Genomic DNA, 67,143 nt, shown 5'->3' on the forward strand with positions numbered 1-67,143 from the left:
CAGCTGGCATTCATTAATATGCACTGAGGGACAAGGAATCATCATTTTCCACATATATTTCAATTCTGCCAAAATACAGAATGCAAGAAGTGAAGGTTTGTTTTTTATGACATTTTTTCCCAGAAAGAGCAATATTTGGGGCACTGTTGCCCACATTCCATTCCTATCCTATACTGTGCTGTACTGTCCTGTACCGTTTTATCCAATTAACTATTTTCCTTCACCAAATAATCAATGGAATAAATGAATAAAGGTGTCACAAAGATGCATTTGAGAGATTTGATATTACCATTGAATATTCCCTTTGACTGACACTGGATGGAATTAAATAGGGAATTGTACCACAAGTAGCTCCTTTGATAAAAACCAATTAAACTATTAGTATGTCAGAACCAAATATGTTCTGAGACCTCAAATAGATTGAAACTGAGGTAAATATATTGTTAAATTGCCTTGATATAATTTTCCCCCCTTGCTTTGATTGTTCACATGTGTAACCTTGTAAAACGCTGGCCTGTTGAAAAGCAATTGGGGTGTCAACAGGTGGTAGGGCTTCAGAATCTGATGTGGTATGTCTGACTGTGAAATAGAACTGTTTTTGTTTCCCTGGCAATGGAAACCTTCTGACCCAAACAGTTCAGGTCTCCTAATGGCTTCCTAAATCTGAGTGAAGTGAGCAGTATTTTGGTGCAGCAAGGGATAAAGATGAGATTTCTCTGTAAGATTTCTCTGAAAATCACTTCAGCCATCTAACCTCCTTTGTTCACAGCTTACTCAAGGGCTACTATTCAACCCTGAATCATAGAGCCTAGCACCTCGTGATCACACACACATGTTTATTTTTCTATTATGGTGGGGACTTTCTCTTGACTTCTATTGTTTGTTTGTTTTTACTAAACTAAAGATATTTCTTATCCCTCACCCCGAAACCTAACCCTCAAACAAACCTTTCTGCATTTTTACATTTCACCAAGATATTATTTAGTATATTTAATAAGCTGTTTTCCTCATGGGTGCTGTTAGCTGGTCCCCACAATGTATGTGATTTTAGTTTTTACTATCTATGTGGGGACATTTGTTCCCTACCAGTGTTGGGTAGATTAATTCTGAAATATAATCTGGTACTGATTACAAATTAGACAACTAAACCACTGTAATCAGTAATGCAATATTTTAGATTACAATTTCAGGGTAATGCAATCTGATTATTTTGATTACTTTTTGCAAATATATAATTGAGTGTATTAAGTACCAATTTACACTTCTTTTATGACACATCAGTAAACATGAAATCACACAACAATTTGCCATTTGTCAAACTACAAAGTCCCTGGTAATAATGTAATCCATGAAGTAACTAATCTCATTATGCAATTTTTTTTTTGTATACATAATTACAAGTACTTAATTTGTATTAAATTATTACATAATACTGATAACATGTAGTTCAGAACAACACTGGTCCCCACAAGATGACGACATACCATAGATTAGCCCAAATCCTAACCTTACCACTTAAAATAACTTAGCATTTCAATAATAAATATAACATGGCAGCAACTCAAACTTTGACACTAATCAAACAATGTGTAATAGATATATGCCACCATTCCATTCCAAATATTCCAAAAATTGTCTAAATAATTTTGAAGTGATTTTGTAAATGTAAGATGTCTATTTCAAAGTCTGTTTTAAGTGCCACACTTCCTGCTGCCAGTTAGTGGCACTATGACAGTGACCCACAATAGCCACATCCATATGATTAGCCCTAAAGAAAAAACATACAACTCAATTTTGATCTAAATCACAAAATGCATGCAGACAATACAAGACACTTCTTGTTTCCCTATTTTTGCCATTCATTTAGTGCATTGCCATGGCAACATCATTCAAAATGTAAAAATCTGTTCGCAATTTAGCATCTTTCATGACGGCATACGGTTGTCTAAATGTGGTGACAGTCTCATGAATCACCGAGGAGGAGTATTTAAAAGATCAGAAAATTCAGATTATCTATCTATCTATCTATCTATCTATCTATCTATCTATCTATCTATCTATCTATCTATCTGTTCGTCCGTCCATCCGTCCGTCTGTCAATTTTGAATTGTTAATTTTACATTTTATTGCTAACTGATTCATTTTACATTTTGCTATAATTTAATATAATTATTTATTGAAAATATGTAGATCTAAAGATTTTATTATAATTTTGTAATTTACCATTTATCCTTAAAATGCCTTTAAATTAAATTAGCAAATGTAATTCAAGGCATTAGGCATTAATAATAATAGCACAGAAGTCATTTAGGCTTGTAATTTCCTTGCAATTCTGTGGCAATAATTTGCAGATTCTTTTATTGTTGCATTTTTTTCTCTGTTCACTGTCAAAATAAATGAAGTACATTAACTTTGAGTCTGCATTTGAGTCTGCATTTGTTATTCATACCACAGCTGTTTAAATAGCCTCTAATGTTGGGCAAATGAGGACATAAATTAGGTTAGAATACTCCATGTCCATCCATAGAATAATTATTAAAAGCAAAAATTACCAACTGGTTACCAACAAACATCTTTTGATCCATGACGTTGCCACAACATCATCATGACGGGCTGGCACCATTCCAAAGTTACGTTGTAGCAATGAATCCAGGAATTTTACTTTTCGGGTTGTCACAATGTAATCAGTTACATTGCCATGAAAGTTTGGTCATCAAATTACAGTGCAGTTAGGAAATGGCCACGTAATTACGCTAGCTGGGTTTACAAAATGACTGAATTTGCTGTGGCTTTTCTCAAATTTTGTAATGCAATTTGCTGCAGTTTTTGGAGTTGTTTTGCAGTGAAAACTCACAAATCATCATTATATACCTCTGAAATATCTGCCTTTGATCTTGCAGTGGCTGATTCACTATGAGAAGTGAGAATGAATCCTCTATTTTTATGTTATCATGTAATCACAAATGTCTAATATCAATCTTATTTATTGTTTTGCTATCAAAATCAATTGCTGTGTCTGAAATCGTTCACTCATAGTGAATGGCATTGAGTGCACTATATCTCAGCAGTGAGTGAACGAAATGAGTGAGTGAATTCAGAAGCTGACATATACACTAAATGTCAGCGCTCTGGGGCTGTTGCAGAAACAACGTCACATATTAACTTTTAAAATACTTAGGCCCGATTGCATGAAGCACCTCAAGGGCAATTTTCCCCTAAGAACACCCTAAAGTTTCCCTTAAATTTAAAGAAGTTTCAGAAAATAAACAAAGTATTATCCCTTCTGATTTCCCTTTGCACAAAGCCCCTTAAGTGCCATTTTTCCCCTTAAGTAAACCTTAAGGTTAGAGGGTTTCAAAAAACAAGATGACTTAGTTTAGATAACAAATTGAAGAGTACAGTAGGTCAAGGCGATTTATTTTGCGACAGAATAAGTATTGCAGGAGTACATATTTGACCATCACATAATATGAGATATCGCCAACAAGCTGGAGGGTGATGTAATAGGAACACACACACAGAAATGTGCCTAGTATTTTCTGAGAAAAGGAATAGTTGTCACGTGACAACGCTCCCCACGTGTGTTTATTCGCCATCTCAGAAGAGATCTGACAATAATTTACATTTTAAAAACGATACTGAGAAAGTTTAATAGTGATTTAAATGAAAATAAAAACATAGTATAAAGTTAAAGTATTTTCTATGTGGTAAAATTGCCCAAATGTTGGTCGGGACAATTATGATCTTCTGAAAGTAGGTAGGGGCATGTTGTATCCAATGAAACAGTAGAATTTTATTATGGTAAAATCTGTCTCACTGTAGTAAATCTCTTAATGGTTTCCCTTGGCTAAGAGAAGTGTATAAGGGATTATATGCTACACCCTCATGTTATTAGGGAAAAATCACACATTAAGTATTATACTTAAGGGAAAAACTTAAGGTGTTTTATGCAACCAGGCATTGGGTCTTTCTTGTTATTCGTATTAAATAATATATTAATACAATAAAGCTTCTTTCTGTTTCGGCAATAGTGTGAGGTTTCCATGGGCTGGCCTTTCTCACTTTAGAAAGCAGCACCAACCACGTGATTATTTTGAGCGATCTTGTATAATTTATGGAAGAAAAAATATATGTTTGTTGAAAATGAAAATAGTTGCTGGCTCTAACTGCTAATATAATTTGCATTGTAACAAGTTATTTAAAAGTTATAATAATATTTCTAATCTTGAAAACATCTTATTTAATGTTGTGCAATAAAATGTTGTCACTTTTGATGCAATTCACGTTACACAAGAGAGCTATCTCAAAGTCTGTTAAACGTGCCACACTTTCTTTTCTGCCAGTTTGTGGTGATACGACCATGACCCACAATAGCCACATCAATGTGATCATCCCACAAGGCCAAACATTTGGCTACATTTTTATGTAAATCACACGATGCACACAGAAGATATGAGACACTTCCTTTTTTACCATTTTTTGATGTTAATTTATCATGTCACCATTGCAACACCATTCTACATATCAAAAATACATTCATAATTTAGCATTGTCAGTCTCTTGGCATGTCACTCACATTTGGCAACTGAAACATTAAATCCCTAGGAGGAGTATTTCAAATTCCAGAGCATGCATTTTTCAAACAATCCAAAATGGCCGACTTCCTGTTGGGCAGAGGTTATGACTGTCAGCATGAAAATTGTCCAGCTTGATGAGATCTATATGTGTACAAAGCTTGGTGATGGTAGCTCAAAAGGGATGTGCTACAGAGCCCCCCTGGACATGGCCATCTTCTAGGTGGCACTACAGAAATTTTCATTTTACTCAAAACACATACCTATAAATAGTAAATCCAGAGAAACTGATAATTTTGCAGGGGTCTCTTAATTTAATCCAGCTGTATACTATACAAACACACAGAGTTTCTGAGAGCACAAAACACTAAGGCCTGCTCCTTAGCCACCCTTAAGGAGAGTGGAGTAAAAGGCATCAGGAAACTAGTTATTTTGCTGATGTGGTGCCTCTTTCTGCAGAATCTCAGGGGAATCCTTGATGCTCTGGGTCCTATTGTGCTTGCGTCCCTGTTGCAGACACAGCTGCTCTGGGCATGCTGAGCTCTTGAGTCTCCTGCCTCACAGGGTTTGCTTAAAACTAACCTAAAATAAGCTAAAAATAGCCAAAATTTCATGTGTCCAATCACTGTGGAATACTACCACATATAACCTTAAATACATGTTTAATATCCTTCTTAATAAATTTTTGGATTGTTTGCAATGGCATACTACCGTGCACAGTATGACGTTTTTTGCATGCACGACCTGGATGATCTACACAAACGTAACGTGCATATGTTCGGAATCACTAAGACATTTTTTGTTTGTTTGTTTAGTTATTGGTAATTCAATTCAATCAGTTTATAAAGCACTTTAAAATCTACAGCATAGACAAAGTGCTGTACATTAAAAACCAACAACCAATAATAAGCTAAATTACATAAAAATGAATAAAAAAAACAACGATATTAACATAATGGTAATTGAAATAGTTGTTTAACATTTTTATTTATTTTAAAAATCTATTATTACCTGTGATAGCAACGCCCCATTTGCAGAAGTCATTAAACCATTAAAAGTAATTTCTAGTAGAGAATTCCTTGGTGAACAGAATGCTTGAGGAATACAGCATTATATAAACAGAAAGAGTCATTTGCAACATTATAAATGTCTTAATAAAAATCTGTGTGTCTTTATATAAAGCATTCTTGGTGAAGAAAAAATATATATTTTATTTTTTAAAAACATAGATTTAATAGTGATTCCAAACTTGATCGGTACTACAGTAGCTACATTTGCCAAAATGTGCAGACGGAGTACAACTAGAACACATTGCATGGAATAGTATATCCCATTTGAACAACTTACATTTTTTGTGTTGACTGACTGAATCAAAAGCAATATCAAGCATGATTTTTAACCTTTCAATATTCTTCTTAACTCATTATTTAATTGGACTGCTAAATTATCTCAGAAAAGGCATTTTGGCATAAAAGTGTAATAGTTATCATATTTATAATTATTAATAATTTAATACTGGATGCCACTAGCAGAATTTAATATGCAAGAAAGTATGTGACTACAATGTAATAAGCCTATAAAATATGAATGATTTTAACTCGGCTTGCTTGCATATCTATTTATTCTTTGTATTTGTATCTCTTTTTTTTTTTTTTTTTTACTGAAACACTTCATTTTATAATTGTAGAGCGGAGGAGGGCAGGACCAGGCTGGAACAACGCATGCCCGGTCCCCAATCAGCCTAATGGGGGAGGCGCAAGGGATAAAGGCAGCCGGTGATGGCAGTTCGAGAGAGAGAGAGAGAGAGAGAGAGAATGACAGGCAGCTGCTCTGTGTGTTTATGTTTGTGTGTTTTTGGTTCAGTTTATTATTAAACTATTATTTATGTTGCCAAGCCAGTTCTCGCCTCCTCCTTTCCCTTAACCCCCCTTACATTAATGTTTATAATTTAATCTTCCTTTGTTTTGTCATTATTGTGAACCACTCGTTTAACATGCTTTTGAAAATGTGAGATAGTCTAAATATTACTTGACCTTTTGTATGTTACAAGTACAACGTGTCACACTGATCTTGCTGTACATAAGTAAAAAAACTAAATTGTTCAGTATTTTCGTGTTGTAGTTGTTTGGTACACTTGTAATCAACTCCAGCAAGTGATTTTCCCTCTCCCAGTCTTTGCTGTACTTTCTCCCATATTTTACCTTTTATTGTTGTTTATAAATGCTGTTCCTTACAACCTACATGCTCTGCATGTTTCTGATGTTGATGCGAATAACCCAATGCTTATTTCGAGCTGTCTTCACACATGTTCGGCACAGACGCCGCACTTGCTGCTGCAAATACCAAAGAATTACAGTCTTTTTAACAGTATGAACCAGAGGTGGCATAATTGTATTCACACAAGAATTACAATAGCAGGAAACAATGTATCATGCACTGAATGTTACATTATTAACAAACTTATGCTGACGTGGTTGATTCTGGTTATTAGCTGACTCTGCGCTGCAATGAAAGATGATGCTTTGACAATCCCGTAATCATTAAGTAAATAAACAAGACATTGCTTTTCATTTTATAGAGTTTTGGGGGCCGTGGTACATTTTAAAAGTAGCCCAAAAACCGCAACCCACGACTACTTTTTAGCTGTAACTGTATTTTCAAAATAGCCCAATTGGCTGGGAAAATGGTGAACACGGAAACACTGCTGCCTCAGTCTCTGCACACTGGACCTGCACATGCCCCTGATCTGTGACACACCTGCGTCTACTGTAGCAGTGCAAATACATGCTTAATTTAAGATGTTTAGGGACTTGAATAAGACTGAAAGGAATTAACTCATTCTCATGGTTCCAGAATCAATACCCAGCGCTCCAGTCAACAGGCTGGCTTTTGTGCCAAACTAGCCAGACGAATGCTAATTTGATTCACCTGGTACATTTAGTTTGCCATGCTGGAGTCCGACGATTGTTTTGCACTGTGAAATATTTCAAATCAAGCATGTGTAAATATTAGAGAAGACAAAAATCTCCAAGTATTTAAGATGAGCTGAAGTTCAAGGTGAAATCGGATAGCCAGTTAGCCCTGAAAAATGTTTACTTGTGGCAAGCCTCCATGAAGGGCTGCTGCGTCCTACAAGGCCACGGTCTGTGCTCCTTGTTTGCGCAAGCTGCACTGAGTCAGTGTGGGTTAAACAAACAGACCTCTGTTTATGGTCTACCAAGCACTCCTTTTGACATTTAGCTCTAATACATAAAATGCTGTGTTCTTTTGGGCTTAGATACACACAAAGCACACTTTTGAGGGAACTATTTGGGTTAGTGAAACAGTGACAGACAGAAAGACTGGTTCATTTTAAAAGTATAAAGAGAATAACTCATCAGTAGTCTGATTGCGCATTCATCAAACTGATCTCATTGGAAAATTTGTGACAGGAGGTCAGTAATTTTGTCTGCAAATATCTGTCTGTGCTTTCCAAACTAATCCAAAAGATTTTTAGAAGACTATCTAAGCTCTTTCGGTCCATACAATGAAAGTGAATCTGTACTAAAATATTGAAGCTCCACAAATCACATAAATCAGCATAAAAGTAGTCTAATTCATGTGCCTCCAGTGGTTTAATCCATGTCTTCAGAAGCGATATTACAGATGTGGTGAGAAACAGATCAATATTTTATTCCTTTTTTACTATTAATTTTCCTCCCTGCTCAGTGAATCTCCACTTTAAATTTCACATTGTTCTTTTTGTGTTTTTGGTGATTCACTTCTTTCATGCATATCGCCACCTACTGGGCAGAGAGAATAATTTATAGCAAAAAATGTCTTAAATTTTGATCTGTTTCTCACCCACACCTGTCATACCAATTCTGAAGTCATGGATGAATTTTCTGAAGTTTGTGACTGGTGGAATATTCTGCCTGAAGTATTGCTGTACAAATGTTGATCTTTATAAAGGCTAAGCATAATTATAGGCCCTACATTATTTTATCATCTCTACTTTCCTGGCAATTTATTATACCAATTAACACTCTCTCTACATCTGTAGATAAAAATATTATTATTAAAAAATCTAAATGTTTAATTCTATTACATTATTACTTTTAAAGCTTCTCAAGTTATACAGCCAAAAGTAGTGAGTGGTTTTCACGTTTCCTTGTAATTGTTGTTTGATTAATAGCCTTTATATGATATAGCCGACAGTGCTCAATTCACGTACATGTAGCCTACACTTCAAGTCTGACATTTTGATACAAATACGCTTTTTGTCCCACTGTTTAAAGTTCACTTTAGACATAAACGAATTCGTTTACATTAAATCCTCACCAAGACGGGCATTGGCGGAATTATAAAGTGTATTTGATCATTTAGGCGCGAAACCGCATTAGCGCTCTCGGAGCATGCGCATGTAACGCGTACAACCATGAACCGCCTGTCAATCAAACAGTCCGCAGTAACAGACGTCAGGAAATAAAAAGTCATTGTCAACCTACATCATGTATTCCAACCAGTGGTTGTTTTGCTCTCGCGATCGCTGAATATAGTAGGCCTACTCAAAAGTTTGATCGGACATCTCTTTTTTCCGATAAATATCTAGATCATTTTAATATCTCACAGCTAATCTCAGTGATAGATAGTTCAATTACAGGCTATGTTATAGACACAGAATTTAGTAAGCAGAAATATGAAATTTACCTCAGTATGTTTCTTCAAATAAACTCACATGACAAGATCATGCAATTGGCCTTTTTCCTAGTGAAAATCCCATTTAGGTGCGGCCGTGATGCTCAGGTGTTGAACTTTGAGGCATTCTCCACAGATGGCGGCATGGCGCCAAATCCGCAGTTGCTGACTCAGTGTTGCCAACTATTTTCAATGGAAAGTAGCTAAAGCCTGCTCGAAAAGTAGCTAAATGTCGCCAGATGACGTCATGCGTCATTAGCATATTAATGACGTCATCGCGTCATATTTGCATTCTGCCTAATTTATCGGTACTGTAGCCTACTTCAGTTTATAATAACGGTTATCTCCCCTAAACCGTGCTCATACTGTTTTTATATAAGTATATAGCCGAATGTCCAGTAAAACGGTTCTCAATTACATATTTTCTGTTAGACAACGGAATGGAACGGAACTTAGCTAAGGTTACATGTTTATGAGTTTGAAGAAGGTTTATTGTTGTGTTTGGATAAGTAAAATGTATAGAGTCTGTAAATATACGATCTGAAGTCGGAGAGTTCAGAAACCGAACCGGGATGAACTAAAACTCTGATTAGTAGTGAATATAAGCGCATGCCAAGAAAAAACGGTCAAATTAAATGTTTTGAATTAAAACAAAGGAGAAGGCAGCTGCTATGTGATCACTGATTGGTTCCTGCTAACACAGCGTGCACATGCGCAGCTCATTCATGTCTATGTCCGCTGGCGTGCAGTCAACGGAATGTGCTGCTCCTCTCAGCCGCTCACTGAACAGAGCAGACGCAGCGGGGAAGTAAGACCTCACGCTTGCAGTACTGGCGATATTTGGAAATTGGAAAGTTGCTAAAGTTTGTCCAAAAAGTCGCTAGATTTGTCGCTAGTCGCTTTTTTGAAAAGATGTCGCTAAAGGGGTCTGAAAAGTCGCTAAAAATAGCGACAAAGTCGCTAAGTTGGCAACAATGGTTGCTGTTCAAATTTGTTACATGTGATTTCATTTGACGGGAGTCATGAGACTCTCATTGCCAATCATGTTGATAGATCAAAATAAATTCAGGACAGGGAAAATAGCAGTAAAAGTACAGTTACAGTACTTAAACTGTACTCAATTGAAAGTAAAAGTATACCCATTTTAAACCATTTATAAAAGTACAACTACTGCGAAAAGTAGTTAATTACAGGAATGTGAGTATTTGTAATTCGTTACTTTACACCCCTGGTAGTCAGCATATTTACTCGCTGAGCTAACCAGGACCCCGCCGCTCCATTATTTAAATTTCATTTTTTCAATGCCATGCTGTTATTGTATAATCTATTTCAGAAGAACCCACACCTAAATGGCATATAAAAACTAGGGCTGTCGATTTAACGTGTTAATTCAGTGTGATTAATTTTATTAAAAATAACACGTTAAAAAAATTTACGCAATTAATCGCAATGCCCCCGTATAAGGAAGAATCCTGAGAAATGCAAGCTTGTAGTACCACCTGTTTACTCCAGAGGGCAGTAAGTAAAACATCAGCTGTATGAAAACGTGCAGTTTAGTGAACAAAACAACCTTCAACAGCAACAACACAGACATGCGTTACGTTCTTGCATTCAAAACACTCGATGGAGCGCAAATCCGAACTAAGGGATCTCAAGATGTGTTTAAAGATTGAGTATTAAACTATATTTAACTTGACACAGTGACCTAAACATTTTACTTTTATGACACAACGCACCCGAGACACTACACAAGAATGTCTGACGCAGATGTAAATTGACTGGGTCCTTAAACAAGCCCTCATAATAAATCTCGAACTGATCGACAAATTCACTTGTGAAATGGATTGCTGTGAACTGTGTGCCAATGATTGACTTATGATCAATAATATGGTAGTAAACAATACATTGTATTCTAAAACCACTTTTTGTATTGTCTTATCAATGATGAACTCTTCTGCCACAAGAATATAATGCATTTTAAAATCTGAATATTTTATATATATATATATATATATATATATATATATATATATATATATATATATATAATTGTTAAATATTTAAAGATAACTATGTGTAATTATTTAATCATTATATATTGAGTTATTGTTATATGAGGGGCTTTCTTCCCAAATATATGTATATACGATTAATCGCGATTAATTAATTGGGACATCATGTAATTAATTTGATAAAAGATGTTAATCGATTGACAGCCCTAATAAAAACTAAAAGAACAGTGGTTGGACACTTTTCATGTCAGTCAGACTGTCTCGTCTTGTGTAAGTGTCTCTTTTTGACCAGAATAAGCTGCAATTTTACATGAGGCAATGCTTTTGGTGAGACTTTTGAGAAAGGCAGGTTATTTGGCCAGCCAAGTAAAGTCCTTTTAATTGTATTGTGCTTTTCACACCGCACAATGTTTCAAAGCAGCTTTACAGAATAACCTCTGTAATGTCTTCATTGAGCAGTTTAGATGAAAACGTGATTAAAATCTGATTTTAAAGAGGGCACTGAGTTACCCATACACCCAGGTGCCCATCTTACTCTTTAGCATTTGCTGATGCAGATACCTCCGATGCTTATGGCTCTTGACCAGTGGTTGCGTAACAGTATGGCCATTAAACAGAGGGGTGCATATTTTACGGCTTATTTTGTCACAGGCTTCCACATAGGCATGCAGAGAGGAAGTTTGGGCTGCAGACATGCAGACAACCTTGCACACTTTTTTACATCAGAGCACGCCCACCCACCAAGATCAAAGTCACCACCCTGCTGTTCTGTCTGTTTTTACACCACTGTCTCCTATAACCCAGCATTGAGCAATACCTAAGATATACACCAGACTTCATATTTAATGGGTTGAACTGAGGTCTTTGCCGATATAAAAACTTGCCGGATAAGTACTAATAAAAATGTTATTACTTATAATATTCAGTCAAATAAATCAAAATGTCTTTTATATATATATATATATATATATATATATATATATATATATATATATATATATAAAAACAGTGTAATGTTGAAAGTGCCTATAAAAGTGTAGTACCATAATGGAAGATTTTTGTATGAAACAAAAACAAATAATTATATGAAAACGTATATTTAAAACCAAAAAATGACAATTCTGTCATCATTTGCTCACCCTCATGCCTTTCGAAGCCCCTATGACTTTCTTTCTTCTGTGGAACTCAGAATGACTTATTTATAGCAGGATGTCCAAACTGCTCTTTTCAATTCTATGAAAGTTAATGGTGACTGACAGCAGTCAAGCAAGATTTTCAGTGAATTATGGCTTAAAGTTTGGTTTGGCTTAAATCACATGGCTTCAGAAGACTTATTATATAGCGCATGAGTTGAATTATCTACTTTTATGATCCTTTTATGGTGCTTTTACTGTAGCTTGACAGCCACTGGTCACTATTCACTTTCATTGTATGGAAGACAGCAGCTTGGTCATTCTACTGAACTTCTTCATTTGTGTTTCACGGAATGAAGTCACATAGGGTTGTAATGACATGAGGGTGAGTAAATTACAGAATTTCTATTTTTATGTGAGCTATCCCTTTAAATTAATTAATCGTCATAAAAATGTTGAACTGGTATTTGTATGCGAAACATCCCAAGGTGCATTAATGATCACGGCATCACAGATCTCCATCGTGTTCCTAACTCTCCACTCATTGTTGCATTTTCTCTAATATTCACTGTATGTATGGCAGGTTTATTATTAAAGCCACTTACCGTAATCTCATCCATCTTTTAATTTTTCCCCCCTTTCTTAATTTTTTCCCTTCTCTTTCTCCGAGACTGGTTTTTGATTAAATAAAAAGCCAAAGGGATGGATATGGCTGTTAATTGCATGGGGCTGATGCGAGAGCTGAATCAACACAGAGGAGAGGTCATTAAACCCAGCCGGTCCCCTCGCTCCGTTTGTCTGACTGCGCTCCAAGCTGCTCCCCCCTGTCTGTTGTGCAAATTCTGCTTTTAATTTAACTTTGCAGTGTTGGGTTGCTCCAGTCCACTGGAAATAATCTTCTTCTTTCATCTTCAAACCAATGTTATCCCCCCTGCTCTTATTGTGCAGTAGCCCTTTTGTTCAACTATCAAACTTCAATTAAAAAAGGAGGAATATATCTGGGCATTCATCAACTGATTCATTATTCTGCAATCCGTCTCCCATCATGGTTATTTGGATAGGTTGATTAATCTCGCTGTCATGCATCTATAAAGTTATATGATGATTGCATATCAAGACAAGAAAAGAAAAGAAGAAAAAAAAACATTCATCAAGACACAAATGAGTGTGCTAAAACACTAAAACTATCTGAAGAGCTTAATTTCAGTAAGAATCTATCAAGAGCAAGGCAAAATATCTTATATATATATCATCTATTACAATAATTTAATTTTGTTTCCAGAAGTGTTGGTTATTCATGTTTTTGAGACGTTATAGATATCAGAAATGAGCAGAATTAGCATAATTCTGATACAAAGTAATGGTCAGCATCATCCAATCAGTGCCAACTATGTTAAATAAATTATACATAATACATATGCATTATCGACAACATAACACCCTTAACCTCCCCAAAGTCCAGCGCAACCAGCCCGTCTGGCACCAACAATCGTACATGCGATTATCTAACCAGTCAATTGTGTGGCAGCAGTGCAGTACATAAAATCATGCAGATACTTGTCAGGTGCTTCAGTTAATGTTTACATCAACCAGCAGAATGGGGAAAATGTGATCTCAGTGATTTCGACCGTGGCATGTTTGTTGGTGCCAGATGGGCTGGTTTGTGTATTTCTGTAACTTCTGATCTCCTGGGATTTTCACACACAACAGTCTAGAATTTACTCAGAATGGTGCCAAAAACAAAAAACATCCAGTGAGCGGCAGTTCTGTGGACGGGAATCCTTGTTGATGAGAGAGGTCAACAGAGAATGGCCAGACTGGTTCAAAATCTACAGTAACTTAGATAACCGCTATGTACAATTGTGATGAGAAGAATATCTCGCGATTAGTGGCTCTCGCTCTCAGTGGGGCGCGGGTTAAGTTGTGCGGAGAGTAGCATGAGCCTCCACGTGCGGAATCTCCGTGGTGTCACGCACAACGAGCCACGTTTTAAGATGTGCGGATTGACTGAGACTTGTCCTCCATCAGCCGGATTGAAGTGAGTAACCGCACCACCAGGAGGACCTACTAAGTAGTGGGAATTGGGCTTTCAAAATTGGGAGAAAAGGGGATAAAAAAATAAGTAAAGAATGCTATTCTGAGATGCAGGTTGGCGTACATCATAACTTACTATTGACTTGTACTAGTTATGCTGCACACAAAAATGAAAAATGTCATCAAGTACTTACCTCCATGCAGTTGCAAACCTGTATAACTGCTTTATGTGGAACTTAAAAGGAGATGTTAGGGAGAATGTTAAAGAAGTAGTTAAAGGTATCTGCCAAGAAAAACTATATGTAATTCAGCACATGATTGCATCACATCTTGTTGGGAAACAAGTGACTAAAGAGAAGGGTCATAATATAGGCTACATGCATTCATAATTAATGATTTACTTATTTATGTAATTATTCATTTTAAGGCACAATTTACAATTACATTTTTATCAAACCGCACAATTATGACTCTAAGACATTATATATATTAATGCTTTATTTTCTGTGAAAGCAACATTTTCTGGAAAGCTATTTGAAACAATCTGCGTTATGAAAAGAGCTATACAAATTAAAATTACTTCACGTGAATAGTACACATTGAAATATTATTATTATATTATTTTAAAAAGAAAACTCATAAATGCACAATATAATATAATAAATATGTCCAAAGACATCCAAGTAGACTCAGTGGTTTTGTATTGACCTGCTTATTAATTACTGTATGTGTTTTTAAGCCATTTTCTTTCATAGCGAAATTGACCTTAAGTTTTTCTTTCATTTGGCCTTAAAAAGTTTTAAATTTCATTCCTACGAACCTGTAGATACCCTGTTACATTAACAAAGATTAATGCTGTAAACAATATATTGTCAATAATTTTTCATGATACCTACTGCACTAAATAATTGTAACAGATGGAACTACAGTACTGTGCGAAAGCTTCAGGCACTTGTGAAAAATTTTGCTTAGTGAGGATGTCTTCAGAAATAATGCCATAAATAGTTTTCATTTATCAGTTAACATCATACAAAATCCAGTAAACAGAAAAATAACTAAATCAATATTTGGTGTAACAACCTTTGCCTTCAGAACAGAACCAAATCCCATAAGTACACCTGGACACAGTTTTTCTTGGTTGTTGGCAGATAGGATGTTCCAAGCTTCTTGGAGAACTTGCCACAGTTCTTCTATCTGTCTCAATTGCTTCTGTCTATTCATGTAATCCCAGACTGACTCGATGCCGAGATGCGGGTTCTGTGGGGGCGATACCATGTTCTTCTATTGTTGAAATCTAAAATGTATATTTTCTACTAATACACTGAAAGCAGATTATATAAACTTACTGTTTGAAGACAAATGTTGGGGAAGGTCACGTTGGGGCATGTCATCACAAAAGGTCAACGTGTGTTTAATGAACTGTATCTTTTTTCCAATGCAATGACAGTGAAAATGTTCAAAAGGTTTTTTTTTTTAGGGTATGTGCCTATGCAGAAATTGACTTTCAAAAATAAACCTACCCTGACAAATATTTCTTAGGAAAAAGTGTGACAACTAGACCGTCTCCCCAATCATTTTTACAGCTATATCACCCAGCCAAATTGTGCACTACCTGTTAGCATTATTGCAAAAAATATGTGTTAAGTTGACCAAATGAAGACTCTGAGCTGTTTTGCAGCAAATGGGAATTCTTGAAGATCTTCTGTGTTCTGGGATTGAGAAGCAAAGCGCACACATTATTTATGCTGACTGTGAACACAGCTGCAGAAGCCGCCTCATTGTTTACAGGCTCTAAAGGGAAGCATTGTGCTCAACATCTGTTTCTCATGAAGACATCAATGCAGTGTAGGACTAGAGTGCTGTACCACAAAACTTGAAAAACATAGTGAGATTGACAGAATGAGGAAGGGAGGGAGAGAAAGAGAGAAAGGAATGTTGCAAAAGCTTATGATTTCCTTGTGAAAATTAATATTCCTCACTTTACCCTGACATTGCAAAATAGCTAATATCTTTGAAAACAAGAGCATCTCTCTTGTTCTCCCTGCTGAGGTCATTAGAGAGGAAGCTTAGCTCTGAATATGAACTTATATTTTTCTTTATCTTAAAGGAATATTCTGGGTTCAATACAAGTTTAGCTCAGTCGACAGAATTTGTGAAAATATTGATTAACACAAAAATGTAATTTGCCTTGCTCCTTAAAAAAAAAAAGGCAAAAATCTGGGTTACAGTGACGCACTTACAATGGAAGCGAATGGGGCCAATCTGTAAATGTTAAAATACTAACTGTTTCAAAAGTATAGCCACAAGACATAAACAATATGTGTTAACATGATTTTAGTGTAACAAAATTGCTTACTAATCTTTTCCATGAATATGTCATGTCAACAAACCCTAAAATTACTGTAAAAACAATTATTTAAACAACTTTACAGCTCAAATAATGCACACTTTTTGACAGAAGAATTCATGTAAGTGCTTTTGTAAAATGTTACGCTTCACATTTCTGCCTTCAAACCCTCCAAAAATGGGCCCCATTCACTTCCATTGTAAGTGCCTTTATGTAACATTGATTTTTCCCTTTTTTTAAAGAAAAGGAGGGACTAGTTGAAATATTTTTTTATAGTAAACAACATTATGCCACAAATGTTGTCGATTGAACTTGTCGTCTTCTTTTGTGAAACCAAAGAAGAATGTTGATGCTCCTCTTTTTTCCATACAACGAAAGTGAATGGAGACTGAGACTATCATTACCTAAAATTCTGCATAACATTTTTGTTTTGTATGTTCCATGGAAGAAAGAAAAAACATGAGTGCAAATGACAGAAGTTTATAGTTTAATTGTAAGTCAATTTACCTTTTATTGAAAACAACCAAAGAAGTAAATCCATAAGGAACCATTTCTATCGGGAAGACACGCAGGCTTGAGTGAGGTTTTAAGATGCCATTTATTTGATGAATGTAAAACAGAAAAGTAATGTCTCACTTTGGCGTAGGCCCCGTCTGGCGGTACGAGGGAGTTGTACTCGGAACCGTCATATCCTGCCGGAGATAGGAGGCAGGGGCGAGGAGCCTACCTCGTGCGGGACAGGGCTCAACTGGTGGTGGTGGGGTGGTGGTGGTTGCCTTGTTAGCACACTGAAACAGCAATGTGATAGATTGTGAGCAGACTTATAAAGCAATGGTTTACATGCGATTGTCTAGGAATTACCCAGCTAATGGTGTGATGATGAACAGCTGCTAGTCTTCCCGCTAGAACTATGCTGTGCTTATATTTCAGTCATATGTATAATGTTGAAGCTTCATTCTACAAGTTAAGAAAATGCTAACCGAATCAAATCATCAGTGTCTGCCAGGCTACTTGGTTCTAAAGGAGCCACGATAAAATACATATTTCACTCTTATTTTAAATTATTTTCATGCATCCATCTTATAATTTGCTCCATTGTCAGTACAGTTAATCCTAAGTAAATTAATTTGATGTGGCGTGTTATGTACATACTGTATGCAGCTGTGCTGCTTCTTTGGTGCTTTTTTCCATCTGCATTTCTTATTTATTAATTGTATCCCCCTTTCTAGGATGTTTAAACCCTTACTCTTTTTAGTTTTGGCCATTTTAATTCTTAGAACTTATTGGCCCAGTGCTTGGTACCCGACCACCATGTTATACCCATGTCCATCTGAGGGGGTTATAACAATGCAGTTGTGTTTTTTTTGCTGTTGAGGGCAACAAGCTTTGTAAGTGCACTTCAGCTACTGTGTGTTAGTGAGATCCAATGATGGCTCAAAGACAGGCTTCAGAATGAGTGCAGGGTGAAAGCCAGCTATTCTTTTTAATGTGGTTGGACAAGATACTTCTCTGTAGAGAGCAACTGGCTCCAGTCCCACATATCTGGTGACTCACCAATCCTCTTCAACACTGATCCCTCTGGTGTGTGGGTGGGTTGGTGGTTTGTGTGATTGTGGTTGTGCATGTATATTACATGTGCACAGATCCCACAAAATGATCAAAAAACCACAGAGTTTGGTATTAGTGAAATCCAAACAGAGGGATCACTGTCCTCATTAACAAAAACCAAAAGAGCATTCAAATCTGACCAGTGTATTATATTACTCTCTGAAGGCTTCTACTCTCTCCACAAAACAATTATTCTAGTCTCTCAGATATAGATTTTCAGTGGGTTTGATTGGTTAGCCCAAATGCACTAAATGTAAATAATCATTTCTTCATTTGATCCAGTTTGGGTTGGATGCAACATTGTTTCAAAGGCCTTACTGTTAAAGGAATATTCCAGATTCAATTCAAGTCAAGCTCAATCTTTGCTTTTTTTAAAGAAAAGGAGGGGAAAGTCAGAATTAATTTTGTGGTAATCAATATTATGCCACAAATGCTGTCGATTGAGTTTAACTTGTACTGAAGCCAGTAGAGGTCGACCGATAGTGGATTTTACCACTACGATAACCAAGTTGGGCAGTACCTGCCAATAATCAATTAATCAACCGATAATGAAATTGATACGGAATGAAAAAAATAACACTCAAAGTAAAATAGTGCTGAACTTTATTAAAAAAATAAAAAGTACTGACTGAACCATGTACTGTACTTTTTTAAAATTAAATATATATATAAATATTAATAAACATGAACTACTATTAAAATTTTGAAGTAAGCTGATTTTTAAATTGACGTTGTTTCCTTAGTCCACAAGAGTGCATGGAACATTACTATACTTGCTGTTAAAAAAAGAGCTTTTCATTTTCAAGTAATGTGCATAATATAAATTAATAAAAAGTTTTAGTCGGTCCATGTTCTCTAATGTTAAGTCAAATGTAAAATGAGGGGGGAAAACGCTTCAATAGACAGTTCACATGGCGTTACACTTGCAATGATTCCTACTACTCCAGACTCAAGCTTCATAATAACAGCGAAATCCCAAGTACAGTTGTATGTAGAGTAGCAATAGTCACAGATAGCAGTGGTATTCGGTTGAACTCTGTGGTGAAGCGGCTCAGACTATGAGCCCAGGCCAGTGACTGTTCAAACAGATGGAACACAACAGACTGGAACCTAACGTGAGGATCTTGAGACACATGTTTCCAAGTTGAACATCTTTCCTAACAAAGCATTTTAACAACTCATTTTTATAAGAGATCAAGACGCAATGGCCAAAAACCTCCACCAACTGTAAGGGGCTGTTCACACTGAACACTTTTTTTCAAACATCCGTTTGTTTTTCTATGTAAACGCACGCTAGATGAACGTCTTTGTTTCCCTTTGTTTTTGTTTATTCAACGTCTTATGCAGGAGTGCTGTTTTTTTAGATGATCTGTCTAATTAAAAAGAACTTTAAAAGCATATTGAGACACCTGCTTTCTGTTAAACTGTATTTGTTGCCTTTTTTAGCACAAGAATGTGATTGATCTGAAGTCATCTTATTTCTGATTTTATATGTTTGTCTCAGCTGCATGAAGATATTAATTTGCTTTCTCACCACACCAGCTTGAAATATGCAACTTAGCTGGCTAACGAATGCATAAACCAGTTTGATATTAACTAATGCAAATAGGTGGTAATAGATGGTATCATGACATTTAAACATTTGGGTAGGACTTGCATGTATTTTTGTCATATTGTTCTAAACGCTTGAGGTTAGCTTTTAATGTTTGTATCCTCCTAGCCTTGTCTGCAAATATACTGCTGTTCTCTACTAATGCAGCATCTAGACAACAAATTAATTACTTTATAATGATATGACAATGTGTACTGTATACATACCTTTTCATTGATGTTTTAATTCCACATCTGAAGTGTTCCGCTCCATGCAGGGTGTAGTCTCATGTGTCAAAACAAACACCACAAGGCAACAGTGAAGTGATCGTTTTTATTTCGCTTCTAGAGGCTACTCTCATACTGTATAACCATTGCGGACCCTACCCAGCCACTCCAGCATGGGACGCAACAGGGAAAAACAGATTTTTGCAAATAACCGATAGTTTCCGAAATCTGTTATCGGTGCCGATTAATCAGTCAGAATATTCCTTTAAAATTCTCATCAAAACACTTCACAACAGCTCTGAACTTTGAGAAAATTGGAGAAGCATGCCAGCTATCATTTTAAGTATTTTCTTTTGCATTTGTAGATTTCCTAAAGGTCATGAGGACCATTCTCGTTTTAAATTAGCTACTAGCAGCGCAAATTGGATTACCTTGCAAAACAATAGATAAATGGCTGCCATTGTACTACGCCGACCCCTGCATTAATAAATACAGACACTATGTCTACTCTTTGGCATCTTTTTGACTTCTGTTAGAAAAGAGAAGCTGAATTTATCAAAGAGTAAGGCCAATGGCATTTTTATGTCAGGGTTATCAATCAATGATTTTGATTACAGCTGGAGAACTCTTCACCTATATTATAATGCAGTCTTTATAATTACATGGTTAATATTTAATAACCACTTGTCCTTTGTTCGTGAAATGTCAGAATATGGGAATATATTGAGGGGATTGTGTGCGTAAAATGCTAGTTAAATGTTTTTGGACTGTAGCAATGCAGTGTGTGTCATGGCACTGGACTCCTACACACACACACACACACACACACACACTTTAAGAAAAAGTGGGGAAAAGTTGAGAGAGAGAGAGAGAGAGAGAGAGAGAGAGAAAGAGAGGGGGTGGGCAAAGATAGATCATGTAACAGAGAGAATGCCTTATCACATATTGCACTGTTGCCTAGAAAAGACATTCCTCTTCAATGACTTTGGCAGCCCTTTAAAAACCAATAAAACCACACTGTTTTCTGTTGCACAAGAAAGCCGTACAGAGTTTTTCAGCAACAGAATGAGGTTAGAGGCAAAGCCTTGCACAGTAGCAATCTTTTTCACAAAACTTCACACATTTAATCACAAAACTAAATACATGAGTATATTTATCTATAATAACTTGTAAGATTTGCAATTATTTACTTTTGGAAAGTTTACATGTCTGGTTGTGTGGCATGGTACAGTATACTCCATGTGAAACTACATTTAAGAGCAGGTTACGGATTCTTTCTAAATTATTAGGCATTCAGATGAGCCTTTATGAGTTCATATTAATTGAGACACTACTGTACATGGAATATATATTCTTAAAACACACTCCAGAACCATTTAAAATGAAAGTTTGGTGATAAATAAATGGCCAGTTACAGGACCAGAGACGTACATTCTACTTTATGCATTCAAATTTTAAATGTGACTGCTATGTGCATTTTCCATTACCCTTTCTTATTGTAACTAGTAGCCCCTAAGAAATATGCAAAAAAAGAAATTTTAAAAGAAAAAAATGGGAATTAGACTAAATAGTTTTACTAAAAATATATGTCCACATATGTGGACATCTGGACTAAATTGTACAATTTAAAATAATACCAAGCTATAGAAAGTCTGATTTTTTTTTTTAAATCTTTGAGACATTTCAGAGAGTTCATTAGAAATGAGCAGAATTCATTTTGATTCAAAGCAATAGCCAGCATTATCCAATCATTGCAAACCACGTTAAAATATCATTATGCATTCTAAATCTATGTACTGATTACAATTGTCCCATGTCTGCCAAACATGATTAGTAAATTGCTCAAATTTAAAAAATGGCAAATCAGATGAAACTAGAGACTCTAATCTTTTGCATCAAACAGGTTTCAATGTATTTATTAGGGTTTTTAGAAGATGTAGTTTTGTTGGCATTTCTCCCAAAGACAAACTCTTCTGTAACAGACATGTTATTTGGTCACACGACTCTGTACATTGATAGTTTAAAACTTTAATGACAGCAGAGTCCCCTTAACTAAGATCAGTTGGTTTAAACTAAATAATTTTACGTGTTGCATAAAACAAAGCCCAAATATATAATGTCCACGCATGTGGAAGTGGGGATGCAGAAGGTTAATTTTGATTTTAAAAAAAGTCCATGGATATGTCATGCATCAACTACCACAATATTGATGATTTGAAGTAGTTATTGGCAATGTATTAAAGCAGACACACTGTTTTGAGAACAGATTAATTTCCTCACAAAAGAGGACCTAAAATACATTTTGGGGGACTCTGGCAATCTTTGAACTCTGATGATTTACAGTTTGATACCTCTCATATCAATGAACAAAATGTTTATTATATCTACAGATAGAATGCAAAATATGTTACAGTGACAGATTTGTTTTGTCCTGTTTCTTTAACACTACATTGGCCCAGTTAAAATATATGCTTTCTTTCTCCAGTTTAAAGGTAAGAACGAAAAAAATAATCATTCTTAAAGGAATATTCCAGGATCAATACAAATTAAGCTCAATCCACAGCATTTGTGGCATATAGTCGATTAACAACAAAAATGTTTTTTGACTCGTTCCTCCTTTTCTTAAAAATAAACTTCACTACTAACCTTTTCTGTGTAAATTAATATACAATTTTACAACTCGATGAAATGCTTTAAATCCTAAAACAAGTGTAAAAACAAATGTTTAAACAAATTTAGAGGAGAATTACACACAAGTTTTAATATAAGAATTAATGTGTTTTATAAAATTATCAACTTCACATTTCTGCCTTTACACCCCCCAAAAATGGGCCCCATTCACTTCCATTGTAAGTGGCTTGCTGTAACCTTGATTTTTACTCTTTTTTTTAAAGAAAAGGAGAGACATCTAAATTATATTTTGTGGTAATCAACATTAGGCCACAAATGCTGTCAATTGAGCTTAACTTCTTTTGAGCCGGGAATATTCCATTAATGTTAACAGTGCAAATCAATGCATTGGTTTTCACCATTTCACCAAAGAGTATAATGTGTTGATTCTCAAGACTTGTTTGCTGCACAAGACCTTGATTAGACTGTAAGGAAACCTCTTTTGTTTGAAAATAATACTTCTAACAGTAATGAAATTTACTACATCTAAAGACAATAGGTAGATATGTAAACTAAACTTTAAATTCACACAAAAATGTGTTGGAATTACAAGACAACTTATTTCACATTGGATAAAAACAAAACACAAATATGGGAGTAATTCACAACAACTTACAGTATAATGTTCCAGTATTTTAAGAAATATAAAAAAAAATAAGGTAACGACTGCTTGATGAAATGACAGTATGGAAATACAGAAAGAGTGAGAGAGAACACCACAGGACTAAAAGTAGAGACTGACAAGACTCTAACTTCACACTTTTAAGTACAATCTATACACCTGTGGCATGGCACCATTTATTAAATACTCATATTTTACCCCCCTCGCATACATCTATGAATCCCATACTCAGTTGTTATGGCTTTTGTAGTCCTGATCACTGTGACTAGAGGATTACACCAGTGTACTAAAGTAAATGTGCATATTGAGAGGTGAAATTTGGGATTAACGTTAAAGGTTACGTGAGCAACTTTAGTGAGCTAAGATTTGAATGAGATCTATGGATAAATGTGCATGGAGAACTCCAAATTTAAATGTTTTCAAGAGACAACATTGTCTTCAACAGCGCATCTGGATTTAATTCAGACACTGTTATGATGTGCATTATTGTGGAATTACTAAACCACTGGATGATTTTGTGGCTATTTTGCATTTTATCAAAAAAGCTTGGCTTTCTGATGATTTCAAACAATTAACAAACACTGACATTTTAAAAATGAAACTAGCTTGAACCACTCGTTCCTAGTTTTTGGACCCACAAATAGAGCCGTTTTCTCAGTGGCCACAAGTCTGAATGTATAGGCATTAAAGCAGACTCAATACATAGGGTTACATTTATATTATAAGTAGAATCCAGAAATTATTCAAGTCCAGAACGAGTAGAAATGCACATCCTATAAAGTTGCTGGATAACCCTGCTAGTGTGCAACAACTACTGTAAGCCTGCCTTCAACAATACAGTTCAAAAGAAATCTACCGAATGTAATCAGAACACTCTTCAACTCTGGGCTGATGACTTGCAAGTGGATAGACAAGTCTTATGATTGCCTTTGGCTCTGGTCTGCTCATCTTTTGCTTGCTTCTTCTAGTGATCCAAATCAGTGAGAGGGGCAGCGCCCCTACAGGAGTCTCAGGAGGAAAAGCACAGCCCGCAGCATTCCATGCAGACCTCAAGACAGTCTGCAGACTCGCAGCATGCATCGATAATGCCGCAGTCCATGTCACAGGGCAGGTCGCAGTCGCCACATTCCTCTGAAGCGCAGCAGCAGCAGAAACACGAGTCATCTGATGCGCAGGAGCCACATGTGGCACAGTCCAGCATGATGTTACACAGTGTGAGAAACTCACAGAACAGACAGGCCAGGATGCAGTGGACACAGCAATCTGGGCAGAGCAAAGAAAGCTGGTCAGCTTAAAAGGAATAGTTCACCAAAAAAAGATAATCATTATTTACTTGCCCTATGCCATCTCAAACATCTATCAGAATATATTAATTTATGTTAGCAGACCAGAAGAACGAAGTCATATGAGTTTGAGATGGCATAATGGTGAGTAAATTATTAGGGAATTAGAATTTCAGGGTGAACTATACCTTTAATTCAAGGCAAGAAGTAATTCAAAGTTCCTCTCACCTACACCTCTGCTCCAAAAAAATACCTGCAGCATCTAAAATTAACTATTTGCAACACCTGCCAATGGTGGATGAATAAAATCTCCCTTGCCAGCCAGTAAATTTGTCCCTATGAAAAGCTGTTTTTATTTCATTGTGTCACTGAGATGAGCTCTCAGTCTCTCAGTGACAGAGCATCTATCAACAAATGTGAAGACGCACCATGTTTCTGGTCCTCATATTTTCATTTCGGTGGCTTAATACAAGGAATATTCCACATACTTTGTGTCGCCAAATAGAGTTCTGGAGAAAAAAATAATCTTTGGCATCCTAGATAAACTTCTGATGGTAAATATCCGCAGAGGTTAGACTATCATTCTTACAATCTGATTTAAACCACGTACTACAGCACGGTTCATTCTAAAGTTACTGGCCATTGGCAAGGCCATTGGTTTTATCTAATGCAATTTTTACTCACAATTGGTGCTTGGTGAGCATTACATTTGGATGCTGCCAGTACTATTTTGAGTTTAAATATAACAGTCTAAAACAAACAACTAAACATGCACGTGTCAGTCTTTCTAAAAATATATCCCCCTTACCACATGTCTATCTTCCTCCCTGTCTCTACTCCATGTGTAATGTCTGACTCACCATCCTGGGCCTCTGTGGGTATCTGGGAGCTGTTGGATTTGTAGCTACCTTTGCTCCTCTTGCTGCTTTGACTATTGATGGATGGGTTTGACTGCAGCTTTTTGGGGGTTTTATGGGCTGAAGATGAAGATGATGAAGAGGTGGCTCGTGAAAAGGTTCCTTTCCTAACCCCGTTACTGTGAGGCTTGCTGTCACTCTTTACTAGTGTGGGGTGTATGGGTGTAGACTGCGCCTGAGGTTGATCTAAGAGAACAAGAGAAAGGGGGGAAAACAAAAAGGTGAACAGGGTTATATAGCTGGGTTTTATACTATTGTGTTATTATTCTTCTCATACAGCCAGAGGACATGTAAAAGAAAAACAGCAGCTGCATATTTGTGGCCAGTAAACATAGTTGGCATCTTGTTTCTTTTAATAGAATTAGGCTTTTTCCTCACATGGACTAATCATCTTCCAAAAAAGCACTTTGGGTAGATTTGTGTAAATTACCGCACAGGGCTTTGCTCAAAGATCCCACTGTACATGCATTGAGAGGTACAGAGCTACAATATGAAGTGTTGTTATTTGTAATTATCTCTTAATGGAATAGGTCACCCAAAAATTACAATTCTGTCCTAATTTACTTATTACTTTCATGTCATTCCAACCCCTTATGACTTTCTTTTATTTTTAATGTTATTTTGATATTTATATTCTGAAATGAAAATATATTTGAATATAAAACATGATTGTGTATTTGTCAAATATTCTAAATATTATTAAATGTACTGTATCTAGTTGAAATCAGAAGTTTACATACACTTAGTTTGAAGTCATTTTTTTAACCACTCCACAGATTTCATACAAGCAAACTCTAGTTTTGGCAAGTCATTTAGGATATCAACTTTGTGCATGACATGAGTTTCACTTTTAATTGATTATCTCACAGTTCCAGTTGGTCAGAAATTTACATACACCAAGTAAACTGTGTCAAGCCTTTAGACAAATAGCATCTGATAGGAGGTGTACTGAATTGGAAGTGTACCTGTGGATGTATTTTAAGGCCTACCTTCAAACTCTGTACAAACAATAGTATGCAAGTATAAACACCATGGGACCACGCAGCTATCATACCGCTCAAGAAAAAGACTCATTCTGTCTCCAAGAGATGAATATAGTTTGCTGCGAAAAGTGCGAATCAATCCCAAAACAACAGCAAAGGACCTGGTGAAGATGCTGGAGGAAACCGGTAGACAAGTACATTATCTATATCCACAGTAAGACGAGCCAATATCGACATAGGAAGAAGGAAGAAGCCATTTCTCCAAAACCACCATAAAAAAGCCAGACTACAGTTTGCAAGTGAACATGGGGATAGAGTTCTTACTTTTTGGAGAAATGTGCTCTGGGCTAATGAAACAACAATTTAACTGTTTGGCCATAATGACCATCGTTATGTTTGGAGGAAAAAGGGTAAGGCTTGAAAGCCAAAGAACACCATCCCAACCGTGAAGCATGGGGGTGGCTGCATCATGTTGTGGGGGTGCTTTGTTGCAGCAGGGACTGTTGCACTTCACAAAATAGATGGTATTACGAGGAAGGAAAATTATGTGGATACATCTAAGCAAAAGCTCAAGACATCAGCCAGGAAGTTAAAGGTCTTCCAAATGGACAATGACAGCATAGCTCCAAAGTGGTGTCAACCAAAAAGTGACCATCAAAAGCTCTGACCGTAATCCTATAGTAAATTTGTGGGCAGAACGGAAAAAGCATGTGCGAGCAAGGAGGCATACAAACCTGACAAAATTCCAGCAATGCATTGTGAGAAGCTTGTGGATGGCAACCCAAAATGTTTGACCCAAGTTAAACAATTTAAAGGCAATGATACCAAATACTAACAAAGTGTATGTAAACTTCTAACCCACTGGGAATGTGATGAAGCCTTTTGCGGACAGTCTGAGCACTGATGGAGGGATTGTGCGTTCCTGGTGTAACTCGGGCAGTTGTTGTTGTTGTCGTCATCCTGTACCTGTCCCGCGGGTGTGATATTCGGATGTACTGATCATGTGCAGGTGTTTTTACATGTGGTCTGCCACTGCAAGGATGATCAGCTGTCCTTCCTGTCTCCCTGTAGCACTGTTTTAGGCATCTCACAGTACGGACATTGCAATTTATTGCCCTGGCCACATCTGCAGTCCTTATGCCTCCATGCAGCATGCCTAAGGCACGTTCACGCAGATGACCTGGGACCCTGGGCATCTTTCTTTTGGTGTTTTTCAGAGTCAGTATAAAGGTCTCTTTAGTGTTCTAAGTTTTTATAATCTTAATTGCCTACCATCTGTAAGCTGTTAGTGTCGTAATGACCGTTCCACAAGTGCATGTTCGTTATTATTAATTTTTTTGGTTCATTGAACAAGCATGGTAAACATTGTTTAAACACTTTACAATAAACAGCTGTAAAGTTATTTGCATTTTTACTAAATTATCTTTAACATACAGTATCCTGAAAAGGGGATGTTTCTTGATGTATGTTCTGTTTAAATTATGTTTGAAATTAGGAAACAAATGGGATAATAATGGGCTCATAGCCTATAAATAAATATAAAAGGGCAGAGAAAACTTCCTGTAACTTTTGTTGTTGATATCAACAACAAAAATAATGTGACTTATACTTGAAAACCATGAAAAAAACTATGCAAGATAAAATAAAATGCAACCCAGGATACATTAAAAACAAGTTACGTTTTTACCCTAGTGGGTCGCCACTTGACTTCCAATGTAAAATCTTGGCCCCCAAGCAAAACCACTGACATACAGTATATAGGTGACACTCTTTACTGATGCAATGACATTTTAAAAACTGGTGTTTAGTGTGAAAAACAAGTATATGTTAATGTTCATGTTTATAATCTAAAGGTAGGTGTTATACTCTACTGTACTCTACAGGGTCTTTTTGACCTGAACAAAACATTTGTTTGGAATTTTCTCCCAAAACCGAAGGGTTAAGTTATTATTCAGTGAAAATCATGATATCTGTTGTGAGTGCACGAGATAACACTACTTAGCACCTTAAACCTTGCATGTTCACTGCCATTGTATTAACGGGGGGACTGGGACATTCTTCAAAATGTCTTCTGTCTTCCTCTGAAGTCATATGGATTTTGAACAACTTGTGAGGGTGAGTGAATGACCGAATGAAATTTTAAAGCCAAGAAAAAGAAAATCCACCCATTGGCATCGTACGATTCACATAAAAACTAGAGGTCGACCGATATTGGTTTTTTCAGGCCGATGCCGATCTTTTGAAATCCGGGTCGGCCGATGGCCGATTGATGCTGCCGATTTATTTTGGCCGATATTTGGCCGATATGTGCTTGTTTTTAACCTCTTATTTGAACCTTTTATTTGAAAGATAAAATGTAACACAAATAATTACTTAAGGTAGACAACATTTCTCAACAAATACATTTATTGAACACTTGACCAATCTGCACTTGTACACTTAAAATTAAAAATTGATAATGTAAAAACATATTGTATAAATAATGTATAACAAAGATATTAAATAAACAAAGCAGGTGTTACGAACTGCTCCGAGACACGAAGGTTGAGATCCAAATGCAGCTTTAATTAAGGGGCAATCCAGACACATAATCCAATATTCAGAGCATCCAAGAGAAGCACAGGCATAACTTGGATGGGTATCGTTAAGGTTTTTAATGGTATTACTATCTTACCGATACTGCTTATCGATCCGGTACTTTAACGGTATTCTTAACGGTTCTTTTTGTTATATATATATATATATATATATATATATATATATATATATATATATATATTACACAAATATTAACGTTATATAGGCACAGTGATTTAATTTCAGGAAGGTCTACTAACATTACTGTTCAGGTGTGGTCTAAAAGAAATCTAATAAAGTAATCAATTGTAAAATAACACTGCATAGTTTCTCATAGATAGATTAATGCTTATTAATGCAGAAGTTATTCATTCAAGAGCTGTAAGTGATTTTCTCTTTGCCTTTTGTTGTTTGATTCGCAGTAATGGCTCAATCGTCACATGTTTAATAGACAGCTTCCCCTTTAAGACCGAGTTCAGATCTAATAGGCTCCTGATGCAGCATATTTTCTCCCCAACTATTTCCATAACTACGTCCATTTAAGACATAAACTGTGTTTAAGTGAATTCTCACATATTTTTGTGTATAGTTGATCGTTTAGACGCATGAAACCCAAAGTAGCCTATAGTTTGCTTGTCTCTTTGCGGTGTGTTTCGGAGCGCGCGTCGCCTTGGGAACGGTATCTCTTGCGCTCTTTTTATTATTAAACGCCTCCCGCAATTTAGCAACAGTAGCATTTTACAACAATCACCGAACGTGCTGATTCTGACGTTAAGTTTGAGTTTTAGGGAGAAATGTCAGTGCACCGCTGTGAAGGGAAGGAAGTTGTGCTAGACAGAATGCGGCTTATGTATAAATATTCTTTTTATAATCTTTGGAAGGCGAAATCTAAAATAAAATCAGACTAATATCACAGATCTAAACCAGGCTACGTTTAAATGTTTAGTTCTGTCACTCATTTAGCTGGGCTCGTGTTGTGCTCGCTGTGGCACCGCGTGAGCGAGTTCTCTCTCTCGCTCTCGCTCTCTCTGACTGCGAATAGCTAAATTGCATCACAGACAAATGGTTTCATATTATTATACATAGAAATGGCTGGCGAGATAAAATAACTTTCTCTTTATAGCAATAAAGAATGTATTTTCTTAATTTCTCCAGTACCGACAGCAGAACCGATAACGTCCGAGCTTACCAAAGCCAGTCCTTCAATAGCCTATACTGCGTTGTTATATTTTTATTACTTATTTATCTGCATTGAGTGACAACCCTCTCAAATATAAGACACACAAACAGAACAAATAAAAGTCTCAGATTCACTGTCTGTAATTGCAAAATTCTTGCTTGCTTATTGTGACATGATAGCAACCCTTCTGCTGTGATAATGCAAATTCAACTACGCTATCAATATCCAAAGTAGCCGAACGTCATGTCAACTATCGCGTTTGTCACGTTTTCTCTTGAAGTTGGCAGTAACATATCAAAAGTTTTTAATTAAATCTAAAGAAGTTATACAAATTTAACCCTTACTGTTTTCTCCAAGGAACTTAGCTCCTTCCTTAGGCACTGGATGAGGTCTGCTCACTCTGCTGGAAAATGACTCTAGGGGCAGCGTGCGTCAAACACGTGTTCCACAACAACACTAGGCTGCCCACAGATGCGCCTGCCTAATAATCGGCTTGATATGCATGGATATTGGCCGATGCCGATTATGTAAAAAAATGCAAAAAATCGGCCGATTAATCGGTCGACCTCTAATAAAAACCTTATCTTATGTCTGTATAAAGTCTTGCTGACAGTTCAGCCACAGCAGGAAACAAAGGGCAGACTGAGATTTACACCAAAGTGGGGTTCATTTCTGGGAAAGAGCCTTTAGCATTCACTAGAGACAGGGTTCCTGTCGGGAAAAGTGCAGAGGCATATCACCTAAGTTATGACTAACATTATGATTAAGAAGTGTTTTTTTGTTTTTTTTGCACTGGGTGTTAGGATGGGCCCAAACGCTTCTGCCAGAACTTGCGTTCTAAAGTTCAGACACCGTCTACCTGTGAGTTTACAGCCTACAAATGTTCTAGTGTTTCTCCACAAACTGCCTGCTTAGTTGACTTTGGCAAGCTGTCCACAGCACTTCATATATTTTACTTTTGAGCACTGCAAAAGGTTAATTATTCTGGAAGAAAGCAAAACTATGTGAAATGCAGACCTTTAGAGCCAAATGAAATAAACCCCCCCCCCCCCCCAAAAGAGAGCGCTAAATGGAACTTTTGCATGAAATGTTTTGTTAATTATTTTAATTTTATTTATTTGTTTGCGAATGATGATAGTTTTTAATCCCATCCTATTGCTGCACTAAACATTTTCTTGACCTTAACGCACACATTTTAGGTTATATGAGGGAATATTAAGAGGTAAAGTGAGCGAGTTCATGGGAAGAGGTCTGGTGCCCATTCGGAGGCCTGTGGACTCAGTGGAGTCCAGGAAAAACATACACAAACACACCTCTTTCTATTCACAGAGTCTAGAAGACAGAACTGGCAATCAACGTCTACATTAGATAAAGGCTGAACAGCCCACAGTGTGCCGGTGCTGGCCGAGGTTATACAACAAGCAATCCAAATGACTGGACATCTTGCCTTTCTAAACATCAAGTCAAGTCAAGTCAAGTCAAGTGGTTTTTATTGTTGTTTCAACCATATACAGTTAGTAAAGTACACAGCGATACGAGACAACATTCCTCCAGGACCATGGTGCTACATAAAAACAACATAGGACAAACACTATACCACATGAGACTACACAACTAAATAAAATACCTATATAAAATACCTATATATACCTATGTACCTATATAAAGTGCACGTGCAAACATGTGCTAAAAGTACGGGACAGTACAAGACATTTCTGACAATGAACAGGACAATAGGCACAGTAAGAGACAGTACAGCACCGACCAGTACAAAGTAGTGCAAAAAGATCACTCCAGAGATTCAGTTTTTAAGAAAATATAAAGAAAAAAGATAACTTTTCAAATGAAAATGAATAATCGTTTAGAAATTAATAAAATTCCTGCTTTCAAGAGTTTGCTAGCTCTAGTTTGAGTATTTGCCCTCTTGAAAAAGAAACATTTGCTGTTCACCCTGTATCTATTTGTGACATTTGACGGTGTGATGTGGGGAGATTCTTTGTGATACTTTCATACATAATGAAGAACGAGAGAGAAATCCTGAAACAATTAATCTAGCAAAATATACCAACTAGCTGGAGAATTTCACACCACAACTGTGGTTAAGTGTGTATACAGTATTGAATATGAATTTGTGTGCACAAATACATGATGTTAACTTACAACGTCGACTTTAAAAAAGGCACCCCATTTACTTACAGTGGGTATCCAACCAGAATAACTCTTACTATCGTGGGGATTAATGCGGCAGTAAAACTTTAAATACATTTTTATGACATCGTCATGTGAAGAATATTATTTATTATAATAAGATTGTTAATATGCTGGTAAGAGGATTGTGTGAAGTAGGAAAAAAAGCTCACGTTTTTGAATACGCACACATGGACCACAAATAATGTGGTCACAATATGACCAGCCTAATTCTTGTAATGGAAAATTTTTGATTTTTATTAAAATATTTTGCAATATTTCATTTGATGCTTCCATGAAGAATAATTATGTACACTTTGAATGGGCTAGACCATCGGCACATTAAAAGAAAGCACAGGTTTAGATTCTTGACAGTTTTTGGAAGTTACAATTGCTGCCTAATGATGCTAGCTCATAACATCTGTGTATATGTATACAAATTAGTGATGAGCGGAATAACTAATTTCAATGAAGTTTAAACAGAAATTTTGGAGTCGACTAGTCTAAAAAGAAACCCTCAGAAAACAGTAAAAAAAAACATTGTGCATTTATGCAACCCATTTAAAAGACTTCCAACAGCCAAATTCACTAAATTCCACTGAAAGGGGGCATTTATCTGTGACATTCTTGACTTGCATTATCATCATTTTAGGCTTCATTAAATATAGAACATGACATGCATTTAGTAAACCAACGTTAGCAAATACAGGCATAATTAATGAAAACAACTGAATGAATAGTGCCGGATAGAGTGATGCAAATACCCTGTTCTAAACGGAAATCACCATGTAAATGTAACTTAACATATTAAACAGTCAGGACATTGTTGATAATAATTCTCAGGTAAGACAAATTTACGAGAGAAAACAAAATGTAAGGAAAAGGCGATTATCCTGCGCTTGAAAAAGCCCACTCACCAGTGGTCGTGGGAAAATAACTTGCAAGCACGCAAAGACTCAAATGTGAAAACATCCATATTGACTTGCAAGCCAGCATTTTGGAAATCTGCTTCCCGCGTCACCACCGAAGTGATATCCATAGCTACTTTGCTGGTCTCGCGAGGACATTTTTCTGTGTGCCGCGAGTGAGAGAGGGAAGAAGCACGTGCAGCTTGAAGTGAAATTAAACTTTGTATACATCTGCTCCAGATATATATATTTTTTTAAAATAATCTTTGTATTTTAAAATATATTTCAAATGTGTTACATTAACATGACAGTAATTTAAGTGCAGCATTTGTAATAATATAAAGCCACACCTAAATGTGCAAATATGCTGAACAGTTTAATGGCGAAAAATATTGACTGAATAGTAATTCCAGTGTCGACTCGCAGAATCAGAACCATTTAGTCGACTAGTCTCCCACATCCCTAATAAAAATACTAAAATTATAATTCTCTGTATTGAAATGTGAATTAATAAAATGCGAACAAATAACGCTCCGATGTGTGGGTGTCCTCATAAATACTGAATGTTGCAGGTAAGTGTTTATCATGTCTCCATTTCAGCGTTCCTCCAGGAATAAAATTTTGTGGGGTTTTTGTGTTTGTTAATCTTCTGTTTCTTTTTCTTCTTATCCATCTCCTTCTTTTTCTATTGTATAGCAGTTGGCAAAATAAACTTAACATGCATTTCCTCCTCAAACTGAATGCTTGTGGCATTCAGAGAAAGAGCTTTGAGGCATTCAGCTCTGGCCTGTTGTAATTCTATGATTATAGCAGCCCTTAGAGGCTTAGAGCTGCTACTGTCCCATTCATGTGGTAATTGCGGCAGTAAAAAGCCTACTCTGGTTGGATACCTATAGTACATAATCAGTGCTGTGCTGGAGTGTTATAGCCAGATATGGGTTACATAGGCCACTTGAAATGTAATCTATGTACAAACGTGACATTTCAAGGAGAATTTCAAGTTGTTTAGAAACTCTGTGAAGTCTTGTGCAGGTATATTTATGTGCTTTTTCAAATTTTCTGATCGGAAGGTTATTTCCTTTTAAAGCCGGATATAAATGGCAAAGTTTACTCTGGTTGTATCGCAGTGGTTTATTTACCGGTGAGTAGGCAGTGCTTTTCTGCCAGCTGCACTGTGTCAGGACGGATAAGTGTTTACACCTCAAAACACTTTGGACCCAGTTTATACTTTTAACCAAAATTAATTACAAATGAGGAACATAATAAGCAAGCATTACAGACCAAAGCAAACAACTATAGAGTGATGCCACTATAATAGTTTCCACCAAGCCCTGCCATCTGTGCATAGGTAACTCCTACACATTACGGCACAGTATGCTGTTTTAAAGCAGCATTAAAAAGCATAAACAATAAACCATGCCCTGTCGACAATAGTTTACTGAAAGACCTGATGATAATATATCTCTAGTCGCTCATTATATTCATATTACTTTGTTTCTTGTGCCGAAAGAGTTTGTAAATGACTCCTGCTCCAGACACACAGAATGACAATTTAAAATATTAGTAATACTCACTTGAAACATTACAAATCAGACATAACACATGGCTTTTAAAATTCAGTAAGATGTAACACTTTTAATAGAGAAAAATGTCAAATCAATGAAAAAAGATATATACTCCATTAAAAAACTGTTTCACAAACACATAGTTTTCATTATGGCTCTTCTGCCTTCACACACATGCCACTTTCCAACCAATAATCTTTTTTTAGAACTCGAAGTTATAGTCTAACAGGTTATTTCAAGGTTAAAGAGATGCATAAGTGCCTCTCAGAACAGCACTGTATTGTATACTGGTTGAGTTACACCCACAGCATTTCAAACTTATTTGACCTAAATAAAAGCGCACACGTGGTTAAAGGGTGTAAACATTTAAAGACCACTGGCCATTTATTTTTGTAAAGTTGGTGGTCAGGAATTGAGTCTACAGTAACATGTGGCATATTTGTGTTGTCCTGTGCTGCAGTTTTTGGATGAGGTATTTGAATTGGGGATGTTACTTTGTGTTTGTGTGTGTGTGCGTAGGTTTGGATGGTTTACGAGGACATTTTTTTAGGTTACAAACTGGTAATTATTATGCTATTAATGTGGTTTATGAGGACATTTCTAGTGTCCCCATAAAACAAAATGCTTAAAAAACAAACTAAACAATGTTTTTTTGAAAATCAAAAAATGCAGAATGTTTTTATGAGAGTTAGGTTTAGGGGATAGAATCTTTAGTTTGTACAGAATAAATATAATTATGTCTATGGAGAGCATAGCATGTGCGTTTAAGCAGTAAACAGGCAGCATCAGTCGGTCTACTGGGGATCTGCCAAAAAGACAGTAATTTCTAGAAAAGGCAAAACTTTCTCTACTAAGAGACAAAGGGCAAACTACGACACTTACAGGTATTCTAGCATCTACAAACATGTACACCTTCTTAATATTTTACAATCTAATAATAATTTCAAAAATTTGTTCATCCAGCCTATAGAACTACACACAAACCACGGTAGCCGCATACCAGCCTCTAGATGGAGAATGGAGTCATTGTTAGTCTGTGGGTAAATCCATATTTACAGAATGTCTGTCCACCAATCATTATCTACCATGTATCACTAGAGAGAAAGCCAGAGATTGGCTTTTTTTAACAAAAAGCAAAGGTGAATGCAACACTGAAAACAATTGATGTGAATTAACCAGATTAACCATATCAGTCTATCACGTCCTTAAATATTCTGCCTCTCTAATACATTGTACATTATTCTGCAGTGGTAAAACTCGTAATACTAAAAAAGTCCACATTTTAACAACAATCTCATCTAAACCTCCCAGGGGAATACTTACCTCTAATTTTATTCAGATTGATAATATCACGTATCTTAATGTTTTTGGAAACCCATATGGATAACTTTAATCCATGGAACACAAAAGGAGATGTTAGGCTAAATGTTAGTACTGGTCACCATTCACTTTCACTTGCAATAAAAGTAAATGGTGACTGAGACTAACAGTTTGCCTTACATCTCCTTTTGAGTTCCATGGATTAAAGCTATCCATATGGGTTTGCAAAAAACATGAAGGTAAGTGATGAGTTTTCATTCTGGTGTCAGGTTTTCCTTTAAGAGTGGTGTTATCCCTTTAATAATCAATGTTCTCCAGTTGAAAGAGCATTGACAAAATGCACATACAATTTACAGATGAAAACCTAAAAGAGGGGACCTTGTTGCCAAATCAGTTATGATGTTTACTGGAAATAGATAATTATATGTATAAGATAGATAATAAATTACATTTTAAATATATGTATATTGTATATGTATATTATTAATAATATTGTTTTTATTTTATGTAAATTGTTAAACAGACCTAGTTATTATTAAAATGGCAAATTCACAAGGCAGAGAAAATACCTGTCTAGGTCAGATTGAGATGAGAGATAAATCAGGAGTTTAAGAGGATGATGTATTCGTCTGAAGCATTTCTCTTTACCCTACAGCTGTTCTGGAAGCATTACACACAAAGCATCTTTGCTAACTCTGCCTTTGTTTTCAAACATCTATAATTTGAGCCAGCACGATGATGCGACAAGGCAAAAAGATTGCTCCAATGTCACAAGCTTGCATTGTAGACAGCTCCATTGATTACAAACAAGCGTGATTTATTATCTCGTGCTCACTTGCAGCGCGTTTGTCAAGCGTCCAATGAGCCCAATGAGTGAGCGAGAGAGACACAGCGGCAGTAATATTATTATTATTATTATTACCCTTACTGATCCTTCAAATAAACAATCATCAAACATAATTATCAATTATCAAAATCAATAGAATATTAATAAGGATTAATATCACCCTGAAATCAGGGACTAATAACAGACAGTATAGAAGACTCACTATAGGATTGTTCTATTAGGAAAGTCAATGTCCGGAGAACATACACATTCAAAAGGAAAACAATGAAGGCTTGAATCCGAGCACTGACATCCCCTACCAGTCATTGAAACAGGTGCATGCAGAACAATACCAAAACACTTCTCTTTGATGTGTAACAAAATGTATTAATGCAGTAATATCAAATAATAATCAATACAATGCAATCAATAAACTTCTGACTTCCAACTACAAACTAAACAGTAAAATGATTAGATATGGTAACAAAAAAGCCTATAATACATGAGAGGAAGGTATGTATGTATGTATGTGCATGTGTGTGTAATAAGAGAAGGTGGGCACAAAATGGCGGACGTGGCTCTCGTGGAGAGTACGTCACGCGAATGTGGGCGGAGAGATTGGTTAATGGCATCTGCCCATTTAACACGCATCACCACTGCTACGGTAATTTAGGTACAAATTGGGCTCTATCGCCAAGTTATCTGCTCACCAAATGTGTGTGCGGGTATGTTTGTGAGGGCTCGTGTGTGTGTGTGGTTAGTACGAGAGAAAGAGAATAGAGTGAGGGCCAGTTTTCGCGATTGCAGGAGAAAAGGCAACCGTTAGTTTATCACTCAGAGACAGAGTGAATGGCTCTTAATCCGTCCGCCATGGTCGTTGGTTCTTTAATGGATAAACTCAGTGTGCCAGTCTCATTCGCGATGGCGGAACTGCACAAACAGTCCAACATGGTTGGACGACAACTCAGCAAATCTCATTCGTAGTAACAGTGTTACAGTAATACCTTGAGTATTATTAGCAGCAATAACATTGATACACAAGAGTAACACACTATAATAATCTATCTCTGCCCAGACGTAAACCTCTAACATGAGTCGCGTGAGGATGAGTGTAGAATGTGTGTTTGTCCGTTGCTTGACTCCGCTCTGTTGACGGGCCGTACAGTGGGGCTGGTGAATGAATCAGCGAAGTTGACTCGGTTGAAGAGGGAATAGAAATCTTCTTCACTTCTGCAGGTAAATGGGTGAGACGCAGATTACTCTACAGTCTACTTCGGTTCCGTTAACGTGTTCGATGGAACCCGGAGAAATCTCGGCTTATCCAGCGAGATAAGATTGTATGACAAAAGTTCAGGTACATACGTTACTTCCTTGGGCAGCGAGGCAACACCTGGAAGTAGCAGGAGTGCAACTAGACGCGGCGAATACTGTCGCTGGAAGCAGCGCCCAGAAACATCTCTGAGCTTTTTATACTCTCGATGACGCCATTGCTGAGGGATGCATTCTGTCGTATGTTTCATCCAATAGGAGTTGAGAGATCGATCCTTCGGAATTTCACACTTAGGTGTAAAATGAGCAAGGGATGCTCATGGGATCTGTAGTCTGTTTTGGTCTCTCTTTGTGTGTTCGTATATGCTTTATGACTGTATGTACGCTTGCCTTTGTCATTTGTGTACATGAGGCCCAACAGTATGATATTCAGTTTTTTAAGATGTTTTATATATATATATATATATATATATATATATATATATATATATATATATATATCTTTATTTTTTTATTTTTAAAGGATATTTCACATGGCACCCCTGATCTTGCCAGACCACACCCCAATTGGGAAACGCTGGGCTAAAGCACAAAACTGGTCAGCAGAAGGTTGCCGGTTTGATCCCCACAGCTAACACCATTGTGTCCTTGAGAAAGGCACTTAACTCCAGGTTGCTCTGGCAGAGTTGTCCCTGTAATTAATGCACTGTAAGTTGCTTTGGATAAAAGCATCTGCCAAATGCATAAATGTAAATGTCTATACCTAGATGTCAAGTGTGACTGCTCATTGTTTCTATTCGACTTCAGTCAAAACCTCTCATCACCCACAACATCTAACTACCAGGCTGAGAACCTCTAAACGTCTGTTGCATGATCTGATCTGAAATTCCCTGCTCGGGGCCCCAGGCTTCCCGTAACACCTCATTTAAAGTCTCCTACTGCACCAAAAATCTGTGAGTAATGCTAACTCATAGGGCCACAGAAGCCTGTGAGTCAGCACTTTCTGATTAATACACAATGAAAACATAAACACACAAAAACCTGAAGAGCAACAAACTATCCAAAATGCCAGCAATCATCTGTTGAGAATAGTTGGCTGAAGTGAAAACATTGTGTAGGGCAGATGCTGTCACACCAGACAGGTCAGATGAAAATCCCCTACTTTCTAAACAAGAACGCATCTTGCCAGTAAAACTAAAAAGAAAAAACATCAACACAAATGTGGCAAGGGCTTAATGATATAGCTCTTTGAGAAGCAAAGCTAGATTTTACAGGGTGGGCTCAAAAAAGAGCATTAGTTCACAAGAGAGACCAAGTAGTCTTTAATCCCGCTCTGCCTGAGCTCATTTAATCTCATGTGATGAAGACTCTAATCAGAGAATTTTAAAGCAGTCATTTAAACTAGTATTCACCATCTTCCTTTAAGAAGTGTATTTCCCCTGGTGGGGGTCCCTCTGAAGACTGATAATGGATAAGTGAGACAGGCACATAGCTTAAAGCCCAGATGAATCGGAATAATTATTTAAAAAGACCAGAATGGGACTGAGAGTGGTTGGATGGAGACAGAATAAAAGAGGGAATCATTCCATTGCTTATTCTGCACCCAAATTAAATTTATAACCAGCCATCACTTTATCTCTTAACAGAAGCGGTTTAACTCTGTTATTATGTGGACCTCCTTTCCCCAGTTATCATCTTCATCCGAGCTAGTGTTATGCGAGCGACTCTTGTGAATTTAGCATCCTGACAGCAGTTTTTTTTTACATCAAAAACATGTGAGTGAGAATAACAAATAAAAAATTGATAGAGAAGCATCCAACCAATGGTTTTGTAAAAAAGTCTACACTTAGATATAACACTACATTCCTTTCATCATCACAGGCTTGGCTAAACATGAACCCATGCTCTTTCTCTCTCTCTTTTTCATTTTTCACAAAGAGCATCTCAAAGGCATTCAGTCTAAACGCAAATGCAACATCGATGACATCATCACCCTGAACTAGAGCATCTGGAACCTGGCAGAATCTTTACACTTCTGTTTTCAACAAAAAGTCTCGGTATCACAAAATGAGACCGCGGTGTCATTATTAAAAGAATATTCCGGGTTCAATGACAGTTAAGCTCAATCGACAGCATTTATAGCATAATGTTATGACAAAAAATAATTTCGACTTGTCCCTTCTTTTCTTTAAAAAGCAAAAATCGGGGGATGCTGAGTGACACCAGTCAGGCTTTCTAAGCAACCCGGTTTGCCTGGTTGCTAGCGTGGGTAAAGTCACATTTGGTTAACCTCCCTGTGGTTGCTATAAGGTTTTTCTCACTTTCTGTGGGGTGCGTTTTGAGTTGGGCGTGAATGCCGCGGAGAACAGAGTGAAGCCTCCACATGCGCTTGGTCTCCGCGGTAACGCGCTCAACAAGCCATGTGATAACATGAGTGGATTATATGTCTCTGAGGCAACTGAGAGTCGTCCTGCGCTGTGGCAGAGGATCATACGCTCGTGTTAGATCCGAGAGAGTTCAATGGCTGCTTTTATCCATTAAGGAATGCTTTCAAAATCAGATTATTACAAGCGATGGTTCAGTGCTCACAAATCACGATATTTGGTCAACTAGCATGTGTGCATGTTTATTATATATATATATATATATATATATTTGTGAAAAAACTATTGAGTCCTGTTTTTCTCTTTTTTCAAATCACAAATCTGTTATTTGTAAATCTGTCAAATTTAAGTGTAGGCTGCTCTTATTATTATGTGTAAATAGTTTCAACTTTAGGTTGAGTACTGCAAAGTATATCAAAAAATAAGTAATAAAGGATTTGTAAAGATGTGTAAATAGTGAATTATACATTAACAAACAAACAGTAAATGTGTGGATTTTACAGACTTTTGTTACTAATTAGCTGGACATTAATGAATCATTTGTAAACATGAAGTGTTTAAAGTGGTGAAAAATACTAATAATTGCTCATTTATAAATAATTTATGAAAACATTTAATTACATTTGTAAGCATTCAAATGTACATTAACAAATGATCTGTTAATCATTATGTAACATTTGTTAAAATCGTTTATAGATTTTAAAAAGAGCAAAGCCATTTAGCAATTAAAGTTTAATAACATTTGTACGAATTTTAATTTACATATCATTATTTAATATTAGTTAAATTCATTAGTAAACATTAACAAGGACACTTTCTCATATCTTGCTCATATCTCATATCATATTCATTATCTGAATATACATGAACTAATGATCTGTTAAGCATTATTTTATATTTGTAAATTATTTATTAATTACATTTATTATAAATTGTAATACATATTATAAAAAAGTGTTGCCCCTCAATTTTTGATTTTTAAAGAAAAGGAGGGATGAGTCAAATTATTCTTTGTCATCATCAACATAATGCCACAAATGCTGTCGATTGAGCTTAACTTGTATTGAACCCAGAATATTCTTATAATAATGACACCGCAGTCTCATTTTGTGATACCGAGAATCACAAAAACCTGTGAAACTGTTGAAAACAGAAGTTTAAAGATTCTGCCAGGCTCCAGATGCTCTAGCTCAGGGTGATGATGTTATGGTGTTGCATTTGCGTCTAGACTGAATGCCTTTGAGATGCTCCAGAGTGCAGAAAAGTATGTTAAAATAATTTTTCTTCTCCTCTGTCTTAGTGAAAAATGAAAGAGAGAGAGAGCATGGGTTCATGTTTAGCCGAACCTGTGACAATGAAGGGAATGCAGTGTTACAACTAAGTGTACAGTTTTAAAAAAACATTGGCTGGATGTTTCTCTTAATCAGTTTTAAAAGAGTTTCAGTTTTTTTTTGTTTTGATGTAAACAAAAAAATGCTGTCAGGATGCTAAATCCGCAAAAGTCTCATAACACTAGCTCGGATGATGATGACGACTGGGGAAAGGAGGTCCACATAATAACGTAACATTACATAATGCTTAACAGATCATTAGTTAAATTCATTAGTAAACATTAACAAGGACATTATCTCATATTTCTAATCTGAATATACATTAACTAATGATCTGTTAAACATCATTTAATGTTTGTATATGGTTTATTAATGAAAGTTATTATAAAGTGTTACCAATCAAGGTTACAGTAAGGCACTTACAATGGAAGTGAATGGGGCCAATTTTTAGAGGGTTTAAAAAGGCAGAAATCTGAAGATTATAATTTTATAAAAGTTAAAACTCATGTATTATTTGAGCTGTAAGGTTGTTTAAATAGTAATTTTAAAGTAATTTTAGGGTTTGTTGACATTATATCATTGTGGCAATGAAGCTGTAAAATTGACTATAACTTCAGACAGAAAAGGTTAGTAAGCAATTAAATCATATTAAAATCATATTAGCACAAATATTGTTCATGTCGTGTGGCTATAATTTTGAAAAAGTTAGTATTTTAATGTTTAGAGATTGGCCCACATTCACTTCCATTTGTAAATGCCTCACCTGGAACCCAGATTTTTTACTTTTCTTAAAGAAAAGGAGGGACAAGCCAAATTGGTTTTTTGTGTTAATCAAAGCTTAAATTGTGTTGAACCAGGAATACACCTTTAAGAATAAAATAAGTGACCGCTTGCCTCAAAGTACTATTGGATACAGAAAGGATTGCACATTCTTTATAAAGCTGATGATGCAATAGAGTTAAACATTTTACGAGTCCCAGACAGGCACATCTCACAGGCCCATCTGCAAATGAAACCACCATGATGAGTGAAATGTAGCAGGGAAAATCTGAGAGGAGCATTACATTCTGTCGGTTCTGTTATGTAATCACAATGCTGCCATTTTTATGGGCATTTAAAAAAAATGGCAGGCCAAGAAATGCAGGTTTCATAACCTCCTTTTTATGTTTTTTTTTTTTACTGAGGCAGAACGCTGGGACTTTGTGGGGTTTTTCAGAATTTCAGTCATGGTACTAGCAACCACTGAAACCAAATATGTTTTTAGTTGGTGCCTTGGTTTTCCTGTGATATAAAGTCTGGCTGGTTGCATACTAGAGGTTGCATAGACTAGTCAAATATTCAGCAATAACTAATGTAGTCGACACTGTCAGCTTGAAGTCGACTAGTTTCTTTACAATACAGCGGATGGCAGATTTCCGAAATGTAGGATGGCTATTGAAGACTAACTAATGAGGAAAGTTCTACCTGATTTGGGGTTAGGTTTCGGGGTTGAATTTGAGTTTCTCTGACCAATCAGGTAGTGCTTTCCAGATGAATATAACTGAATCATCTAATCAGTTATTGCTTTACTCATGAATATTAATAACTCTGCCATCCACATTTTGGAAATTTGCAAGCAGGTGTGGAGGCTGATGGCTCTGCACTGAAAGAGCAAAGAGGCTCAAATGTACTTTGATAAAGATGACACAGATGCTACAGTAGCCTCCAATATATGCAAAGTGGCCTTTAACTACTGTATAACAGCAATACTAGTCCTATGCATAATTATTTTAAAAGGCACCCTCTAGTGCAAGTAAGTGATTTTCAGCATGATCAGCACAACTTTTTTGACATCTGAACTGGTTGCTGTTCACTCCTTCAAGAACAAATTTCCGTGACAATTAGAAAAAGCACTACAAGTTGAAGTACGATGAAATGACAGAATGCATCCCCATCCTGCATAAAGTGTGAGGGGCAGGGTAAATTAAAGGGGGTCGCAAACCAGACCGGACACCGGAGTGTAGCATGAGCTTTACTGCAGTGGAGGTTTCGGCTCTGAGCCTATTTTTGCAGCTCTGCTCAAGCTCAATGAAATTGACAGCACACTGATGAAAAGTACAAATTGCAAAGAATATGCATAAATTAGTAGTCTATTATATGTTTTATATGAATTAAAGGACATAGAAAAATATTTAACTCTTGTCAGATGTAAAAATGACACACAATCTTTTTTAAATAGCTTAGGCAGAAGTATGGTTTTGTCAGTTTAAAGTACAGTTTACTACAAGTTATAAGCTTAAATACAGAGAGCGGGTCTATAGGGTTAATAGCAATACCCATATACCCAGAAGAGTGTGCCACCAAATGTAAACAATGCATGTGACGTCACCTGTGGTTGGTAAATTCAGAACTTACCTCAGTCTTGTATTGACAGTGGATGACACAAGATTGATTGTGGAGAAACAAAGTGCTCATGACCCTCAACTTACATTTTATAAGGATTAATATACAAAGGAATTAATTAGCATAGAATGTAGTTGTTGGTTTGGCAGTTGGTGATTATTAGTTCACAATTTTTCTTTGGAAGTGTGTCCTTATTATTTATAAAGAAATGATTAAACGGTTTTGGCTGATGTTTGAACAAAAATATAGCGCTATCCAATGGCTGTATACACGTTTTTCGGACTATAAAGCGAGGGATTGATCCAAACCGAGTGATCGCGTCCTGTGTTATACACACATTCAAAGGATCATCCCCCTCCCCTTCATGTACAAAACTAGTTTACTCCATGACTCTTCACGAGTAAATAACGTCAAGCAGTCCAGCCCACTGACAGCCACGCAAATATATCTACTGTATGTGCTATAAACGGTGTTGCAAAATCTCTAATGTTGACACATTTCTATTGCTACAGTGTATACTGTCATATCTCCCAGCCCTGTCACATATCAAACAAAGTAAAATCATACAAATTAATGGTAAATCAAGAGTTAAATATATTGTCCTTGTTTAATGTGAAGTAAAAAAATCATCTTGAATACCATGAAACACTATCACCAAAATATGATTTAGAGAGCAGTAAGAAAGTTGAAATTGACTGCCAAAAGCACAGTGCTATTATTCACCTGGCGCTGTTATCAAGGCAACGTCACAACAATTGCAGTTACCACCAAAAACATACAATTTCAGTTCAATTTCACAACATCTTTCAGTTGACATGTCTGAGCAAATCCCTCTGCCATTGTTTTGTCAAAGTGAACATATATCTGTCTTATATAATGTTTTCTTTTTCTTATGTTTTAATGAAGCCACAGTCTACTATAGTCTACTATAATGTATTTAATGCACAGGGCCTTACATCTTACAAATGGCTACAGCGGAGCGTGTGATTTGGCAGCATTGTCATTTTGTGTGTGTAGTTATTTTAGGTTGTAGGTGGGTGTGCTGCCCCAGAAAAGACTGATGCTGGTGTGACTCAGAAACGGAACACATCCACAACCGTCCCTTTAGTCTGAGGACTTAGTAACAACCTACTGCAGACAGGTACACACCCAGTATTCATCTAAACACACTCAGCGAAACTGCGGACATCTCAACACCAGTAAACACATTCCTCCCTCATCAACAGAACACTGATCTGATCAAACACAAGTGACAATCTGATCTTTGCTAAGCATTTTACTGTCATTCAGAATGATGGCCCAGCATGTAGTGCACTTGCTCTGAAACACTGAGCTCAGGCCCTCATTTGTGGACAAAATCAAATCTGACTTGTCCCTATCCAATCCCACCACTAAGGCCCCGTTGCAACAAACCCCTTTAAGTTAAGAAAACCCTTAGTTTTAATTATTAAAGTATTTTCATTAAGGATTTTCTGAACTTCAGGGGTTTGTTGCATTTCCTAATAATTTCCCTTGTTTTCCCTTGCATTACTAAACAAGCAGACCAAGTACAAACTGTGAAGTGCTGCTAGGTAAAGCAGTTCTATTGTTCTTGATGTCATGATTACATGTTATGCTTTTGCCAGAAGTCCTGGTGAGGTCTGGCTGGGATAGGCTGTTGTTGTTGTTGCCATTCTCCATCGTCTTTTCCATTGGTGGGGTGTTTGAATTCGGTGCTGTCAGCTCACCAGTTTCAACTCCTTCTGGCCAAAGAAACAGAAAAAAGGAGAATAAGTTGTCATGTGTGATATTTGATGTGTTGCTAAAGTGTCTTGATGCAACAGGAATATAATACAGCACTGTTAGATGTGCGTTTATGTATAGTTTATGATAAAACGTGTTTGTGTGTACGTACTAGCGACTGTGCTGTGCTCATGAATTTGTGAAAGAGCATTCATGCGATCAGCAGCATGTGTGTCGTGTGTGTGTGTTTTATAAGTTAGCGCTGGAGCCAAGTGGTCTTATTATGTGACCTGGTAATTATACAGGGCTGTCTGAGGAGGCTAGAGGAGCCTGACATCAAAGCAGGTCACGACTGGGTCTTAGCAAGTAGCAGCACTGTGTTTATCTGTGCTGAGTACAACGGTGTTCTGCTCCATGCTGGCCTCTGTCCCATACCTACCCAAATGGAAGCCAGCTGGGCTACTGGCTGTCTGATAAACACACAGCATCTCCTGTGGAACCTACATCCATTGCTCTCTGTTTATTTGCTTTTGTGACTCTCTGCGTTATTTTTCTTTGCTGCAGTTGTACTGTCTACCATTTATGTGTGATGTTGTTGATGGATTCGGTATCTTTTTTGGGTATCGGAGAAGTTTAACTTTTTCTATGGATTTTAAATGACATTTTGGTTCACATTTTCATTTAATCCTTAAGTGATACAAGGGTACATATTTGGAATGCCGTCTATGATGAAGGGTTCAAGAAAAAGACTCAACTCCCCTGGACTATTTAATTACTGAATATAATAAAAGAATGAATATAAATACTCTGGAGTTGTGATGGGGGGATGACAGAGGAATTTTGAGCGAGGTAAGCAGCCATTTATATCCACCTATTTCCTACGTCCCTGTTACAGTATAAAGACAGGCTAGGAGGAGGCAGGAAACGTTTAATAATATAAATTAACTTAAACCAACATTTGACCATTTGCGATAGGATCATCCGGGAAGCGTGTTATTACCAGCTGTAAACAGGGTCAAAAATGACTGCAGCCAAAGCTAGGGAATGCTGTAGAACAACTTCTGGTGGAAGTCCCACCCATATTCATTTCCCCAGTAAGAACCCCAGGAAAAAGCTGGATACACTTATGCAGTTATTGACAGGTTAAGATAAGCAAGCTCCTCTGGAACTACTGTTTAGAACACCATTTAGTGAGTGACAGAGGAAGAAAGAGGGACATAAATAGAAAGGAACAGAATGATTAACAAGGATCTTGGCCTTTCAGCATCAGAAATATCTAGCTAATGACACCATTATAACCAGAAGCCAGAATCCATGCCCTTATTTATTTTCTCTGCAAGACTTTTTCACCTTTGAGCAGAGAAACTCAGCTTGTAACCAAGATGACTCACAAGGGGCTTCAACCCCCATTTCTTCAACTGAATCTCTGACAACAGACAAATTGTCAGAGCCTGTGCTCATAGCTCACAGAACTAGCAACACTCTCTCCTTTTCATTCTCAGTGAGAAATATAACTATAGCTTGTTTGCAACACCTCTTCATGCCACCAGCACAAATGTACCGTTTGCATGCTGTGGTCTGAAAGCATCCCGTGGTGCTGTGCAGACCCCAGGGCCTTATATACTGCATGTGCCTGTGTAGTTAGTTATGAAGGAGCTGGAATTGGTAAGTCCACATCTGGAAGCAGCTGCTGACAAAGCAAAAAGTCACGACAACAGCAGCAAAAGCCACAAAAAATGCTCTAAGCAGGCAGAAAAATGTTGAGAACACATAAGCCTGAAAAGCATACATTTCATGAAAAACACATTTTAATAACTAGTGGCCCCAACCATATGGACACTTCTAGGTCTACAACCATGGATTATTTGTAGAGATGCACCGATCGACCGGCCAGGGACCAGAATTAGCCGATTTTCTGCATGCTCGGACCGGACCGGTAACCGGCCGGTCAGCCTCACGTCTTTCCGATTCCAAGCAGGTCTGTTTTGCTGCCAGCAGCGCAGGCAATAACATCACAGCTGCATGTAAACATGTCATTGGCGTGGAAGATCTTCACTGTGAGTGAAGAATACATAAAGTTCGAAATGTGTATAATTGTAAGGCCAAAGTAAACCGTGGGGGAACCACCACAATAACTTTTGGATCAACAAACCTAATTAGACATTTAAAACACAATCACCCACCTGAAAATGCCCATTTTAAAAAAGAAGCTAAAAAGGGAAAGCGGCTAAAGCTCGCCAGAGCTCAGAGCCAGTCACAAGTCAGCAGCCTCTCCTATCATTCCTTGGTATGAGCAGCGAAAAGACCAAAGCAATTACGAGGAAAATGATGGAATTCATGGCCCTGGATGACCAGCTGTTCTCCATAGCTGAGGACAGAGGCTTCAGAAATCTGATAAATTTCCTCGATACAGAGTAGGAGGTACTTTCCGACGTCGCGTTGCCCGAGTTGTTTAATCTCGTGTCATGTCACACACGCAGCCTGTTATCTGTCAACATTTGGGTATACAAATCCAGGAGAGGGGAAGAGGGGTGCTGGATGGCAAAAGCAGGCTAAATACTATAGAAATTGTGACATTGTGATTTAATGTGCTGAGTAACGTAATTTTTCCCACCGTGTCCGATATTAAAATCAGTGCGACACACATTGCAAAAGGTGTGGGCATTGTCGATATGGCTTCGGGATAAGAAATTAAATTCTTCCATCCAGCTGCTGTTAAATGTACATGTATATTTTGTTTTTTTCACCGGATCACCAGCTGATTCTTCTCCTCCCATCTACCAGTGATGCTTGATTTAACATCCCATGTCAACTGCTTGCGCAGATATCAACAGCGCAACTGGGTTGTAGGTTGCCAGATTGTGGTCATAAATGATTCGTAATTTGTATGATTTGTATGATGTGTCGATTGTGTGAGTAGGATGCGTTTCATTCAAGATCTGGCAACTGGACCACCTTGGAATAATATATTGATGTGATTATTCATATAACGTGGTTTGGGCCATACAAATTACGCAAGTTTTTTTGGGAGAAATAACAAAACGGGAGACTCCCGGGAAAAACGGGAGTGTTGACAGATATAGTTACAAGTCGTTCCCGAAGCAGTGCTCAGTTTTACAACTGATATTTGGACATCTAACGTAAGTTGAGCGTATTGGACACTTTAGATCTTTGGAATTGTTTTGTTAGATGAGTAATAAAGAGAAAAAGGTCCATTTATAAAAATAGTGGAAAATGACATCTGTTATATAAAGCAACTCATTTGCAGTTAATTGTTATTTCTACCTCTTTCTAGTCACAGAGCACTTTATTTTGAGAGTTGTTTAAGTGAGAGAAGATCCTGTAACTTAGTGCAGTTTGGGGGAAATTGTAATGTTTAATAATTTATTTTATTATGAAAATACAATTTAGCATTGAAGAAAGGTCGCTTTTGTTTGTATATGCGGTTAATAATAGTTCTTAGAAAGAAAATCGGAATCAGAAAAAATCGGTATCGGCAGGTCACACTTGCAAAAAATCGGAAATCGAAATCGGCCAAGAAAATTGCAATCGGTGCATCTCTAATTATTTGATAATCGATTATTCTTTGATTACTTTTTTGATTATTCTGCTAAAAAAGCCAAATTGTATTTATTGTATTTTATTGATTACAATTAATTTAAAGAGCATAAGTGATTGTATGCTATACATTAACACAATAAAGTTTTACAATAAAAATGTTAAAATATACTGTAAATTGCTTGTAGTTTTAAAAGTATTCATAAGACTTCAAGTGCTATATTATATACTGTATACAGGCTATAGTATGTGAAAGTTTATATTTTATTTTATAATTAAGTCATATTTTAGATTTTTTTAAATACACAAATTCCACACTCTATTCTATTTATCCACCCCCCTGCAAAGATGCTGAGAGCCTATTTGTTAAATTCAATATTTACAGTATTTAAATCTTTACACATTTATTACACAGTCTTTGCATTATATAACACTGTTAAGTGATGAGTTTCTCTGCGTAGGCCACACATATCTGACTAATCGATAATGAAATGTATTGTCAATTATTTTCATTATCGATTATTATCGATTTTATTGATTAGTTGTTGCAGCACAAGACACTTCATTAAATAAATGTTTCTTTTGCAGAAAATATGTAGGAAAAATATGTTTCTTTATAAATAAAATGTTTTTTTGTGGTGTATGGGACTGTCATTTTCAAATGTTATTTAATAAGATGCATTAACCATTGTTTATTTATTATTTTTGCATTTATTTAGTAAAAAGTACTCTTGAATGGTTTCTTATACATATGCATTCTTCCCCCTTGAAACCATAAATGCGTGCTTTCATCCAGTCAGCTAACATTAAACTATGTTCTTTGTTTCATCATCCCTGGAAAATCATAATATAGATTAAATCTTTCAGATAAATCATAAATTAAAAGCAACAATAATTCCGGCCTGTGGTCACTGCCAATGATAAAGGATAAACCGGAGGATTCAATACAAATCAAACATTCAACAGTGCTCAACGGAACTAGCCAGAGTGAAAAAAGCTGTTGTGGGTGAGTGTGTGAGCAGGGTAGAGCAGAGCCAGGGCTGTAGACAGACAGGGACCATGTTTTGACCCATTTTAGCTTAAAAAATGCAGACCACTAAAGCCTGCCTCTGTAAAACTGCAAAAGAAATATCTGTCTTTATACTGCTGTGGCACTGAAGCATGTGTTAGCTCCTTCTTTTCTTCCATTGCTGTGGATCACTGGGCATTAGCGACTAGAACCCAGCTGTTATCAAAGGCAAAGCTTTAATTCCTCATCACAATCAAGCCGTAGAGCAGGCAGGGGAGATTTACTGCACCAGCAACATAGTTTCAGCCCAGTCTTGCATATTATTTGACTGAAACAATGAGGAATTTCAAGAACCTGCACTTAATGATCTCAGCAATTATGCCACGTTTGAAAAGCCTTTCATAATTATATCTCTGATATAACAATCTAGTTTTTTAAAGTTGTTTTAGAGCAGGCTAACAACACAAACAAAAAACTAAAAGCATGTATGTAGGACATTACTTGTAGGGCGATATGACGATATATATATATATCGTGGCAACAATATAAAGTGTTAACCGATATGCTATATCGTGTACATCGCGATATGTAAAAATCCATGTGCGCAGCACGTGCGTATCTATCAGTGGGCATGCTTCACGCGGGACTGAAACCAGGCTTAAGTGGAGAATGAGCTGTGGCCAGTACAATTTGTGCATGCTAGTTTGGCACCAGATTCACCGATTCTGAGCGTTATATAGTGGATGACGCAGCGGTCCAACATGATCTGACACATTCTACCAGGACACTGTCCAGATACCTGGATCATCTCTTTAACATGCCTAGGTGTGTTTGACTACACCACACATCTGTACTTCTCCATCATTTGATGAATTATTGCTGATATAATCAATTGAAAAGTCATGAAAATGAAGTGGAGCTTGTTAAAACAGGTGCAACTGTGGTGTAGGCTCACAAAAGCAGACACAGATTAGAAAAATTGAATCTGCAAACTGTGTCGCTCAGCGATAATCACCTGTGGTGCTAAAGAATATTAGGACAGTGAAGGTAGGATGTTATAAGGAAAAAGAGCCTATAGTCCACGTACGTAGTCATTGTGTTTAACAGTGTCATTTCATGATATATCGAGGACATTTTTAAAATGGCATATCCAATGAGACTCTTTTTTTTATTACTCAAACAGGTTATATAAAAGATCAGTGCCATGTTGTTTAATCCTTTAATGACAGCCTAGAGTCTCCTGAACTGAGATCAGTCAGTTTAAATTAAAAGAAATTATGCATAGCCTAGAGCGAAGCCAAAAAGTTCACGTATGTGGACACAGGGTCTCAGGAGGTCAAAGAATGAGGAATATTACCAATGCAATTTTACAGGTTTGTATACATACAGTAACATCTGCCTGTTACTTGGCAAAAGCACAAATACAGAGCAGATGCCGTGTCATCATCTGTCTAACTCATCTCTCCACCTCTCTATGTGTCTCTCTTGTTCAATCTCTTTCACTCCATTTTATGGTGTTAGTTTATTTATTTTTAAGGTCTGGGAGCACACAGAGACTTTTTAAAATCTTCGAGCAGTCAGGTATGAGACCTGGTTTAGAGGATAAGCAACCTTGTGGCTTTACAGGGACACTTTGAAATTTGCTCAACCCTCAAGCCGCTGCCTTTCTGTATTTTGTGGCTTAGTTGCTCTGTCTTCAACAACCCTGACTAATGCTCTTTTAGAAGTTGCTATCAAGAGACAAAAGAGAAAGAGAGAGAGGCTGACAAGATACTTATAGATATTTTAAACTCCCTCTGTCTTGGTAGAATAGTTTAAATGAAGACTCTGGCAGGTGAGACATGCTTGAATTAGAACTTTCTCCAACTCTGAGATAGAGAACTTCTAATTTGACTCATATGAGCCATAACTGTAAATTATGCTTTTAATGGACTACAAGAGATTGCAGAATTTGAAAAAGGCATATCTTGCGCACCAGCGAAATAGCCTCCCTTTCAATCTAGAGATAATTTTCACAAAGTGTAAAAATTGTGTCTTTACCATTCGAAATGTGCCTGGAGGAAAATGCCTTTGTATATCATGACAAAGAAATGGCTCGGAGAGGTGGACCTAGAGGTGCAGTGCACCGGCCACTTGTGTTGAGGAGTTAATTACTTGTTATTACCCTGACTAATTAAAACCATCACTCTTTAAAATCAACTGAGGGCAATATCATGCCAACACAGAGAGAGGATGGGAAAATGAAGAAGAGGTAAAAGAATGAAGAATTGATGAAATTAGGTTGATTTTATGCAGCTGTTGGCTAATATTATCATCGGGTTAAGGTTTGGCAGACATAGTTCGTTGTAGATTTGCAGGCATTTGGAACCATGTGCTGGCCACAGGGCACAGAAAACAGAGAGGGAGTTGGAAGAATACAGAATCAAACTACACTGCAGGCTGGGTTCTTTAAATTCAGTCACAATTAGTGCACTTTAAGATCACTTGAAGAGCAAATAAGGTGCTTCACATCTATCTTTTTGTTATAATACAAATATAGAGGGCAAAAACAACTGACACAAAGATTCTAATTGTGTGTAGATTATATTTATCCCTCTATAAAAAATTGTTTTGCTAAATGTGAAATGCAACACTACATGCTGGTGGCTCAGGATTGACCATACTTGCTATACAGGTTATGTAATAAGTTGTGCTTTTGTAAGAACTACTTCCAAGCATCAGTATTTGTTATTGTAGGTGTTCTTACAAGTTTATAGACTTGTATACCTCTGCATTCTTTTCTTTTGCTGCTCAACTGTCCGGAAATATGTACCATGCATGTCATATTCCATCCATATGGTTTATCTTTACCAGGCTCTCTTCACAGAAATACTCTGCAACGGCTGTTGCACATTTATTCACATGCATCTGTACTTTTCTGAAAGCATTGCAATGAGGGCTACAGGAAACAGGTGGTGCCACTTAGAGGAGCATCTCAGATGGTTTAAAGCAGAGTGCCTCATTTGGAGCCCACATTTGTCCTCCACGTTACACTTTCCTGAGCCCTTCATGACTTTGACACAATTAATTTTTTTGCAATGACCCCTTCGGGATGTAATTACAGGAGCAAAAAGAAAATAATTAAGCAAATGTCTGTGGCTGATCCTCTGAAGAAACATGTTGATAACTATGGTATCATCTTCACTAAGCTTGTCTCTGAAACAATAGTCTAATCTGGGCTTGCAAACTGGCCAAGACTAAAAACACACGCTTAGGGGGAAAAGCTTCAAAGAACTGTTTTGGAATTTATCCAAATTCACAGATTATTTAGCAAGTACAATAGAGGAGGGGGAAAACAATGTAAGCTCATTAAAAAAGAAAATGTCTGGTATTTAGCAGGCTTTAGGGAGGATTTAACAGCACTATATCTTGTGTTTGAAAGTTTCTGTCAGAAGATAGGGGGGTCTGTATCTTTGTTTGAGGGTTTGGCATCTTCACACATGACGCGTTACGGCTCCTGGTTCTCTTTAACAAACACATTCGCTTTTGCACAATCATGCACCTCTGTTGGCTGCAAAGAAGCAACAGGAAGTTTCAAACCCTCTGATGAGTGGCCAACAGCTGCATCATAGGTCAGCATTGATTGCGCTCTCACTCTCTCTCTCTCTCTCAATCTTGTTCTCTCATTTGAACTCTCTCAATCAAAATATCCAAAACATAGAGAGCTAAAAAACAGCAAATGTTCTCAAGCAACCTTTGCTACTTTGCCATTTTATTGTCAAGATCTATGACTGAAGTGAAAGCTGTAGGAATCTCAACAGCAACTTAAAACCATCAGGCTAAGCATCAAAGAAAGACCCCACAACGTCCCAACATGATGAAACCTCCTAAATCTTTCCCACACAAAGGAGACAGACAAGTGATCTCAGCCTCTAACATATCAGGAGAAGCCAAAATATACATGTTGGAGGGCTAGCTGAGCATCTGCAAATAATTTTGCATTGCGAGAATATCAAGTCATTTGAACAGGGGTGCTAAAGAGTATCTGATGCGCCACAAGTGAACATTTACTGCTGTCATTTAGCAATAAAATGTACTGTACATTAGAGAGTTTTGTTGGACAATGTACGAAGGTGAAATCTATTCAATTATTTGGTAACACTTTAAAATAAGGTTCCATTCATTAACATTAGTTAATGTATTAGATATCATGAACAAACTATTAAAAATATATATTTTTTATATCATTAATTAATCTTTGTTAATGTTATTTAATACAAATGTAAAAAAAAAATATTGTTAGTTCATGCTAGTTCATAGTGCATTAACTAATGTTAACAAATACAACTGTTGATTTAAAAAAATATTACTATATGTGGATAATTAGTATTAACTAAGCTTAATAAATGCAAAATAAGTATTGATCATTGTTAGTTCATGTTAACTAATGTAGTTAACTAACGTTAACTTATTGTAAAGTGTTGCCAATTATTCTTGAGGGTGTGCCAAAGAAACCACCAGATTGTACTGGTTGAATTGATGATTTCTCAATGGGTGTATCATCGTGAATGGAAACGAGGCTGTGAGAGATAAGACTTATAGTTTCTTCAATGACATGCAATGTATAAAGCTGTACCAAGCTTATTGATCACATCCAATTTTCCACTCCAACTCCATGTTTTCTGGAGTTTTATTGACAACAGAAATTTTCTGGAAAGATTTTTTTTCAGTGTTATGTAGGTGAATGATCCAAAACACTTTAAACAAAACTACAACCCATTGAATAGACTGTTAGTTTATCCCTCCCAGCCTCATTGTCATATCCGTCAGAAATTAAAGATGGTGCTATTGTGAATAAGGTTGATGAACAAAAGAAAAAACATAAAGGAGAAAGAGAGGGATGATGTCACATTAATGCATTTTAACTGTGTCACTTATGAAACAAAACCAATGTGAGAGGTATGCAAAAAATTATCTCATCAAACCACTGCAACAAACAGTGTTTAATAAAGGAAGAATTCATCAACCTCTTACAGAGGTTGTAAGAGGGCTTGTGGATACATTCAAAAAATCTTACAAAACAAAAATAGAGCACTCTGTCAACACTCTCAAGTCAGATCCCAATTCAAGCATAACCAGAGGTGCTGGCAGTATTTGTGTCAAAGTTTCAAATGACACAAAATAAGCCAAATCTTGCTGAACTCCAGAAAAATCTGGCTTTCTTTATAGCAAACACTTCTGTTTTTGCTTTATTCATGCACTCAGGAGAGCAGAACTGGAGTGACGGATTTAGTGTAGATGCCGGTTCATCTCCCACAGTGAGTCAGGCCTTTAGACAGAACTATGTCACTAAAACTGAATAGGCTAGTCAATGCAGGCAGTGTTCAACCTCAGACGGGCGCCATATTCATAATCAAGCAGCCTCAAACAAGCTTGTGTGTTCATAAAGCACTTTAGACTATGAGTCCAGATCTGAGATCAGATTGATGTTGGGCTTAACTAATAATTATAAAATGAAGAAGGACAGTCTACAAGCAAAGATATCATCATATAAATGTTTGATTTTAAATGTAAATGTTGCATCGCAAATGCAAATATAAGGATGGCCAACTAAAGCAAATAGTCTAAATGCAGCAAGGAGAAAATTCCTTGCAGTCTAAACAAATGCGCTCCATGTTGAGGAAAACCTCAATTGTTTAGGAACAATTTAGAGCTAAATGTAATTAGCGGTTATTGGGTGGATCGCACATATGCCTGGTGGCCTAATTTTGACTGTGGCTGGCTTACCAGCATTGGTTGCAGCAGTCACACAGGAATCAACACGCTTGCTGGTTTTTGCAGCACTGTTGTGCAAATCTAGGACTAAGCCAGGACTTGCTCTCTCCCACAGTAAATATGAGGCCTCTGCCTGCAGATATGAGTCTTGTAGATAGGACTGCGGCAGTTTGCAGAGGTGGTGTACTCAAAGCCACTTGTTATACACTCACTGGACCAGAGACTAAAGATGGGCACACATATTAAACGGCCACACATACATATTCTGAGGTGTCCTTTGTATTAAGAACCATGACTAATCTGGTTCTTTGACCCCTCACAAGTAGGACAGTAAGGCAGATCTTAAGGTTATTCCCAAGTGGCCCATTTCCCCTCTAGAATTTAGAGAACCTTAAAAATGCCCTACTGACTTCCCCAAGCTTACTATGATGAGTCAATTCTCTTCTTAAAAAATATTTCGGGTTCATAACAAGTTATGCTAAATCGAGAGCATTGTGGCATAATGTTGATTACCACAAAAATAATGTCAAATTCCCTTCTTTTCTTAAAAAAAAATCATTACAGTGAAGCACTTACAATGGAAGTGAATGGGGCCAATTTTTGGAAAGTTTAAAGATAAAAATGTGAAGCTCATAATTTTATAAAAGCACTTACATTAATTATTTTGTTAAAACCCATGTACTGATTGAGCTGTAAAGTTGTTTAAATAATCAGTTTTACATTCATTTTAGGTTTTAAGGGTTTGTTGAGATTACATCTTAACTTTACATAGAACAAGTTAGTAAGCGATCACATTTATCACACTAAAATTATGTTAACACTCCTACTTGCAAACAGTGAGCATTTTAACATTTAGGTGCCCCATTCAATTCCATTGTAAGTATCTCACTGGAACCCAGATTTGTTTTTTTTTTTTTTTTTTTAAGAAATGGAGGGACAAGTCAAAATTTAATTTTGTGGTAATCAATATTATGCCACAAATTCTGTTCATTAAGCTTAACTTGTATTGAACCCGGAATATTCCTATAACAGTGCCGCCCACTTACAGTAACGCATGAACACAAGGGTACACTGTACAAAGTAGTAACCTGAAATTGTTACCTTTAAGGGGCTTTTTCTACCTGATATAACTCTTAAAATAAGTTTAGTTGGTATAACCTAATGTATTCAGGTTTATGTATTACTTAACAGTGTTGAAGTAATATTTTTGTAATGAATGAATAGGTTAATTTAGATGTTACCCCATGAAACACATTTTTAGTTTAACATGTTTTGTTTTGTTTTTCAGTGTACACTGTAAAAAATATTTTTGTCAGAATGGGCTTCATGTGGTAAGATCTACAGTAAATTAAGTCGTAATTATTATTAAACATGACTACATTACTACATTAGCTACATTATGTTACACCAACAAAAGTAATTTTTAGGGTTAGATCAAAAATAAATAAATCTTTAAGGTAACAACTGCAGGTTCCCACTAGGGCTGGGTAAAAATACAGATTTTCAGATGCATCGCAATCTTCATTTGAATTTATATAGATTCTTAAATCCCAAGACCGATCTTTAACTATGAGTCAACCCTCTACAATGTGAGTACATCACTTGCATATGTGACCAGATTAGTTCACTTTTATTATTATTATTATTACGTGACTAAGAATATCTGTGATTAGCCACTTGCTGGTAAATGTTCAGATTTTACTCACCAGTGAATAAGTAATATAGTGGCGAACTTATATATAGTATAAATTATGCATGTAAACAATAAAATGTAACATGCAATATAATTTATGCGATTTCAAGACATTATATTTAGAATGTCCCCTGTATAATTAACTGCATTAGCTAGGGTAGTATTTCTTTCATATTTAAGCAAATGAACTTATATCGGTAATATACCAATTTGAATCAGAATTGAATCGAAACTGAATTGAGAGCTAGAGAATCTGAATTTAATCAAATCAGCTTGTTTTGGATGTGTAGCCTACATAAAAAATACAGCAATTACAATAGCAATAAATAGTAATTAAAATTTCAAGGGAAATAACCTCTTTCTTTAATCGTGCAGACCTAATCGATACCCAGCCATAGTTCCCACTTTTTACAGTGTGAGCTAACAAGAGTATACTATTCAAAACACAGAACACCTCACTAGCACTGCGAGCCCTGTTTTCACAAGCCAAAACACAAAAACAAACATTTGTTCTCCTTTTATATGCACTTATATGTCATTTGAAAAGAGAACTTTCTAACAAGAGCCATTTTTTAAAACCATCTTTGGCCTTACAATTTTCAGATTTCATTAGGAGGGCTGTTTCCTCATTAGTCACAAGACAAACCTCGCCATCATCTGATCTTGGATAAGCTCTCATGCATGTGTGAGGACGTTCTCTGTTATTTCACAAAGAACAGCACTGCACTGACTTGGCATCTATCTGGGCAGTGACTTCAGTCAGACGGCGAAATGACAAACGACCAATTTAATCAAAGCATTTAATCAGCTGATTAAAAGTTATGCTACATGTAAAAATGGTATTATGCCGTTCTTACCTTAAAGAGCTATTTATAGCTGATGTAACCCTGAAAGGTTACTTTCACCGGTGTAACCTAACGCAGTCAGGTTGATTCAGTCATATTACTTCATATTTTTTGTTTTAAATAGAAAACTGTTCATTTAGACGTTACCACATGAAGCACATTTTTTTTAAGGTTACCTGACGAAACATTTTGTTTCAGTGTAAAGTTACATCCAGACATCTCATAGGTCTATTCTTCAGCAGAAGCTGGTGCCTGCTCTACCTGGGCATGGGGCTGTGAGGGCTTCCAAGGACTGGCTGTCTGGTTGGACTCCATCAGGAGGTCTGGCACTGTGGCTGTGCTCCTCCTCAGACATCTGTTCAAGAGCTAGGTGCCAGGTGACTAGAAATTACCCTACAAAAGACACACACAGCTAAGAACAAGAATCAAGCCTGTGAACACACTACTATCATTGTTCCCACTATCACTTTCTCCTGCTATTGTTCAGTTCATGTCAGTGGGCCAAAGCATTTAAAAACACTGGCGTCTTGGGAAATAATGCTTGGCAAAAGAAGAAAAAGCTAAAATGGCTAAATGAAGCAGAGGCCAAATGAGGGCATGGCCAAAAAAAACCATCACAAATTGGTTTGCCAAGATAGATCAGACCTGTCCAAATATAGGGTTTGAGTCATGAACTAACTAAATGAACAACTAGCCTAAGTAAATAACCTATTTTGATGTTTGGACCATCCCATTCCTGTGGTAAACATGCTATTTCAAGAGTTTATCCTTATGTTGAATAAGAATCCTTAAAGTTAATTTGTTATCTCAAAGACACCATAACTTATACCATATATTTCATAACGGATATTAACTCTGCACATAAACTGTGCGAGATTATAAAACTATTTGTAGAGCATAACATGACTGTTATTTTTCATGCAGTGGTTTGTCTGTGGCGAGTCTCTGCACGTTCCTGCTAAAACTCACTCAAACCTGTTGAACGTGTCCACAATTTGCTAAGAAAACCCGAGGAAGAAAAACAAATCAAAAGTGTTTAAAATTCTTACCTGTAACGGTTACTCAGTACCAGTGTTGTTTCAATTATTCATCTTTCAGTCCACGCGCAAAACAAACTCTTTATTACAGCTGTCCCAAGTATTCGTTGTTGTTTTTTTATTTACATTCGTGTTGACACCTGTTATTCCTCATGTGTTAGTTCATCACGACCCTTTTCGCCAGCGTCGAAAAAATAAAGAGATTTATATTCTTCTTCAAACTCTCATAAAGCTAAAAAAAAAAAAAAAAAACTTGACAGAAAACTCAGTAAGTTGTCAGTAAAATAAATAAAATCAAAATATAAACAGTTATTACAAGTTATTCCCTTAAATTCCCTTTTTAATTTCCAGTAATGGGGAAAGTTGTTGCGGTGGCTCCTCAGTGTTTTCAGCTCGCGCACTTTCGGTCAGGACTCTCGTGAAGCAGCAGCAGTCGAGCAGACCGCTCGAGACTGTTCGACAGGAAATGACATAGGCTGATTACACCGACTCCCTTCAGGCAACAGATGCTACAATTACAGCGCGCTGTCCAGGACCACAACATATGCATCCACGTCAAAAGTAAACAGAATTATATATATATATTGGTTTGCCAAGATACAATAGATCAGACCTGTCCAAATATAGGATTTGTATAGGGTGTTGTATTGTTTATTACAGTATGATAAATTATATAAGTACAGTAATGAATTATTTTAGAAATATATTCACAAAAATTATGTTTTCTCATTTTAAAGACTGTGGTAACTTCCCAGAGGATATATTTTCTCATTTAAAAGGTTGTCGTTTTTTTATTTTTTTATTTTAGTGATTAAGTAGTAAGTTCTTCTATCCTCTAAAATTGATTACTGTACTTATATAATTGATCGTATTGTAATAATCTCACCTGTAGTATGTCTGTCTGTCCTCTGGGAAGTTATAAGAACATTCTGAATGTGAAAATGTATTTTACAGTAGTTGGTTTTTTTCATGTATAAATTGCACGTGAATTGAATGAATGAGTGGTCATCTCCTATGTTTTAGTGAAGTGAGTGGAGTTTTCAGACGGTCCCTTACATCTGCGAAACCTAATGTCGAACGTCAAACGTAAAACTTTACCGCGCTAAATCAGTGAGGCCAACGACATCCAGCTGGATGGGTATGGGGCGAAAAGAGCAGGAGAGACGGAAAAGAAAGCAGGCAGCAGCGTCATTGTCGCAGAATATTGAACATATGTTCAAAAAGACTGCCAAACAGGGTACAGTTGTTATACTTGGTAAGCAATTTGACAAGTCCCCCCTGGCTGGCTACGGGCCTGATATATAATAATTTAATGAGTAGTTTTCGTTTATCAATAAACATCATACAAAATCTTGTTAACAAAAAAAAAAAAATCAATATTTGGTATGACCACCAATACATCACCAATTTCCTAGATACACCTGGACACAGTTTTTCTTGGATGTTGGCAGATAGGATGTTCATGGAGAATTCTCCACAGTTCTTCTATCTATTTAGGCTCTCTCAAATGCTTCTGCTTCTTCATGTAATATCAGACCAACTCGATGTTCAGAGGGGAGCTCTGTGGGGGTCATGACATCTGTTGCAGGGCTCCCTGTTCTTCTATTCAAATCTTTTGTATTTGCAAAAGGAATGTTTGGGAGTCTAAAATTAATATTTCCTAGTGACACTAAAGTTGAAGAAATAAATATCCGTTTTAGGACAAATGTTTGTAAAACATCTTATGCGTCTAAGACTTTTGCACATTAGGTATATATACATGCATTTTAGAATAATACAAAAGTTAATAATATATATATATATATATATATATATATATATATATATATAAACAATATATATATATAAACAATATATATATATAAACATATATACGTATATACGTATACATGTTATTAACTTTTGTATTATTCTAAAATGTATGCACACAGGGTTTGGGATGGGTAATTTGGAAATGTATTCCACTACAGATTACAGAATACATGCTGAAAAATGTAATTTGTAACGTATTCTGTTAGATTACTCAAGGTCAGTAATGTAATATAATACTTTGGATTACTTCTTCAGCACTGGTAGATTTTTTCACTTGTTTTGACTTTTAAAACTCTGCCAGTACAGTAAGACAAAATACATATGTTGAAAATACATTCTCTGAAAACCTAAATATCTTTTGCATTGTTGTTTCTAAAACAAGATAAATCAAAGTTATCTTGTTTTAAGGATTTTAGATATTTTTACAGGAAAACAATACAAAAATTATTGCCCTAATAGCAAAGGTCTAACTAGAAAAAAAGAAATTATGATATAACATGAATTTTCTTGAAAAAAAAATATGATGGTGCCTGGTAACATGTTCATGTATAAAGCTGACAATATACACAAGGTTTATTTCTATTTCTTCTGCTCCAAACTTACTTCAAACTTACTTCTCTGTCTGCTCGTATGAATGTAACACATCATAAGAAAGTGTTTCACCGCTGTTCAAATGGACTTTGGATCGCATCATATCTATTAATAAATGTTTTTCATCTGAAAGGACTAAATATTAAATGAAACAAATAACAATAAAATGCAAAGTAATCTCTTCAGTAATCAAAATACTTTTTGAATGTAACTGCATTCTAATTACCAATGATTTAAATTGTAACTGTAGTTAAATACAGTTACTTATATTTTGTATTTTAAATACGTCATCCCGTTACATGTATTCCGTTACTCCCCAACCCTGTATATATATATATATATATATATATATATATATATATATATATATATATATATATATATATACACACAATGGCAGCCAAAAGTTTGGAGTAATGTACAGATTTTGCTCTTATGGAAAGAAATTGGTACTTTTATTTACCAAAGTGGCATTCAACTCATCCCAATGTATAGTCAGGACATTAATAATTTGAAAAATTACGATTGCAATTTGATTTTTTTTTTTTTTTTCAGAACTCTTTTTACTCTGATCCCATGAAAGCTCAATGGGGTTAAGATCCATAACACTCTTTTCCAATTATCTGTTGTCCAAAGTCTGTGTTTCTTTGCCCACTCTTAACTTTTCTTTTTGTTTGTTTTTTCTGTTTCAGAAGTGGCTTTTTCTTTGCAATTCTTTTTATAAGGCCTTTTTTTGTGGCAATTTCAAGCATTGTATAACCTTCATTTCTCAAACAATGATTGACTGATGAGTTTCTAGAGAAAGCTGTTTCTCTTTTGCCATTTTTGACCTAATATTGACCTTAAGACATGCTAGTCTATTACATACATTACATATAAAACACACAAAGACAATGTTAAGCTTCATTTAACAAACCAAATAGCTTTCAGCAGTGGTTGATATAATGACAAGTGATTTTCTAGTACCAAATTAGCAATTTAGCATGATTACTAAAGGATAAGGTGTTTGAGTGATGGCTGCTGGAAAAGGGGCATTTTTTCAAATAGTGATGGTACTGATTTTACATCAGTAATGTCCTGACTATACATTGTGATCAGTTGAATGCCACTTTGGTGAATTAAACTACCAATTTCCTTCCAAAACAGCAAAATCTGTACATTATTCCAAACTTTTGGCCGCCAGTATATATATACATTTTAGAATAATACAAAAGTTAATAATATATAACCTTTATATACATCTGTCTTAAAAATTTCCCGGACAATGTATGCAGTTAATAGTTATCTTAATAATCAAGCGAAACTCACGTTTTGTGTAAAACATCAATGTTATGATCAGAAAACACTTGCAAAGCACAGCGCTCCTGTCCTGGATTGACTTAGGAACATCTGTTTGAAAAAGCTTTGGAATAATTTGTTTGTGTGCTCTTTTCACAAACAAATTGGCAAGAAGTCAACAACGGGGATTACTTATAGTACTTATATGATCCACCGTTACGGTCCAGCTACTATAGACATCCAGAAACGGAGAGCAATGAATTACATAAATTAAAGCATTATTGTTGTAACAGGCTTGTGCGCATGTGCTGAAATTTCATTAGAAATTTTGTGAGTTTGTTCATTTCTGTTTAGCATAATTTTTGTGTATACTTCACATGTTTTGAAATGGCATTATTACTGAGTATTACATGGAACAGCGTTTTCTCTGAACTGTCTGTGAGTAATGATGAATCTTTCAACTGTTTTCATGCTGTGATGCTAAATGGATCAATTCTACTGTGAAAGGCCATAATTATTTGATGAGACATGTACAGTAGTGAGATGTATTGTGATGTTTGAAATGAACTGTATTCTGATTTTCCTCATTCCTGCATTCACTTTCTTTTGTGTGTCTGCAGAATGTGCTGGTCTTCTCTTAAGGGGAAAATGTGATTTGGAAAACAATGTGGACATTAATTCAGTATCAATTAAAATTATTTGTGCATCTAATGCTTTTAATAATACACACTATAGGCAGGTGCCTAAGGTTCATATTGAAGGCTCTATATGGTTAGGATTATGGATGTTCACAGTGCATTACTACATTCTGAACAAACATAAGATAACATGATCAACAGTATAGGCAGGGCTGGACTGGTAATCTGGCATAACGTTCATTTTCCCAGTGGTCCGATGCACTTTTGGGCCGATCAGGGGCGGCCTTGCCATCGGGAGAACCGAGTGGGCTGGTGGTGCGGCCATGGAACATGCCGAATGGGCCGCATTAAGGAACAATGTGCCACCGCGTTATGCAGAACGGACCACAAAACGGTGCCGCGATATGAACAAAAGGACAGCGAACACGTCCCACAGCTCAACAACATTTGTCTCGATAGATGTAGGGGCTTGACTTGATATGTTGACTTGACATGATGGATTGGCTTGGCTTAACAGCTTGACTTGGCATGGTAGCTTGATTAGAAGGGACGTCTTGACTAGAAGGGATGACTTGACTGGACATGATGACTTGACGTGCCAGCTTTATGTGACAGCTCGACTGGAAAAGAACACTTGACTGGACAGGGGGGTGTGGCGAGCAGGGTGAGGCTGAGCAACTTCTGGGCAGGTTCAGGGAACTGGGCGGACCTGTTGACAGCCACAGGAAATTTGAAAGCCGAAAATTGCTCATTGTTATTATTCTTAGTACTTACTAAAATGTAACCTAAAAGTGTGAATAAGATTAAATCATAAAGAAGCGAAACATTACTCACATCCAGCAGAATTTTTCTCTTGGATGTTTTTATAAACATTTTACACTGTTTGTTTGTAGTGGATTTAAAGAGTCATGGCAGGGTTAAGGAAGGAGGAAGGGATGAAAATGTGGTTCTAATTACTCACAAAGATGCTTTTGTTCTCCTGTGCGGGCCTTCTAAGCCAGTAGTCTAGTCTGAGGTATTCTGTCAAAGCTGTCTTAATTAGTTTTGAGAGTGCTGGATAGACTCAAATGGGTGTGTATTTGTATTATAATTTATCTAGGTGGATAAACAATGAGGATGCTGTGTTTTGGAGGGGTGCTCAATTCTTGGAATCACTGCACAAATTGCATTAACTCACACTTTTCTTTAGTTGCTTAGAACATTAATTGCATTTTACACTACAAAATAGAGCCTAAAACTCTTTAAAAAAAATTTTTTTCCCTTTATTAACAAATGGTCAGTGAAAAGAAAGGCGTAACCTCGGGAGGTCAAACTAGATATTATATGAGCTGATTTAAATGTAAATATTTTGTAAACAGTTTAAAAATATAAGAATAAAAAAATGAAAGGCAAAATGTATACAATTTAAATATTATTATTAAAAAGAAAATGCTTAACAGGGTTGCAAGAAACATGGTTGCAAATTTTGTCTAAATTATTACTCTAGATGCTTGTTGTTTGAGACCAAATGTTGGTTTGTAGTTATTTATGAACTTATATTTCCTATTAATTGTGTGTGTGTATATATGTATATACTGTATATGTATATAGATGGATAGACAGACCACAAAATAACATAAAAGATGCAGTGATTTCAGACCTTGAATAATGCAAAGAAAATAAGTTCATATTCATTTTTAAACAACACAATACTAACGTTTTAACTTGGGAAGAGTTCTGAAATCTATATTTGGTGGATTAACCCTGATTTTCAATCACTGCTTTCATGCATCTTGGCATGCTCTCTACCTGTCTTTCATATTGCTGTTGGGTAACTTTATGCCACTCCTGGCACAAAAATTCAAGCAGCACGGCTTTGTTTGAAGGCTTGAGGCCATCCATCTTCCTCTTGATCACATTACAGAGGTTTTCAATTGGGTTCAGGTCTGGATTGGGCTGGTCATGACAGAGTCTTGATCCATTGGTCCTCCATCCACGCCTTGATTGTCCTAGCTGTGTGGCTGATGGAGTAAGTTTTCTTCCAGGATAAAGATCGATTCCAGACTTGCTGAAGCACACCCAGATCACTGATCCTCCGCCTGGTCTAATGGTTAGATGGAGACCTGGAGAGGCCTTCAAACCACAGTGTCATGCACCCACTGTGAAATTTGTTGGAGGATCTGTGATGATCTGGGGGTGCTTCAGCGAGGCTGGAACCGGGCAGAGTCGTCTTTGTGAAGGATGCATGAATCAAGCCACGTACAAGGTTATTCTCGAAGAAAGCTAGCTTCTTCTACACTAACAATGTTCCCCAACTCTGACGATTAGATTTTCCAGCAGGACAATACTCCATGCTACACAGTCAGGTCAATTAAGGTGTGGATGGAGGACCACCGGATCAAGACACATTGAAAACCTCTGGAATGTGATCAAGAGGAAGATGGATGGCCAAAAGGGGCGGTTGTGGCTCAGTTGGTAGAGCGGGTTGGCCACTAATCGCAGGACTCCACATGCCGAAGTGTCCTTGGGCAAGACACTGAACCCCAAGTTGCTCCCAATGGCAGGCTAGCGCCTTGCATGGCACCTCTGCAGCCATTAGTGTATGAATGTGTGTATGAAT

At 36.6% G+C, this 67,143-nt stretch overlaps 1 protein-coding gene across 5 annotated transcripts; it reads right to left on the bottom strand.

The window, feature by feature from the left end:
- Positions 1 to 21,965: 21,965 nt before the first annotated feature.
- Positions 21,966 to 60,657, bottom strand: LOC127626149 (myoD family inhibitor-like). 5 transcript variants are annotated; one of them, XM_052101726.1, is made up of 5 exons: positions 60,238 to 60,657; positions 59,450 to 59,581; positions 46,215 to 46,346; positions 25,639 to 25,881; positions 21,966 to 24,758 (listed from the first exon to the last, which is right to left on the bottom strand). In XM_052101726.1, exons 2-5 carry the CDS (start codon positions 59,541 to 59,543, stop codon positions 24,505 to 24,507), a joined length of 723 nt encoding a protein of 240 aa, XP_051957686.1. In that variant the 5' UTR covers positions 59,544 to 59,581; positions 60,238 to 60,657; the 3' UTR covers positions 21,966 to 24,504. The 5 variants fall into 5 exon arrangements, with proteins under 5 accessions (XP_051957686.1, XP_051957687.1, XP_051957685.1 ...); XM_052101727.1 differs by having other exon boundaries at positions 25,687 to 25,881; positions 46,215 to 46,349; XM_052101725.1 differs by having other exon boundaries at positions 46,215 to 46,349.
- Between the last annotated feature and the right edge of the window lie 6,486 nt (positions 60,658 to 67,143).

This window comes from Xyrauchen texanus, chromosome 32, assembly GCF_025860055.1.
Source record: "Xyrauchen texanus isolate HMW12.3.18 chromosome 32, RBS_HiC_50CHRs, whole genome shotgun sequence".
NCBI classification, from domain to species: Eukaryota; Metazoa; Chordata; class Actinopteri; order Cypriniformes; family Catostomidae; genus Xyrauchen; species Xyrauchen texanus.

Bases quoted from the DNA above. Each gene is read 5' to 3' on its own strand.
- LOC127626149 (XM_052101725.1), bottom strand. From the start codon at position 59,543: ATGTCTGAGGAGGAGCACAGCCACAGTGCCAGACCTCCTGATGGAGTC. The intron at 46,350-59,449 runs GTAGAGCAGGCA...TTCTTTGGCCAG, and splicing joins CCTCACAGCCCCATGCCCAG to AAGGAGTTGAAACTGGTGAG. The intron at 25,882-46,214 runs GTAATCATGACA...TTGTTCTCTTAG, and splicing joins TTCTGGCAAAAGCATAACAT to ATCAACCTCAGGCGCAGTCT.